The sequence below is a fragment of the Camellia sinensis genome, chromosome 4 (assembly GCF_055761805.1).
Source record: "Camellia sinensis isolate YWXY chromosome 4, ASM5576180v1, whole genome shotgun sequence".
Classification (NCBI taxonomy): Eukaryota; Viridiplantae; Streptophyta; class Magnoliopsida; order Ericales; family Theaceae; genus Camellia; species Camellia sinensis.
This window is the reverse complement of record NC_138964.1, coordinates 86,233,469-86,305,557: the sequence shown is the minus strand read 5'-3', so window position 1 is coordinate 86,305,557 and position 72,089 is coordinate 86,233,469. Positions and strand designations below refer to the sequence as shown.

At 40.2% G+C, this 72,089-nt stretch overlaps 4 protein-coding genes across 4 annotated transcripts; 1 reads left to right on the top strand and 3 right to left on the bottom strand.

Annotated features, from left to right (window-relative positions):
• Positions 1-38,744: 38,744 nt before the first annotated feature.
• LOC145823871 (uncharacterized) lies at positions 38,745-46,750 on the bottom strand. The gene is made up of 4 exons (XM_082923414.1): positions 46,505-46,750; positions 40,945-41,261; positions 39,475-40,855; positions 38,745-39,086 (listed from the first exon to the last, which is right to left on the bottom strand). The coding sequence occupies exons 1-4, from the start codon at positions 46,748-46,750 to the stop codon at positions 38,745-38,747; spliced, it is 2,286 nt and encodes a 761-aa protein (XP_082779540.1).
• Positions 46,751-54,218: 7,468 nt separating this feature from the next.
• Positions 54,219-60,424, top strand: LOC145823870 (uncharacterized). The gene is made up of 6 exons (XM_082923412.1): positions 54,219-55,702; positions 55,808-59,474; positions 59,552-59,611; positions 59,714-59,764; positions 59,891-60,021; positions 60,259-60,424. The coding sequence occupies exons 1-6, from the start codon at positions 54,219-54,221 to the stop codon at positions 60,422-60,424; spliced, it is 5,559 nt and encodes a 1,852-aa protein (XP_082779538.1).
• A 3,470-nt stretch (positions 60,425-63,894) lies between these two features.
• Positions 63,895-64,578, bottom strand: LOC145823869 (uncharacterized). The gene has a single exon (XM_082923411.1). It carries the CDS (start codon positions 64,576-64,578, stop codon positions 63,895-63,897), a length of 684 nt encoding a protein of 227 aa, XP_082779537.1.
• A 569-nt stretch (positions 64,579-65,147) lies between these two features.
• Positions 65,148-66,035, bottom strand: LOC145823868 (uncharacterized). Its single transcript, XM_082923410.1, has 2 exons — positions 65,823-66,035; positions 65,148-65,591 (listed from the first exon to the last, which is right to left on the bottom strand). The coding sequence occupies exons 1-2, from the start codon at positions 66,033-66,035 to the stop codon at positions 65,148-65,150; spliced, it is 657 nt and encodes a 218-aa protein (XP_082779536.1).
• Between the last annotated feature and the right edge of the window lie 6,054 nt (positions 66,036-72,089).

The window sequence follows — 72,089 nt, the reverse complement described above, 5'->3', positions numbered from 1 at the left end:
AGGCCGCCAACAAGAACATCAAGCACATACTGCAGAAGATAATGGAAACCTACTGGGATTGGCCAGATAAGCTGCCGTTTGCTCTGTGGGGTTACTGGACTTCAATTAGAACTTCTATTGGGGCGACTCCGTATTCATTGGTTTATGGGATGGAGGCCGTTTTACTTATCGAAATCGAAGTTCCGTCTTTGCGAGTACTGGCTGAGTGTCAGATAGCCGAAGCATATTGGCAGCAGAGCAGATTTGAGGAACTCATGCTCTTTGATGAAAGAAGACTGAAAGTATTGTACCATGTTCAAGGTTATCAACGCAGAATTGCCTGGGCTTTCAACAAGAAGGTTAAGTCCAGGAATCGAAAAGAAGGAGATTTGGTGCTCAAGGACAACCGAGCTCCTATCCACGACCCTAGGGGCAAGTTCAGACCCAATTGGACTGGTCCCTACATCATTAAGTCTATCTGGTCAGGTGGAGCTGTGGTTCTGATGGACCTAGATGGCCTAGAGTTCTCCCAACCGATCAACATGGACCAGTTGAAGAAATATTACCCTTGAGAGGCTCGCTAGGCCGAAAACCCGAAAGGGTGACCTAGGCAAAAGTTAAAGCACAGAAAATTGGAAAATATAAAAAGTGAGCTCGCAAGGTTGAAAACCCGCAAAGGGCGGCCTTGGCAAAAGTTAGAACGTAAAAGGAGAGTGAAAATACTCGGGTGACCCTGAGCCTGAACTACGTAAGGCTTGATTCCCATCTTTGGGATACGTAGGCAACTTCATCCTGAAGTTCAGCCATAAACTTTTCCCCGATCAACTTTGTCCATCTGATCGTCTCGGCCACCTTTGTCTATTCCACATTCAGGAGTTCGGCTATGATCTCCGGTGCAGTGCTTTTCAGACTAGGGGCAACTTTCCGTTGCTGTGCAGTGCCGCAGTACTATTCAGACTGGGGGCAACTTTCCAGTTGTTAGGATCCGAGGTTGTGCATCTCAGTGACGGATTTCGGGCGTGTCCAGATCTGATCCATATCGAAAATGGTTTTGAAAAGTTTTAATAAAAGTTGACTTTGTTCAAAATTAATCTTTTTACAACTTAGACCATTTTTGGACCAAAGCGGAAAATTTTTAGCACCCACAATCTTCAATTTCATTGATTTCAATATAGAGTTCTCCTGCTCTTGCATACAAATTGAAGTTGCTTTTTATTACATTCATAAAGAAAACTTGAAAGTACTGATAAAGCAATAAATCCGAGGCATAGATAAGTCAGGTGTTCCTGCACCCCCTCCCAAAGCTGGTCGAAGCCTCCGATGCCAAAGTGGGCCCTTCATGTGCCTCTTCATTAAGCCAATCTAAACACTCATCAGACAAAGTGCAACTGAAAGTGGGAGCGGGGGCCAAGAGTTCTCTAGTCATCCATGTTGTGACATACCGGGCAAGCTGTGCGCCTCGGGCTGGGAATGCGGCCGGGTACTCTATCCCCTCTGGCGGGCAAGTTTCATCATGGTTGAACTGGCGTTGGAACCGGAACGGAAAATAGAAGACACAGTATGTCATACCAATCAACTAGATCCCGGCCTGTTGAGACATGTTGTAACTCATTGCCAGTAGGTTGAGCCAAGGGCACCACTAGGTAATGCTGTCCGCAGTCAAGCTACACATCCAGTTGTACCACCACCCCTCATCTAGGGCATCGACCAGGCATTGTCGAAAAAAGTAGCTGCGAGCTGAATATGATGGGCAAGGCTCCACAATCTGTAACTTTTCCATCAACCACACCTGGGGAGGGATGAAAAATGAGAGAATAAAGAATAGAGAGATGTACGATGAGAGAAAAGAAAGAAAAGGGTTTTGTGAGAAAAACCGAGCCTGAGGGCCGAGTGATGTGAGCTATACATATGTGAGATTGGGTGGGAAATATTACCTGCAATAGTAGTGGGCTCCACTCAAGCCTGGCCGTCTCCCGGCGATGAAAAGCGTCTAAACCCATCAATGTCTCAGCCAATGTCATGGCGATGCAGCTCTTGCCCTCCTTCAAACCTTGGGCAACCTCGATCAACCGGACACTGAATCCACCGGAGCACGGGGCAAGCAAGAAGTGAGATAGCAAGCATAGGCAAAGCGCGTGTCACCGATAGCCCTGCCAATGATGGTCGCCGCAGTCACCAGCATCAGAAAACCAGCGAACCAAGCTTGGGATGTCCAGCTCCCCGTCGTGAACCAATGATCAAGCATCATGCAAAGTGAGGCCGCACATTTGTCCTAGGGCGTGGACGTGGCCAAATCGGAGTTGAGGTAAGATTTCCTCATTGCGCTCGGATTCTATCAAAACTCAGAAATCCTCGAAGGTAGGACACATCTCTTGCCTGCTAAAGCTAAAGACGTGTGTTACTGGATTCCAAAACCTTGCCACGGCATGGAGGAAAGGAAGATGCAGCGGAGTACGGCTCAGCGTGAATAGTGCATTCAAGTCGAAGCCCCGGAAGTTCAACTTTTCCGAGCCATCTAGAGAAGCAATACAAGCTTTGAGATTTTGGATGAGAAACGCTTCCATTCTGATGCAAAACTGAGATAAAATGAATGAACCACGAAGCTGGGACTTTTATAGAGGATAAGGCACTGTTTGGGGGACACGTGTCAACAAACTGATGGGTGCCAAGCCAAGTAGTCGGCGGACCACCTTTTCTGGTAGGCCGACCACCCCTTTGGTCTTCATTGAAAAAAACTGGTCGGCTAGCTCCCTTAGGTGGTCGGCCATGGAGAGAAGTGTGGCTTTGGTCTTGTCCTAGCTTCTGGAAGAGAGTTCCTAGCATTTCCATGCATCGAGAGTGTTGAAGGTGCGAATTTTTCTCTATTTCGGATGTGTTCCGTCACCCAGATCGTCCGAAATGCATTTTGTTTATCGAGTTGTTGTTAAGTCTTGCTTATCGAGTTGTTGTTCTGCTTATCGAGTTGTTGTTTCGTTTGTCGAGTTGTGAAGTTTATCGAGTTGTTAAGTTTTGTCGAGCTGTTGAGTTTTGTATATTGAATTGTTACTCTTTGTTTAATCGATATTGTCGTGTCTTATTTATCGAGTTGCAACCTTGCTAAGTATGTGTCATTTCTTAGTAAGTTGATTGCTTAGTTTGTTGTGTCGGTTCATCACCTGACTCGGCAATTTTCAGTGCACAATTCCATTCGATCTCATTTTCGTGCGAAACAATGCGATGCGATGCTGAGAACATAAAATACAACAGTTTTTCAAAAAGCTATTTCATTACATCATGCTTCCTTTGTTACAACATTTTACAACAAGGGTACAAGTTTTATGGAAAATAAAACTGCCAAATAATGTACAATGTGCTACAACTACTAGTAAAAAAGGCAAAGAAAGCAGGGAACAACTGCATCAGTACTATCAAGCACAGGAGTAAGAGGCCCTCTTCGTTCTCCTCTGCGGAACAGCCTCTGCCCCATCATCGTCATCTGAATCGGGGCTGTCATCCTCGGAACCCTCCTCGGCCTCATCTCCACTACCGGAACCAGAGCCAGAGTCCTCCTCTCTGCCGGCGGATGTCTCTGACTGGGGATGTGCATGCTCCTCCTCCTCGCTGGACTCCTCCTCCACAATAGGTGCTCTGCGTCTGCCTCGATCGCGAGTCGAACCCCCTCTCCCAACTCCCCGGGAAGGCCTAGATGGCCCGACCTGCGGCTCAGTATATAGCGGAGGCATCTGAAAAGAAAGAGTGCAATTCGAATACATCAGCCAAAATATGTATATCAGACACACAGACAAGAAAGCTACATAGAGTGGATGTATGCAGATATAGTACATGAATGAGGTGTGTGTTAGATGTGCTCTAAACATACAGTCAATCAATGCAGTGAAATGTTCAAGTTCAGCATGTCATCAGAAGTATGATAAATGCAAGAAAACTAAAGAGTACCGACACACCAAGGATGGACAACTGTGCCTCCCTTCGCAAGACCATGCCCTCAAGAGAGGCCACCAATCCGAGCATCCCCTCCATGTACTCTCTGGGTGGCTGCAGATACAAACTCAAATCATCAATGAATAAATGAGTGCCTAAGTATCTGAGTGATAAATCAAAAGCAGTGGAGCATACCGGTGGTGAGTCAAGATCATTGACATATCAATGATCGGGCATAGGAGGCTCTATCGGAATTAGGTAGGAAATCCCGTATCGCCAACCCGTCAACTCGGTCGGAATGTCTGGCCATCCGGCATGATGGTAAGTCGGGGGGATAGGGGGAACCAGTCTAGCCCTACCTCTCGATGTGCCGGCTTTGCTGGTCAAAGAGACATCTACAGCCCGGGGTCGGCTCGATGATGGCATGCCAGTAGGCCTCCTCATTGGAGTACGAACACCTGTCAACGGGGGCATCAGGTATGTATGACGGTAGGTCGCACAGTCTCCCTCCTCTAAATGTAGCAACACGTCTGTACCCAACATGGCACTAACGACATTCTGGGGAGTGAGCCCCTCAGTAGACCGCATATCGACCGAAGGTGCTGAGGGGATATCCTGATTAGGGTAGCCCATTGTCTGGCGCATGAAGCGATCCCCCAGAAACCAGGCTCTACCAACAGGCCCCTCAAATAAGATCCTATACCGGGAAGCGGCCCACCCCCCAGCAAGCTGAAATCGGGTGTTCCCACCCAAGGGCGCCCAGGGCTGCCATGTGAACTGCAGATAACCAATGCATAAGCTGGTTAGAAATCATAAATGTGCAAGATGAATCAAAGATGAAAACATGGAGAACTGAGAGTTCTGAATTACCTCTGTCGGCCGCACTGTGTCAAAATACTGCCACAAGTAAGGTAGAGTCTCTCAGGCCCTCGACTAGTATTGGCCCTCGAATACAAGTGAATAAGGGATCATGAGAGGCACCGCCACCTCGAGCTCCAGAATCAGCGTAGAAAAGTACGCGAAAACCCAGAGCTGTGAAAAACAAGGTGATAGCCATCAGAATACAGAATGCTGAGTGCAGAATGTATAGAGAATGCAGAATGCTGAGAGCAGAATGCAAAGTACAGAATGTGAAGTGTGCCGTGTGTGCAATGTATAGATAATGAAAAGAAAAAATATAAATCAAGAGGGCAGAAAATACCTCCCAGGCTCTCCAGTAGCCACCGACTATGTTCCCCCGTCCGCGAGAGGTCGCGCTCATGTAGCAATAAAGGGTAGCTAAGCCAGCGCCACCCCAATCATACTGACTGACCCGTGCGAGGTCTACCAGGTCACTCAGTAGATAAAGCCCGACAGTGTTCCCCTTATCGGAGAACAGAGTGGTCCCGAGAAGGAACATCAAAAAACCTCGAGTGTATTGCGCTGTCTCCTCGGGAGTCTCGGGCTCAGTCCCCCTGAAATGTGTGGAGAACCAAGTGTACCGGTCCCTTCCTAATGCTCTGTCAACCGGTGGGCGAGCTCCCAATAGATAGATCCAGACGGCCTCCCACTCGCCCATATCCTCACCATAAGGGATCGTCCAGCCTCCCACGTCAAGGCCTGTCAATACAACAAAGTCGAACGGGGTCATAGTCATGTCCCCGGTGGTCGAGAAATGGAAGGAGTTGGTGGTGTCCCACCATTTCTCTACAAGAGCCCCCATCAATGTCCTGCTAGCAGGATAGCGAGATATCCTAGTGTAAAATGGTCCGAACCCTGCCTGGTCAACCCAATCACGGGCGGCCTCCGGTAGCTCTGTGTACCACTCCCTCGCAACAATGGAGCCATATCCTCGTGTGACACGGGAAGACACCTGCATTCATAATAAACACATGTATTCAGTTTCAGAATGAAACGAATAAGCTACGTGCAAATGAAATGTATAAGCTGTGTGCAAACCAAATCAGATACAATGCTGTGAGCTGTGTACAAATGCAAGTGTGTGCTGTGCGTTCACCTCAAATTTGGGTTGCGTGTTCAGAAACTCAGAGTTTGGGCTGCGTGTTCGACTTTCAACAAGTATGGGCTGTGTGTTCATCCAAAAGAATGGGCTGTGTGTTCATCTCAAAGTTCAAGTCGTGTGTTCAACGTCAAGTATTTGAGCTGTGTGTTCAGATTTCAAAATCAATGGCCTGTGTGTTCATCTCAAAGTTCGAGCCGTGTGTTCAACGTCAAGTATTTGAGCTGTGTGTTCAGATTTCAAAATCAGTCGGCTGTGTGTTCATCTCAAAGTTCGAGCTATGTGTTCAACATCAAGTGTTTGGGCTGCGTGTTCAGACTTCAGAAATTCAAAGTTTGGGCTGTGTGTTCAACCCTCAACAAGTGTGTGCTGTGTGTTCACAATCAATATGTGGGCGGCGTGTTCAGAAATTCAAGTGATTGAGCTGTGTGTTCAAGATGCAAACAAAACACTGTGTTATAGACTAAGTGTTCAGAACAAGCTGTGTGCTAGAATGAGCAGATAAACATAGCGAAAACATGAAATTCACGGAAAATGCATAATACATTGTAGAAAATGTAAAAGTGAAGTACATACCTCCCGTGCCTGATGAGAGAGGTGGGACTCCGACTCCTGCAATAGCAGATCCACACTCGATCGTCAAAATCAGTAAAATGGTAGAAAATGGCCCGGGGAAGGATATGCTCCCGAGGGTGATACCTCTCGGGATCGAATGGCTGAATCCTTGAGGGTAAGGACATGATGTCTGGATCACCTCCGGCATCGGGAGGACCTCCGCCATAAGGGAAATGACCCGCCATCTCGAAATATCTGCAAAAAGGAACAAAAATGAGCAAAATGAGCCAAAATTGGAAAAAGTCAACAAAAGTCAACTCTCGGGAAATGAAAAAGTCAACAAAAGTCAACTCCCGAGAAAAGGTTCCAAATATTGAGACAAACTTACCTCAAGTGGTGAAAATGGAGAAAGAAGCACCGAAATCAAAATTTAATCGGTACAAAGTGAAGAGAACTGAAAGCTTTCGCGAAACAACTTTGCGTGAGACATTGGAAAACGCGTATAGAATGCAGATCTGAGGGAGAAAATGGTTTATGAAGGAGGAGAAGGTGATTTTGGATCTGAAGATATGAGCAAAAAGAGCTTTAGCCGAGTATACTTAAAGATCCAAGTGTGAAAGTACCAAATTGCCACGGATTTGGGCTAGGTGGTCGGCTAACCACGTTTTCTGGTAGGCCAACCACCCCCCTTCACCAAACCTGGTCGGTGACCTCCAATGGCCTCCAAACTGGGTCGGTGGTGCTCCCAAGGTGGTCTCCAAGGTCTCTTTGAACCCCTTGCAAATTTTTGTAGTGCTCGGAGTCCCCGACACTCGAGAAAGTACAAGGAAAGTGCACTTTTCGCTGCGAAATCCCTCCGCGGGAACTTCAACTCCAACTTCCGATGCGTGTTTCATCTTTACTCACCACCGCGAAAAGTGTCTTATTTTGAGCTTCTCTTGAAGTCTGATTAAGGATACTTTTCTGTTTGAGGCCTTCTACCTCCTTGTATGCTTTATCCCTCTTTGTAGGCTTATTTTACTTCATAGCTTCGCCCTACTTGTGAGCATTTTCGAGATTTGTCATGAACTAAGAAGAGTTTTATTTTGAGCTTATAAACATGTTTCCTTAAGGTCATTTTCCTGTTGGGGGTTATCTACCCCCTTTCATGCTTAATTTCCTCATGTTTTGAGCTATGCATGTGAGCATTTGCATTGGCCTTGATTTGGACTTTTAGCCACTGAAATCCAATGGATTTTTAGTGGCTTAGATCTGTCTTTGAGCTTCAAAATCATAGAGGGGTGACCCTCTCACCCCTCATTCTCTTTACTAGCTTTATTGGCCTTCCAAAGGACCCCCATTTTGCATGTTGAGAAGTCACATTTCAGGCTCAATTTTGTGAGTTTTAGGGTCTTCCTTGACTCTATCCAGAACTCCTTTGGCCATATTTCATGTCTATCATGCACGTGTAGAGCAATCCTCCTTAAGGCCTTTCAAGGGGACCTTTCATTACATATTTCCTTGAGCCATTTCTGGGCCTTTTTGGTGAGTTTTAGGGCTGTCATAACAGAGTTATAGAGTTTGTTTTGCTATTTTACATGTCTATCTTATATGTGTTGAGTAATCCACCTCATGGCCTTTCAAAGGAACATACCATTCTTGCATGCATGGACCTCATTTCAGTGGGTTTTTGGGGTTTATTTGGCATGTCATGTTATTGTTTTTAGCTAGTTTGGTGACCTCTCTTGTGCTTCATACACATGTAGTGTAAACCATGCTTACTAGCCTGAATTGCATATTGTTTTAGCCCTTTATGTTAGCACTTTTTGGCCATGCCTTAAACTGATTTTGTGCTTGTTTTGGACTGCACTAGCTCTGTTTTCAGGTTTCATGGTTGAATGATGTTTGTTTTGCATGCTTGTAGTTCAATACCCATGCTTAACTTTGAGTTTTGAGGTCCATTCCACGCATATACTGAGGTGTGTTCATGTTTTGGGTCCATTTTGCATCATATTTCAAAGCCTATATGAATGCTGTATTGCTATGTTTTGTACTCCTTAAATGCATTTGATAGTCGAGCTTGTATGCCTCATTTGCCGACCATTGAATGAGCTTTATTTCATTACATTCCGAGCCATCATTTTAGGTTATTTTCCTACTATTTCAGACCTGCCTAGGGTCTGTTTGGGATTGGTTTTGCCACTGGTGCATTACTTTGGGTACCTCTAGTGTAACGCACTTCACTAGATTCGGTACCTGGGTCCCCTAGCTTGCATTGTGTGACATATTTGCATGTTTCGGGACCATCTTTTGTCACATTTTAGAGCTACATCATGTGTCATTTTATGCCATGTTTCATCCTTTGCCATGCTTAGTTAGAGTTGCATGTTATGCCTTACGATCGGTCCTTTGCATCCGTGCATGTTTGCATGTGTTTCGATTGTCTCATTTCCATCCTATGGCCACTGATGTGAGTGTGGCTGAGGTCCACTCATGTTGATGTAAGTCCATCGTGCATTGTTTATGCCATTTCAGTCCATAGCATTGCGTATGTTAGGTTGTATGTTAGAGCATTGTGTGTGCCATGTTACATCGCGTGCATTGTGTATGCCATCTTAGTCCATAGCATTGCGTATGCTAGGTTGTTAGTCGCATCGTGTATGCCTTATGGTTCACAGCATTGTGTATGCTAGTAGCATGTTTGCATCTCATCCTTGCATGTTTGCATGATTAGGTCGCATTGCATTAGGATCGCATGCTAGTTGCATTTGTGCATGACATGTCATCCTTATTTCTTGCATTGTGTTTGAAGTAGGGTTTAGTCCAAACACGGGAAATGAGGGATGTTTCGTACTCCAAGTGACGAAACATGCCTCGATTCTCGATCGCCGACACTCTTGACTGTCCATAATAGAGTTGTTGGCTTTACTTGCTTTTCATGTGCATTCATTCCACATTGAGTCGTGTAATTCGACTCCTCGGCCATCATGCATCGAGATGTGTGATTGGTGGCATGAGGATCGAGGTCTACACTCCCTTGAGCTTATGCAAGGACGGGGTGTGTGGTCGTGCACACATTTGTTGAAAATACCTTGCCATGTCTCTCTCCTGCTTTGTGTTACAGAAAACCAGGATCCAGGGGCAGAAAGTGGGCGGCTGACCACCTTTTTTGGTATCCACCACAAAGGGTGGTCGCCAGGTGCTTCCCAAGTCAATAGCTGGTCGGCAGTCCTCCCAGGGTGGAGTTTCAGCCTCTTGGAGCCTTGTGCAACTTTCAAAAATCAATTGCAAACAATGGCAAGACAAGGCATCGCAATGGAATTTACCGACAAGGCAAATTGAGCATGCTCACACCCTCCATCATTCCGAGCAGAGCTAAGGCAGTCCATTGCACGTAGCATAGCGTGCTAGTTTACTTTGCTTACCTAGTTCATTTGTTAAGTAATTAGTGTTGTGTAATAATTCGTTATTTATTTTGGTTGTGTAATATTCATTCGGACCCTCCGAGCGAGGGCAATGTTGTAATAAGTGTGCGTGAGTGTGATGTATGTCTTCCCACCTCACGTCTTTCTCCCTTTTATTTACCAGTTTATGATGGTTAGATTAGGGCATGTTTCAATTAGCATACTTATGCTTGCACGCTTGTATCATTCATCTGTCTTGCATGCACCGGGCTCGGCGCATCATACTAACTGCATTGTATTTCAATTCCAAGTTGAATATATGTTAGCTGTAGCATCTCATATGCCATTTTTAGAATAGCCGAGCCTATTGTAGTTGCATCTTCGCATGTGTTGCATTAGGCATTTCTGTATAGTTAGGATCATGCATGGATTTCTAGCATAGCTTTTGTTTTGGCTTGGAGTACTCGGTAAGTTTTATGCTTTAGCATCCTTGCATGCGTGTGAGTGACTGCCATGATAGCATGCTTACCATGAGGCTAACTGCTTATGTGATATAACTGCCTGAATGCCTGTGGGTGAAGGTTGGGTTATCTGAATTGGAATAATGCATTAACTATGAGTTTTAAGCCCACTAGCTAGTGGCAAAACCATCTTTTCTAAGCCCACCCGAGGGTGGCAAAATCTGCATTTTAAGCCTACTTGCGAGTAGCAAACCCCTTTCAAAAACAAACATGAAATGTTTTGTTCCAATTCGGGAGATCCAATCTATACTTCTATGCTGTGCGCATCACATAGTAAATCTAGGCTAATAACCGGAATAAGAACGCATAATGTTTTCAAAACTAGATATCATGGTTAGTAGAGGCCGATCTTTGATCGGGCGAGCGGGGGTGCTCACGAAGTGACCTTCCCCAATCGTACCCAAGTTCCCGAGCCGAGGCAACTTTGGTGATGACGGACACGTGGCCTTAGGCAAACGAGTCAGGGTTTCCTAAATTTCCCAAAATAAAATATTTAGGTGGCGACTCTGTACCTGGCAAACCAGTCCATGTTTGGCACTTCTTTCAAAAAAAAACTATTTTCAAAAAACGATTTGCCGGATATAGACTCTTTGATGATTCATCGATCTTGCATTGCACTCTACGAGATTAGATACAGGACCGTGACATTTGAGTCTTGAACTGTAGTGAGCCCATATGAACAGAACATGATCTCCTCCCGGGACGTTCGAGGATGTCTACAGGCATCACTACCTGTATGGAACCAAATGTGAAGTGTACACAAATCATAAAAACATGAAGTACTTTTTCACCCAAAAGGAATTGAACATGTGACAAAGTCGCTGGCTTGAATTGATCAAGGACTATGACTTACAGATTTACTACCATCCGGGCAAAGCCAACACTATGGCAGATGAACTCAGAGAAAGATTGTGGGGAATCTTGCTTGTTTCCTCACAGACCACAAAGAATTGCTACTAGAGTTTGAACAACTTGAAATTGAAGTGGTACTTTTGAACAAGATAGCTTTATAGCTGCAATGTCTGCATAGCCTGCAATTATTGAAGAAATCAACAAAAGCAAATGAATGATGAGTTTTTGAAGAAGATTTGTGATGAATTTGACACCAAGCCTAAATCGAGATTCACGATTGAGGATTCTGTGTTGAGATTTCAAGGGAGATTATGTATTCCTGACGAAACCGACTCTAAAAGGATAATTTCAGCGGAAGCTCACAAATGAATGTTTGCCATGCATCCAGGAAACATCAAAATGTACCAAGATTTGAAGCTAGTATATTGGTGGCCTAACATGAAAAGAGAAATTGCAGACTTCAATTCCAAGTCCAGACAATGTCAGCAGGTAAAAGCAGAGCATCACAAACCGACAGGCTTGCTTCAGTCTCTCCCTATTCTGGAATGGAAATGGGAGCATATCACCATGGACTTCGTTGTTGGCCTACCTCGAACACCTGGAGGTATGGATTCTATTTGGGTTATAGTTAATAGACTGACTAAGTTTGCTCATTTTCTTGTTGTAAAGACTTCTTTTACTGCATATACACTTGCTACTATCTACGTTGATGATATTATTCGATTACATGGAGTTCCCGTGTCTATTGTATCAGATAGGGATCCTAAATTTGTTTCTAGATTTTGGCACTAGTCTACAAGATGCAATGGGGACATAATTGAGGTTTAGCACAGCATTTTATCCACAAACTGATGGGCAAACTAAGAGGACTATTCAAACCTTAGAAGACATGCTTCATATATGTGTTATGGACTTTCAGGAAAGGTGGGAAACGTATTTTCCATTGGCCAAGTTTGCCTATAACAATACTTTTCACGCTAGCATTGGTATGGCACCATATGAGGCACTATATGGAAGAAAGTGTAGATCACCAATTTGTTGGATAAAGGTTGGTGACAGGGCTATTTATGGTATCGAACATGTGCAAGAAACAACCGAAAAGACCAAAATCATTCGGCAAAGGCTTAAGACAGCACAGAGCCGACATAAAAGTTATGCGGACCAGCGAAGAAGAGACTTAGAATATGAAACGGGGGATCATGTATTTATCAAAGTAACACCGATGAAAGGACAGATCAGATTTGGCAAGAAGGAAAACTAACTCCTCGCTATATTGGACCTTTTCAGATTCTTAAACCGTTGGGTCCTGTTGCTTACCGTATTGCCATGCCACCGAGAATGGAACAAATGCATAATGTCCACTATGTATCCATGCTTTGTGGGTATCTTAGAGATCCATTCCATGTGATTGATCACCATCGGATTGCTTTACACGAAAATATGATTTATGAAGAATGGCCCATGCAGATCATTGATCGGCAAGTGAAGCAATTGAGAAACAAAACTATCCCTATGGTGAAGGTCGAGTGGAAAGAACATTATGGGAAAGAGGCCACTTGGGAAAAAGAGGATGAGATGCGGCAACGATATCCGCATTTGTGTCCGTTTGAAGGTAACTTAAGTTTGGAGGACCAAACTTTCTAAGGGGGAGAGACTGTGTCGGCCCCGACCTCCGTATTATTGTATTATATTGTTTCAATAAGTTTAGTTGCATGATTGTGTGTTTAATTATGTGTTTACATGCTTAATTTTGTAGTTATTTGTTATTTCATGGAATATATGTTCACTCTTCGACTTAGAATCAGAAATTGAAAGACCAAACGGCTTCGGAAGCCAAAATTGACTAGCCCAATAAGCCAATTAGGATATTTAGAATTTTATGGCAACTTTTGGCAAAATTTGATTCGGACCAAAATAATTAGAATAAACTGATTAAACTTAGTTAGAAATGAGCCTAATTAATTAACCTTAATCAACTTTGATTAGGCTAAGTTAATTACACTCTATATAAGCTTAGCACATGTTTTGAACTCGCTTATACAAACACATGGGCTGAGATTTTGAGAGAGGAGGAAGCTAAGCTCAACATTTAGAGAGAGAGAAAGGGGAATTTGAAGGAAATTGTGGAGGATTTGAAGAATTGAACTAGACAACAGTTGAATCCACATCCTAGGGATGGAATTCCTCCTTAAATCTTGAAAATAAAACTTGTAGGTCATGAATTCAAGAAGTTATGGATCAATTTGCATGTAAGTACAAAGGATTGACTTGATTATGGAACAATTGAGTATAATTGCATACATGCATGCATAATCCTTAATCTTTGACTTCAGATTTCTATGGATTCTTACATGCATGAGACTTCTACACATTTATTTGAGGAGTTCTTCATGTTGTTACACTTGTCATGCCATTTGATCAAGTCTTGAAAGGATTTCAAAAGAAATGAGGGCAATGCATGTCATGCATGGTTCCAACTTCATGATTTAAGTTTAATTTTGAGAATTGGGTCCATGATTTTGAGCAATTGGTTTCAAATTGACTACATTTCCAAGTTCTAAGATGTTTTTCCATGTTTTTGTACCAAAAATACAAGTTTTGAACCTTTGTATATCAAATTTGAACTTCAAACACAATTCTGGAAATTCCATGTCCGCTCGAGCGAAGAAAGTGTCGCTCAAGCATAAATATCGAGCCCCAGAAGTTTTACAAAATTTTACATATTGCTCGAGTGACTAAAGTGGCACTCGAGTGAGGACCCCTTTTACTCAGTATTCCACTCGAGCAACTGTCGAGCGGAAATTTAATGTTACCAGTACTTTTGCAAAATTTACAGACCGCTCGAGCAACAGAAGTTGTGCTCGAGCGACTACCCTTATTTTTTAACATTCGCTCGAGCGAAGGATGTTGTGCTCGAGCGGAGACCCTGTTTTCAATAAAGTTTGACTAACTCTTGTAAGTGCATACTTGCATCCTCATGTTATTTCAAGTACTCTTAGGCACCAATTGAGCTCACATAAACATGTAATGAGTTAGAAACACATGAGAAAAATTTAATTAAACCAGCATGGTTATTGAACGGTACTCTAATTGCATTTTTGTTATGTGTTTTGAATAGGTGGACGTCTGAGGCCTATTGACAACGTAATCCACTGTGAGTAATAACTCTATAAAGGTATGTTCGAGTTATATTTATTTTTGAAAATGTTTTTGTTATCAAAATTTATATATGAATGATTGAATGGCTTATTGAAACGAATGGTTTATTGAAACGTCATAATGATTTATCAACCCTATTATTGTTCATCGAATGGTTTATTGAAACTTTAGTTTCTTATGAATGAATGAAGTTCCCATTTGAAAATGTATTTGTTGCATCCTTTAGTGAAGCCCTTGTCTAGGGGATATAATACCATGGCCCATTGCTTAATAGGCCCTCGCTTGCGGGATATATTACCATGGCCCATTGATAAAGAGGTCCTTGCCTGGGGGAAATAAATAGCAAGGCCCATTGGCCATCGCTTGGGGGAAACAATACTGTGGCCCATTGGATAATTAAAATACAGAGATCTTTGCAGTTAGACCTTAATGGTCACATTGGATAAGATGCATTGATTGACCCATTGCGGTCCATTGATTAACCCTTGAGGTCCCATTGTTATTGATACATTGTTACTCTATTGGATGTTCCACGTAAATTGTCATTGAGTGCGTAATGCTATTGAGATAACATGGATTATTGAGAATTGTATTGAAATCAAAATTGTATTGAAAATGCTATCGAACAATGGTTCTGTTATTGCAAAGGATTGATATGATGGCTAATCTAATTGATATTTGTAATGGTGTGGAACTTCATTCATATAACCTCTTTATTCTGTTATTACTCATTGGGCATTAGCTCGCTGTTTATGTATATATATATAGGCGAGCAAGTTGAGCATCAAGGATTGAGATCGCCACAAAGTCACCCCGTGGTCAACCTTTTGTGGAGCTTCCGAGATGCAGCCAACTTGGACTCGTACGGAGCCAAGCAAAGTCTAAACCCGTTTTTGTTGTAAACTCTTAGTTGATTTTTGGCATAGGGGTTTTTGTGTATGTAGGACTTGACAAGTTCAAAATTGTGGCCTGAATGTTTGTTTTTATTTAAAACGTTTGTGGTGTATGCCCTTACTCATAAAACAGTTGTACAGTTTTGATTTGAAGTTTCTTTCAACGGCTCAAAGGATAATTTTTTTTTTTCTTTTTCTATGTTATAATATACTTCTGCTAAGTCTCGTACTTTATATTAAACGGATTTTGTTTATAGAGGCCGTAGGTAATCTATGATTATTGGCCAGTCGTGATGCTAAATCTATAGGGGCAGATTTGGGTTATGGCAAATAGAGTTACCATTATGATGACTCTTAAGTAATAGGCTTTAATCTCATCCCCTTCGATGAACTATACACATGCTCTTTTGCCAAACCTTTCATTAACGAATCTGCAATATTCTCTTTAGATTTTATATAATCTATTATTTGAGAGCAATTGCCTTACGGTATTATGTCGACGATGAGTATGTCATGACTTACCATTATACATATGACTATGTGCCCTGCCTATTGCAGATCTACTATCACAATGAATGCAAATATGTGGCACGGGTTTTCGCCACATTGGAATGTCTTCTAAAAAGTGGCAAAGCCATTCTGATTCTTCTACTGCTTTGTTTAAAGCGATGAACTCAGATTCTATTGTGGATCATGCAATGCATGGTTGTTTTGTGGATTTTCAAGAAACAGCAGCACCTCCCAGAGTAAAGACATATCCACTAGTGGATTTTGAATCTTTAGTATCCGATACCCAATTTGCAACACAATAGCCTTTGAGTACTGCTGGATATCGAGTAAAGTTTAAGCCATGATCACGGGTAAATGTTAGATATCTAAGAACCCGAATGATCGCTTTCCAATGGTCTTCTCCAGGGTTACTAGTGTACCTACTCAATTTACTGACAGCATAAGCTATATCGAGACACGTGCAATTCATTAGGTACATTAGGCATCCAATGATTTGGGAGTATTTTAATTGAGACACTGCATTACCTTTATTTTTTGATAAATAAGAACTGATGTCTGTAGATGTTCTTGCTACATTCATATCATCCTTGATATATTTACTAAGAATTTTGTCAATATAATGAGATTGAGATAATGCACATCCATCAGACGTTTTAGTAATTTTCATTCCTAATATTATATCTGCGACTCCCATATCTTTCATATCAAATCTTTTGTTCAACATTTGCTTGGTTGATTTGATCATGTTTTGACTAGTTCCAATGATAAGCATGTCATCCCCATAAAGACAAATGATGACATAACCTTTGTCAGTGTTTTTAACATAGACGCACTTGTCATATTATCTTAAACCCATTAGTAAGCAAAATGTGACCAAATTTTTCATGACATTGCTTAGAAGCTTGTTTTAATGCATAAAGAGATTTTACACGCCAACAAACTTTCTTTTGTTGCCCTAGCACTACAACCAGTTCCGGTTGCTCCATATAGATCTCTTCATTTAGATCACCATTTAAGAAAGCTATCTTAACATCCATTTAATGTATCTCTAAATTATACAATGCTGCTATAGCAATAAGCATGCGGATGGATGTTATTCTTGTTACAGGGAAATAAGTGTCAAAATAGTCTAGACCTTTCTTTTCTCTGTAACCTTTTACCACAAGTGTTGCTTTATACTTGTCTAATGAACAATCTACTTTCATTTTTATCTTGAATATCCATTTATACCCAAGAAGATCCACCAATTTCCAAGTATGATTTTCCATAATGGATTCAATTTCATTATTAACAGCCTCTTTCCACATAGGTGCTTCAGGACCTGACATTGCTTCCTTAAAGCTTTGAGGCTCATTTTCTAACAGGTATGTCAGAAAATCTGGACCAAAGGATTTTAATATTCTCGCTCTCTTACTTCGTCTTGGTTCATCATTAGTTAAATCCTGTTGGTCGAGACTATGACTAGTCTCTTGCGTTTGATTGTCATTAGTCCATTGACTTTGCGTGCAATCATAAGTTCTTTTCTGTGAACTTAATTCTTGTCCTTTCTTGTAAGGAAAAACATGTTCAAAAAACATAGCAAGCCTTGATTCTATAATAGTGTTCACATGTATATCAGGTAATTTTGATTTATAAGTCAGGAACCGATATGCACTACTATTATACGCATAACCAATAAACATACAATCCACTGTTTTTGGTCCTATCTTACTCTTTTGCGGGATACGAACTTCTACCTTTGCCAAACACCCCCATATTTTTGATTATTTGTAAAAAGGTGATCGACCTTTCCATAATTCATAAGGAGTGCTGTTAGTTTTCTTGTGGGGTATTCTATTAAGAACATAATTAGTAGACAATATTGCTTCCCCCAACAAGTTCTGCGGTAAGCTTGAACTTAGTAATATGGCATTCATCATTTCTTTAGGAGTTCTATTCTTCCTTTCAACAATTCCATTTTGTTGTGGAGAATAGGTTTCTGTAGTTTGGTGAATAATGTCATGTTGTGCACAAAATTTATTTAAAGGTGCATCATATTCCCCACCCCTATCGCTTCTAACCATTTTAATGGCTTTACCAAGTTGATTTTCAATTTCAGTTTTGTTGAGTTTAAACATTTTCAAAGCTTCATTTTAACTTCTAAGTAAATATACATGACAATATCTTGTGCAATCATCGATAAATGTTATGAAATACTGTGGGGAAGTGGTTTGGAAACACTCTTCTGATCTTGGGGGACGCTCGTGATCCTCAACTAGTCACTTGAAAAGAAATGAACACTCCGGTCGGGCGTGCCAGAATTAGCACTCCGACGGATAAGTCAGTGTATGCTCTCTTGATTGCTTGTATCTGAAGTTAAGCACATTAGTTCTCACATTCCTTTCTCTGACTGATGATTCTGTATGTATATTATTCTCTTTGGGCCCTAGGGCCAGGTCCTTCCTTGATCCTTTACATGTACTTCTACTCGGCCTTTGTTCTACTGATTGGAGAGCCGATTATTTTATCCGACTCTTCAATTGACTAGGATCAATGCCGAATAAAGATTATGTCCCGGACTGGACTTGTCCATTCGTCCCTATTGATCCAATTAAATTCGGCTCCTACAATTGCCCCCTAAAGACCCCACTAGCATCAGTTAGTCGGCGTGTTTGGGTTCGAGCCTGGAAAGTCAAAAATTTGACGGTTAATCCTCCTCCCAATGCGTGTCAGAACGCGTACACGCTTTTTGGTCATTATAACGATTTCCCGCCCCTTCATACACTGCCTCCATTTAATGTGATTTGAAATTGTCTCTTCGGATGTATGTTTTGAATACTCAAAAATATCTGGTTTGCCTTCTAGTGCGACACCTTCACTTCGCGACTTCTGCAACTCCTTGTTTCTCATTTTCCCCTTCATCTCCTATAAGTTTTCTACTCCATCACTTTTGATCCCACTTCCTTGTTTGCTTTTAGTTTCCCATAATCCTTGGGCTGGCCGGGATGGCAAATCATCTGAAGGAGCTCCTTTCAGTGGATCGAATCTCCGGCTTTCGACGCCATTTTTCCATCCCCGATGACGTCCATCTGTCACTTTTGGTAGACATTACAACTGATATGGAGAGGGATGATGAGAGCACAATCTTCTTTCCTCTCCTGTCAATTACTGAGGGCGGAGTCCGCTTTCCCCTTCACCTGTTTTTGAGGGCCATTCTTCGATATTGGGGTCTAATCCCTTCCCAGCCCAGCGTGAATTTTTTCCGCATCATAACGGGGATTGTAGAGCTAAACCGGCATCTTAGGATTAATTTAGGTATACCCGCCGTTCAACATTGTTATATCCTAGCCAAATCTACTAGCCGGCTAGGACGCTACTTTCTTAGAGCCAAGGATACTGATCATTGCTTAGTGACTATGTTTGCCAGCTCTGGCAAGCATGTCGATGACGTGATGGTCGTCATCCGAGGCAATTGGGAGTTCGGCGAGGGTGAAGATCGCCTAGACCCCGTGCCAAGGCAAAAAGGCGAACCAGGTGGCCGATTAGATCACTTTTGTTTCTATTATTACAATATCTGTATTCGGCACTATATACATCTAATCGCTTTGTTTATGCAGGCAGTGACTTGAAGAGAGTATTGGTTTCAGACAACGATGCTGTGCTTGCAGAAATTAAAACCGCGCTACAATTCGTCGGCCGTCCAAACCTTCAAAAACAATGGAGGGCGGCCCACATTCTCCTGCGGTACAAGCCGACTTACACGACATTTTTGACGGTAGAAAACATTCCAATCGCACGAGGCGACAACTATCTTACAGCCCTTATCTTCCCCAGCTTCAAGAACTTATGGCAAATTGGTTTAGAAACATCCGATTCGAAACACGTAGAAGAGCAAGTGGCCGAACCAATCGCCGAGGACCCGGACTAGTTGGCAGTGGAGGTTAACGAAGCTCTTAACTCGGCCTTTGAGGAAGCCGGACTCAACTCGTCTGACCCTTCGTCCACATCAGGCCGATGGGACGCCTCCTTGGAAGATATTTTTACAAATTTGGGAGACCTTCTCGGCGCTTATTCTGAGGGTATGGCTGGGGAAAGTCTCACGAAGTTGGTACAAAAGAAAAATGCCAAACGCATGGCTGCCCGATGGAAAGCTGAGGCCATCCGTTCTGGACCTGCCCCGAATGAATCTTCCGAACCTATTATTATAGAATAAACGACTCAAGTTCATGTGGCCAAGACGGAGAAGGATGCCGAACGGCCGATTCCAGAAGATCGGGGAGAAAAATGTACCACCCAGAGTGAGGCCGGCTCTGAGGAGAACCCTGTTAATAAACGACAACGCTTAGAGGAGTCGGGTGTGGTTGCTCCTTTTGTTGTTGAACCAAAAATAAAAAACATGCCGATCTCCTTCGAAGCGTCGGCCTTGAAAGATCCAGTTGTGGCGTTGAGCTTGGCTGCCTCGATCTCATTGCCGCCTGACAAAGCAACCTTTCGTGCGGAGCCAGATTTGGTAGCAATAGCATTAGCTGCCCGGTCGGCCCTTCTGGTATGTGACTTGATCCTAACTCCTTCTTTTGGTTTGGTTCGCAGACGGTATTTCTTGATATGTGACGATCCCAACTCCTTGTTTTGTAGATGGTCGGAAGGATAGCCGAAATTGGCCACTGCCAGCATGATGCCATTGAAAGAATTAACCGTTTGAAGTCAGAAGTCAAGGGTGAGAGGAGTCGGGCCGAGTTCGAGGTGGCGAGAGCCACAATGGAAAGTGCATGAGCCGAAGCTGAGAAGGAGAGGGCGCAGACTGCTGACCTGCTCAGATCTGACGTCGAGGAAAGGGCAAACACGAGTGAGGAATCACTCAAGTTTCCCAAGGAGGCGCTTTTCAAGCTGCAGGCCGAATTGGAAGAGCCGAATAAGGCTAAGGAAAAAGCCAACTCCGAGGCTTCCACGGCGTTCGAGGTTGGGAAGAGCGCCGTCCTTGAAAACTATGTAGAAGAAGTCCCCAAATTCGAGAATCGGGGATTCAAACACGGCTGGCACAAAACCCTTACTGTCGTTGGAGTGACATTGGCCATGCTAATTCCATACGAGCAAGTGGACGTTGAGCCGCTTGAGTCTGATCTCGAGGATTGATTTGGGAGACATTTTAGTTTTGTTAGGTATCTTCAATGTATGTCCTTGTAAACATGTTTTGTTTTCTTAGTAGACATCTATTTGCTTAGGGTAATCCTCATGTATAAAATGATGACTATGCTGTATTCAATTTATGAATGAATATTTCCCTTGCCTTGCATTATTTCCCGTATTTAATTGTTGTTATCAATGAAGATTATTGTTTTGTTTTTGCTATTTTGGGTAAAACTATTACTGCCTGTTGTGTGGTAGATAAACGTTCTTGTACACTTGCCGATTAGATAACTTAGGGTTAATAAATGTGATCTTGCCGAATATAACTAGTCCATGGAGTGGTTGCAGCACAAATCGTTCAGCATCGGGCTTAGATATTTGGCCGATCAGATTAATAAATCTGACGTTGCCCTAGCCAATGCATGAACTCCGAAAGCCGAATATAACTAGTTCATGGAGTGGCTGCGGCACAAATCGATCAGCATCAGGCTTAGGTATTTGGCCGATCGGATTAATAAATCTGACCTCGCCACAGCCAATGTATGAACTCCGAAAGCCAAAAATAACTAGTTCATGGAGTGGCTGAGGCACAAATCGATCGGCATCGGGCTTAGGTATTTGGCCGATCAGATTAATAGATCTAACCTTGCCCCAGCCAATGTATGAACTCCGAAAGCCGAATATAACTAGTTCATGGAGTGGCTGCAGCACAAATCGATCGACATCAGGCTTAGATATTTGGCCGATAAGATTAATAAATCTGGCCTTGCCCCAGCCAATGCATGAACTCCGAAAGCCGAATATAATTAGTTCATGGAGTGGTTGCAGCACAAATCGATCGGCATTGGGCTTAGGTATTTGGCCGATCAGATTAATAGATCTGACCTTGCCGCAGCCAATGTATGAACTCCGAAAGTCGAATATATCTCCTAGATCGGAATGTATTGACAATGCCGAATATCGGGATGAATCAACAATGCCGAATATCGGTGGTTACAGGAGTGCACGCATTGATGAGGTCACCTCAAGAGTGGGCTGCACTCCTGAGTGATTAAAAAGGAGGTTTCCATTTGAGAGATTCCATTCGAGTTTCATAAAGTGACTTGATTCTGCTCGTCCTTCGTGGCCGGAAAAGCATGAATGTCAACCAGACTTTTCTTTAATAGTAAGGGAGAGGGCAAGACTCTGGCGGAGCTGGACTCATCAATGAATCAAGGTGGCGAGCCTCCCCGTATAGGAGGTAGGGCATCTGCAGAGCACGAGAGGCGCCACTCTCCACGTTGACGAAGCAGATCACCAAGGAAGGAGAAGCGCCAGTGTGGGAGCTCCCCTCGTTTGCGAAGTGAGGCCAGTGGACCACTACGCCCATTGAGCTTTTCTGTTTTCATTGGGAACAAACCGATGACAGAGGCAGATTCCATCATCCGTGACCTGAATGTGGCGGTCAAATTTGCGTGACAGATGTTTCTACGAGAAGTCCAGCAGTCGATGGTTGGTCTACCTGACTTCGAGGTGTTTCAAGAGGGCGTTCATGGGGCGGTGAAAGGGCTGTACACCACATATGAAATTGGTATGTGCCTTCGTGCTGCGCGACGAGAAATAGAAAAGAAGGATGAACGCATTTGAAATTTGGAAGCTCGTGCGGAAGCGACTGAGCGTGAGCTAAGGAAGGTCAAGGCCGGTCAGACACAACCAGCCGGACAAGCTAACCCAGTTGTGGAAGAGAGGGTGACCCAGTGCCTTATCAGTAATGCAATTGCTGATCGTGATATGGCGAGCATGTTTGCCATAGAGTCTGCGAAGCGGAGGGCTTATGAAAAAGGCTTCCATGAAGGCCGGAAAGTAGGGATAGAGAAGACCAGGGAAAAGCTCGCCGAGGAAGTTCCGATGTGAAAATCATGGATTTAAGCACGGTTGCATCAAGGCACTTCAAGCCGCGGAGGCTCTCCAAGTAGCGGGCGTTGATTCGGCGTTACCGCTATACCAACGTGATCACTTCCCCCTTTCCACCTTCGAAGTCGAAAAGAGTGACGATGAGGGAGACACCGAATAAAAGTAGACATTGCAGACATTGCAATGCAAAATTATGTAATTATTGGCTAATTGAATAATAGTACATTTTTTACTTCAAGTGTTTTCAAGTGTTAGCGTACTTTCTAATTATATTAGTACAATGTATGCCAATCGATTAATCTAAGGACACATTTTATTTTGAATGTTCGCATGTTTCAGCCTACGTTTTTACGGCATGTTTTACCACGCATTTATACGACTTGCCCCATTTCTTTTTGAATGTTTACATGATTTAGCCTTCGATTATACGGCTTGTCCCATTTCATTTTGAACGCCAATCATGCACCAATGGGGATCCGAATTTGGAGACTTGGCCAATCGTGATATCCATGAAGGGCGCTCCGAATCCGGAAGCTTAATCGGCCCAAAGGTGTCATGCAACAATGGGGCTCCAAATTCGGAGACTTAATTGGCCCAAAGGTGTCCTGCACCAATGGGGCTCTGAATTCGGAGACTTGGCTAATCCTGATATCCACGAAGGGAGCTCCGAATCCGGAGACTTAATTGGCCCAAAGGTTTCATGCACCAATGGGGCTCCGAATCTGGAGACTTGGCCAATCGTCATATCCACGAAGAGCGCTCCTAATCCGGAGGCTTAGTTTGGCCAATCGTGATATCCACGAAGGGCGTTCCGAATCTGGAGGCTTAATCAGCCCAAAGATGTCATGCACCAATGGGGCTCCGAATCCGGAGACTTAATTTGGCCAATCCTGATATCCACAAAGGGAGCTCCAAATCCGGAGGCTTAGTTTGGCCAATCGTGATATTCACGAAGAGCGCTCCGAATCCGGACACTTAATTTGGCCAATCCTAATATCCACGAAGGGAGCTCCGAATCCGAAGGCTTAGTTTGGCCAATCGTGATATCCACGAAGGACGCTCCGAATCCAGAGGCTTAGTCGGCCCAAAGATGTCATGCACAAATGGGGCTCCGAATCCGGAGACTTAATTTGACCAATCCTAGTATCCACGAAGGGAGCTCCGAATCCAGAGGTTTAGTTTGTCCAATCGTGATATCCACGAAGGGCACTCTAAATTCGGAGGCTTAATCGACCCAAACGTGACATGCACAAAAGGGGCTCCGAATCTGGAGACTTAGTTTGGCCAGTCGTGATATCCACGAAGGGCGCTCCGAATCTGGAGGCTTAATCGGCCCAAAGATGTCATGCACCAATGGGGCTCCGAATCCGGAGACTTAATCGGCCCAAAAGTGACATGCACAAAAGGGGCTCTGAATCTGGAGACTTAGTTTGGCCAATCGTGATATCCATGAAGGGCGCTCCAAATCTGGAGGCTTAATCGGCCCAAAAGTGACACGCACAAAAGGGGCTCCGAATCCGGAGACCTAGTTTGGCCAATCGTGATATCCACGATGGGCGTTCCGAATCCGGAGGCTTAATCGACCCAAAAATGACCTGCACAAAAGGGGCTCCGAATCCGGAGACTTAGTTTGGCCAATCGTGATATCCACAAAGGGCGTTTCGAATCTGGAGGCTTAATCGGCCCAAAAGTGACATGCACAAAAGTGGCTCCGAATCTAGAGACTTAATCGGCCCAAAAGTGACATGCACAAAAGGGGCTCCGAATCCGAAGACTTTTGAACTGAATTGCGTAAAGAGGAAAATGGAAACTTTGCATTGCAAAAGTGAAATATGTACATGGTGAACCATTCAAAACTAGTATCATTTCCTACAGGTCGGGTTTAATGATAGAATTTACGCAAGTGCGTTGAATTCCAAGGTTGTGACAGACTCCTTCCAGACATGTCTTTGAGCCGATATGCCCCTACTTCCGCGATCGAATCGACCTTGATAGGGATCGTCCTAGTTAGGACCCGATTTTCCATCAGCCGGTTTCCTGGCAGCTGGGAGTACTTTCTTTATGACCAACTCTCCTGGTGTGTAGTGGCGCAGTTGAACACGTTGATTATACGACTTAGCAAACCACTACTGATACCGTGCCATGGATGCAAGGGAACGGTCTCTTCGTTCTTCAATTAGAACCAAATCCAAGGCCAGCATCATGTCATTTTGGCCCATGTCAAAAACTTTCGATTTCAAGGTCGGGAGGCCGATCTCCAGGGGTATGATTGCCTAGGTTCCAAAGCATAAAGCAAACGGCATTTCCCCAGTGGATCGCCTCGGCGTAGTTCGATGAGCCCACAACACACTCGGTAATTCTTCGACCCATTTGCCTTTAGCTTTCTCCAGCCTTTTCTTGATGTCGTCCAAGATAGATTTGTTGGAGGCTTCAGCTTGACCATTGCTTTGTGGGTAAGCCAGCGTGGAAAAGTAAGGCCAGATACCATACTTGCTCACAGCTCTTAGTACACGCCACAATCAAACTGGGTGCCATTGTCTGAGATAAGTGCTCTTGGAATGCCGAATCGTGTTATGATATTTCTCCATGCGAAGCGCTTAACATCAGCATCTCAAATGTGCGTTAATGCCTCCGCTTCGACCCATTTTGTGAAGTAATCAGTCGCGACAATCAAGTACCACTTGTTCCCTGGGGCCCTCGGCAATGGTCTGACGATATCAAGTCCCCACTGGGTGAACGGCCTGGGACTAGTGATAGTGCTTAACTCTTCCGCAGGTAGATGGGTTAAGCGGGAGAACTTCTGGCATTGTTCACATTTTTTCACATAACATTCTGCATCTGCTCTCATTGTCGGCCAATAATACCCCTGTGTTACAGCTTGATAAGGCAAAGAGCGCCCGCCAGAATGTGCGCCACAACTACCTTCATGTATTTCAATCAGAAGCTCTTCAACTTTGTTCGGATGCACGCATTCCAGGTATGTGCCAGAAAGGGATTTCTCATAAAGCTTTCCTTGTAGATCCAAGTAGTATCGTAGGGCTTTGTTTCGTAGCTTGTGCGCTTCTTTCTTGTTCGTTGGGAGCTACTCGGAAGATAGGAATGCAGCAATGGGGTCCATCCAACTTGGTCCTGACTCAATGATATTGACCTGGACTTCTTCCGAAGGGCCAATACTCGGTTCCGGGATGAAACCTACTTCGATGGTCCGTTTAATCTCTGAGTTAAGGGCAGAGGCTAGGCAAGCTAGGGCATCTGCATGTGTGTTCTGATCACGTGTTATTTGATTCAATTCATGGTGGTCAAACTTTGTCAGCAAGGAGTTGGCCATTTTCATGTAAGCCGCCATACGGTCATTTTTGGCTGCGTACTCCCCTTTTAGTTGATTCACCATCTTTGAATCGCAAAATACAATCAAACGCCGAGCACCAAGAAGATGTGCATTTCGCAAACCGATTAGAAGGGCCTCATATTCGGCCTCGTTATTTGATGCTTCGAAGCCGAGTTTGACGGCCTGCTCAATTATTGCGCCGTCGGGAGCCATGATTACTACCCCGGCTCCTCTGCCCCGTTGATTGGATGATCCATTACAGTACATCTACCAAATGTCCCCATCATAAATTCTCTAGTTCGGCTTAGGTCAAATTTCATCAAACTTGAAGTCGGAAAGACCCCCAGTGAATTCGGCCACAAAGTCGGCAAGCACCAGTCCCTTGATTGAGGTTCTAGGTAGGAACTGAATATCATACTGGCTGAGTTCAAGAGCCCACTTGGAAATGCGCCCTGATACTTCTGCACTACAGAGTACTGACCGAAGGGGGTAGTCCGTTAGTACCCCGATGGTATGCCCCTGAAAGTAATGCATCAGCCTTCTCGCTGCCGTGACGAGGGCCTGTCACGCCCCAAACCCGCCCTTAAAAGTTTGGGCATGAACACTTCAGAAACGAACACTTAATTCGATATATACAACATATGGGGCCTGAACGGAAGCATTCAATAACATAAAATAACATAAATTACCATCCATCGAGCTAACACCTATATGCCAGGATCTCAATGTGCCATTTAGCAGTTCCTCACATGATAGACAGATATACAAGAAGCAGATATTTGCATTCACATAATAACATATATGGGCACATATGTACAGAACCAGCCCCACACGTGGGCATACAGCAAAAACATTGGTAAAGGAGATTATACACGACTAATTACATTAGACAAAAGATTAAGGACCAAACTAGGGGTCATTACAGGAACCCCACAAAATGCATAAGCTTCTCTACATGGCTTGACCAAGAAGGGGTAACCAAAGCTGAACTAAGGCCGACCTCCAGGTTGATTGCCTACAGAAACAGACATAACACAAAGTGAGCAAGGCTCAGTCAATAATAGCACTCAAACAATTTAATGATTAAACTTGAATTGTAATATTTCTAATGTATATAAGTGCAGAGGTCATATAATTAATCTTATCTTGTAAACATTCCAAAATGGCCTTGGGCCCAAATATCAACAGATTGTACAGAGCGGCCTCAGGCCCAACAGATTATACAGATCGGCCTCAGGCCCAACAGATTATACAGAACGGCCATAGGCCTAACAGATTACACATAACGGCCATAGGCTTAACAGATTATACAAAACGGTCATAGGCCTAACAGATTATACAGAATAATCCCAGATTCATAAGAATACCATTACACAGTATTGCACATAAATTCCCCCCCATGGTTTATTACAGGTCGACATAGTTGTCTTGCGTGTAATAGAACATTGCTAATAACTATTAATAGAAAACGCATGTATCACTACAGTACTATTCATAGGGACAGAACAATTCACATCATAACGCGAGTCATATAACGATGTTATAGATATTTAATTCCTTCCTCAGTTTGAACAATTCACAGGTCAACCCGATATTTATCATAGCTTCTCAACGGTCATTAACATATAAAGCAACCCATAGTTCTATCCGATTATTCATTTCGATGATCCATTTTAGGCAAATATCTATTTCACAGAACATGTGTCGAACAAAACAAGGCTGTAAGAGTCCATTATAGGACATTCAAAATATCATGTTCTCAGTAGGCGGGGTTTATATTCACAATTTCTTCCTGTCAACAAATTCCACAGTATCAATTTCCAAATGCAGAAACACAGTAGAAATCATTCCCTTAAGCACACAGTTCATGTCTTCCCATAACATAGGTCACTTTCTATCATAATAAAGATATTCTCAACTATGTTCATCTCTAGACTATTCCAGTATTTACAGTTCATATGCAATTCTCATGCAGAGACATAGGCAACTTACAGGTAACAGAACATTAATGATAACCATTAACCATAAATGGAATATATTGCTATAGCACTATTACTCACAGTGATCGGCTTCAGGTAAAAACCGGGGCGATGTCCTCGTCTCGACCTACAAACACAGTGCACAACACATAATATGAGATTATAATCGATCCTTTACTTATTCTGTTTGATCAATTAATCACTTAGTCATGGTGGTACCAAGCTCATTATTCCTCAATAACTTATAATCCATGTCCCAGAAAATAGGAAGAATCGATGGAAAATGGTTTAAGCGAAGAAACGGCACAAACCGGTAAACAGAAAGTGAACAATCGTCACTAATTTGGGCATAACTATTTATGTACTTAGTATTTATGGCTGACACTACCACCATTGGAAAATAGACTTCTGGGGCTTGATTTTAGGCTCAAGAATCACTCAAAACAGAGTTCGGATGCAAAAGATATGCTTATTCAAAGTTACCCAGTATATGCTGAAACAGGGATGGCCGCTCGTGAGCCCACTTTGGCCGCTCGTGCGGTGACTGGGCCGCTCAAACGGTGGACTTGGCCGCTTGAGCAGTGGGTTAAGCAGAATGCAATGCTCTATTTTTTTCATGTTCCGCTCGTGCAGTGCCCGTGGCCGCTTGTGCGGCCTGGGCAAAATCAGACAGTCCGAGCCAAGCCACAAATGCAACAAAGCCAATACATGGAAGAGTAGAAATATAGGCACAACAACGAAATTTTTAGGATGTATTATTACCATAAACATAATTCACAAACTCAATTTGATCCTTGAAAGCTTTAAACTCATAACCGTAATTTAATCACTTTGAGTTTCTAACCATATTTAGTTTCTCAAATATGTAATCATCTAAATACATACACAAATTCAAGCATGGAAAAGAAAGGGATATAATGTAATTCATCTCCAAATAACTCAAAGTAACACAAATCATTAAACATTTCTCCAACTAATCAATTGATACACTCATTACCTCAATTGTAAACCCTAGCTCACAAAATGTTTAGAAAAGCTCACTTAAGTTAATTAGAGTGGTTATTCTAGGTGGATCATACATACCTTGGTTCAAATATTTACAAACCCTCTCAATTTTCCGAATTCTCTTCCTTGTTGAACTTCTCTTATTCTCTCAACTCTCTTCTTCTCTAACTCTCTCTCAGGAGATATTTGTGTAATGGCTTCAAATGTTTAAAGAACATATATATATATATATATATAAGATGGATAAGGACGAAAATCAATCAGTTTAATCATTCCAAATCAAAATTTCACAGAAAATCATATCATGACCTAAAAATCATGTTGGTCTCAAATATAAAATCAATTTCAGATTGTTAAGCTTCTAAGGCTTCCAATTTCTGATCTAAACATTATAATTGTAACAGATTTTTTTTTCTTATTAAACCGATATGAGCCTATAATCATAAGGCTCACACAATTAAGCTTATTTCGACATGAAATTTCACATTTAAACAGAAAAATGCACACAGTAAGAAACCGAAGGCACACCAGAAAACATATAGAGGGTTGGGTTATTACAGGGGCAGAATGAGTTTTTCCAACGGAAGGTAGCGTGTTTCGGCGTCAACCATTGCTTGGCTCACATAATACACTGGTCGTTGCACCCCCAGCTCTTCTTTTATCAGTACGGCGCTGACGGCCCGGTCGGAAACTGCCAGATACAAAATGAGCGGGTCACCTGCTGAAGGCGTTGTCAAGAGTAGAACTGATCGGAGGTAGGTCTTTAGGCCGTTGAAAGTGGCTTCGCACTCGGTGGACCATTCAAAAGCCTTTTCCTGCCAAAGTGTATGAAAGAATTGTCGGCAGCGGTTCGTGGAACGACTGATGAACCTGTTGAGCGCGGCAGCCATCCCCATTAACTTTTGAACCTCCTTGACCGATCGAGGGGAGCCGAGTTCCAGGATTTATGTGATTTGCCTTGGGTTGGCTTCGATTCCTCGGTGGTTGACAATGTAACCCAAGAATTTTCCAGAGCCGATCCCAAATGCACATTTGGAAGCGTTCAACTTCATTCTATATTTCTGTAGAATGCCGAATGTCTCTTCAAGATCTGCTATATGATTATGCTCTTCCTTGGACTTGACCACAATATCGTCAATGTACACTTCTATAGTGTGGCCGAGTTGCTCCTTGAACATGGTAGTGACTAGTCTCTGGTAAGTTGCCCCTATATTCTTCAGCCCAAAAGGCATAACCTTATAGCAATAGGTTCCTCTTGGGGTGAGGAATGCAGTTTTGTCTTGGTCCTCCGGATGCATGGCAATTTGATGGTAGCCTCTGTAGGCATCGAGGAAGCTCATACGCTGATGACGTGTCGTAGCATCTACAAGTTAGTCTATTCTGGGGAGAGGAAAACAAACTTTGGGGCAGGCTTTGTTTAGGTCCGTGAAATCAACGCAGACTCGCCAAGTCCCATTTTTCTTCTTTACGACCACAGTATTCGAGAGCGATGTAGGGTAGGTCATGTCATGACCCAAACCCGCCCCTAAGAGTTTGGTTCATGACCGGCCTGTACATAGGCCTCAAAATAGAATTTTAAAATAATATGTAACCAAATACGGGGCCTTAAGTGGAAGTAATAACAATTAAAGACAACATCCATTGAGCTTGTGCATACATGATGGCTTAATTAGATTTAAGCATTTAAATACACTTCCAAATATACATATACAATTATAGAATTTATATGGAACTCACACACATTTACATAAGACTCCATAAATTACCTAACTCCCAGTAATCAAAATTAAGGCCTCAATACAGAGGTGTACCCCAGGTAACTTGGCAATCAGACGGGTCTCAATACAATTCTAATGTCGGTCCCCGAAGGCTCACCTACATAAATATAAAAATAAAAAATAAAAAATAAAAATAAAAAAGTTAGCAAGGCTCAGTGAATAGTAGCAATGTAAGGAGGTTAATTAATTGAGCATGGACTTAGAGAATGTAAATATGCATACCAAACCATACACAGATCTTATACATAATCATATTTTACAATGGCCTCAGGCCCACATGTAATACAGAATGGCCTCAGGCCCATATAAAATACAGAATAGCTTTAAGCCCAAATGTGATACAGAACGGCTTTAAGCCCAGATGTGATACAGATCGACTTTAAGCCCAGATATGATACAGATCGACTTTAAGTCCAGATATGATATAGAACGGCTTTAAGCCCACAGATAATATAGAATGGCTTTAAGCCCACAGATAATACAAAACAGCTTTAAGCCCACAGATGATACAGAATGGCTTTAAGCCCGGATATGATACAGAACGACCTTATGCCCAACATATTATGCAGAGTGGCCTCAGGCCCAACAGATTATACAGAGCGACCTCAGGCCCAACAGATTATACAGAGCGGCCTGAGGCCCAACAGATTATACAGAGTGGCCTTAGGCCTAACAGATTATACAAAGCGGCCTTAGGCCCATCATTAGCAATACAGAATGATTCCAGATACACAAAGATATCATTGTTCCATAACGCACATATGTTTCATTTGTTCATCATGAATCCAGATAGTTAATTTGCAGATAACAGAACGTCAATATTAACTATTAAAAGTAAGCAAAACGTACTGGTACAATGCTATTACTCAATAGTGTACAAAGATTTCCCCATGGTTTATTACAAGTCGACATAGTTGTCTAGCGAATAACAGAACATTAATAATAACTATTAACAGAAGGTAAATGTATCACTGTATTAATAGGGACAGAACAATTCATATCATAACAGCCTCGAGCCCACGTCTATTACTAGGGACAGAACGACCTTAGGTCCCTATCAATGCCATTGTTCAATCATATCCGTTAATTTAATCAAAGCACAATATTAATAGAATAACCCATTCACAATTAAAAATACTTAAATCATAATCACAGGAAGTAAGTGAAACATATCGTTACACTATTATTACTCACAGTGATCGGCTCCCGGTAGCAATGGGACGATGTCCTCGTCTCGACCTACAAGCACAGTGCACAACACATAATATGAGATTGTAATCGATCCTTTACTTATTCTCTTTGATCATTTAATCAGTTAGCCATGGTGGTACCAAGCTCATTATTCCTTAATAAGTTATAATCCATATCTCAGAAAATAGGAGGAATAGATGGAAAATGGTTTAAGCGAAGAAACGGTACAAATCGGTAAATAGAAAGTGAACAGTCGTCACAAATTCGAGCATAAATATTTATGTACTTATAATTTGGGAGTGATATTACCACCATTGGAAAGTAGACTTCCGGGGCTTGATTTTAGACTCAAGAATCACTCAAAACGGAGTCCGGATGCAAACGATATGCTTATTTGAAGTTACCTAGTATATGTTGAAACAGGGATGGCCGCTCATGCACCCACTTTGGCCGCTCGTGCGGTGGCTGGGCCGCTCGAGCGGTGGGTTAAGCAGAATGCAATGTTTTTTTCATGTTCCGCTCGTGCGGTGCCCGTGACCGCTCGTGCGGTCTGAGCAAAATCAAACAGTCCGAAAATGGTTGTATAATTGGAACCTCTCCTTTTCAAAATCAAACCTCAATTTCATGTAAATCAAAGCCTAAAACTCTTTAATACATGATAAATTTCACATTCTTAGCTTTCATTCCAATTCATAACTCCAAAATACAACTCAATTTCTCAATCACAAGAACAAGATTATGAATTAGAACACAAAAGCATAAGGTAGCCATGATTTGGGGTTTAAAACTCATTCACATGGTAGAATCCTCTTTAGCTTCTTTAAGGACTATAAAACCCTTATAAGAAATTAAGTTGTAACATAAATTCATCCTATGTATAAGGATTCATCATCTTCTTGCTTGAATGAACCAACCCATACATACAATTATAGATAGCCCAAGAACTCATTCTTTAGCTTGTGATCTTCAAGTGTTGAGAGGGAGAGTCTTACCTTAAGCCCTTATCATCACTTATTCTTGCATAATCATGATGAATTCAAGCCAATTCTTTGATGTCTTCTTTCATTTCTACTCTTTCTTCCTTCTTCTCTTTGAGTTCTCTCCAGAACTCTCTCCCCTCTCTTTCTCATGTGTCTCCTCCCTCTTCTCTAGATATTTTTGGGCTCAAAATGTTGAGTTCCTCATCATATGCATCTATATATCTATATAAACATACTTATCACAATTAGAAGTAGCCAAACACATCCTTACGAATCGTACGAAATCAAATTTCAGTTAAACTTCCCAGATGACTCTAAAAATTGTGCTGATCATAAATGTGTCCTCTGTTCTGGTTTCTGAAGCCTCTAAGGCCTTCAATTTATAGTACCAAGTTAACCACCCAAACGTGCATTAACGAATTAGACAAATTAGATTTCCAATTAATTCTCCCACATAGTTCTAAAAAATTTCCATTAGCATACCCAAGTACTCAATTTTGATTTTTAAACCCGTAAAGGTCGGTAATTTCAATTCTAAAGCTATAGCTTAACAGATAATTCCTCAGTCAGAACAAATATCATTAAATTAAAAGGCATTAACCCACAAGGGCATAAAGGCAATTTATGATACAGATTTTGGGGTCGTTACAGGTCACTTCCCTGATTGCCCCGACGTCAAGCAACCGGTCAACCTTTTCAACAACGGCGGTAGTGTGCTCTGCGGCTGAACGCCGGCTCTTTTGGATAATCAGCATGCATTTAGGGTCAACATTTAAATGGTGCTACGAAACAGACGGATCTACACCCGGCATCTCGTAAGGAGTCCACGCAAATACATCACGGCTGCCGAGCAGGAAGGAAATTAGCTGTTGTCTGTCGACTTGATTCAGGGAAGTGCCGATCATGAAGAACTTGTCTGGATTTCCGTCAATTTCAACTCGATCTAGGGTTTCTGTGGCCTTTTCACTTGGGAGCCCCCAACATCGTCGTGGCTCTCTTGATTCGGCACCTCAATAGAATTCACTTGCAACTCTCTTGGCGGCTTTCCAGCAAGGCGATAACATGCTTGTGCCGATTTCTGGGAGCCACGGATTTGCACAATGTCGCGTTCTGTCAGGAAGCATAGCAGCTGATGATAAGTGCTTGGCACGGCCTGCATAGTATGCAACCAAGTTCGTCGCATGATGAGATTATATGGCGATGGCAGCTTGACGACCAAGAATTCCACATACATTGTTCGGGAACCTGCTCGAATGGGTAGTGTGATTTTCCCTAACGGGCATTCTGGATTGGCGTTGAAGCCGATTAGTGGATAAGGAGCCGGAGATGTCACGCCCCTAACTTGCCCCTAAAAGTTCGGCATGACCTATTCACAAACAGACATAAAACCTGGTATATATAGCATATGGGGCCTTGTCGGAAGCACAAAACATTAAAAGAACACTAAACCAACAAACTCCATTGAGCTACTTCTAACATGCCAGGATCTCATACATCACATGCATCATAATAGGTCGATAGAGTCCAAAATAAATATTTCTTAACAGTACTTATATACAAACACATATACAGACCCAGCCCTAGCATCGGGCATGTAACAAAAACTGTTGAAGTTATATACATTCAACCTTGGAAGGATAACCAAGAAGTAAGCCAATTATCTCTATAAACTTCACAAAACAAGTGGCCTCAAAAGTGCATGGGTACACGAAGGTTGACAAAAGAAACCGGGTGTCATTGTTTAGGATTGACCACCTGGTTGATTGCCTACAGAAACAGACATAACAGATAGTGAGCCGGGCTCAGTGAATAGTAATACATGAATGAAACAATGCTCAACTTGAAACATGACATATATCAACACATATGGAAGTGCAGGGATTACAAAGTTAGCCTGATTCTGTATTCATCTTATAATGGCCTTAGGCCCAATCTTGAACATAGCAGCTTGACATATCACATTCTTAATTCATAATGGCTTGAAGCCCTTGAGCATGGTGGTATAACGCCCTTGAACATGGTGGCAAGGTGCCCTTAAACATGGTGGCACAAGGCCCTTAAACATGATGGCATCACGCCCTTAAACATGGTGGCATGAGGCCCGTGAATATGCCTATACGAACTCATGAGGTGTCTCACACGGATTCTAGAGGTGGCTCACATCGTAGCACTTAGTTCCGTGTAGCACTTTGTTTCGTATCATAATAACTTATATTGGATGGCCATAGGCCCAGAGTCTTATAGCATGAAGGTATTTTATCTCACCCATTTCTTTCCTACATACTTGGAACATACTTGAACATTAACATACATACTTGAAACATTAACATAGTTGCGTAAGCGAAATGCTAATGAAGAGCATTAGCCCTATGTAAAGCAGATAATGATATTACTACTCACAGTGTTGCGATGATGTGCTTGTTCCTCCCGGAGTGTGCCCTGCACACATTCAATCTTTACAATTTAGTTTCCTCTTCACATCAAATCATTTTCTGTTTCGTTTTACTTCGAAGGAATTTATACATATTAAAAGGCGTCAAAGACATATTCCGACAACATTAGAGGGTTCTACACGTAAAACCGAGCGATCCATGTTTTTCAGCATGGGCCGCACGTGCAGCTGTGAGCCCCGCACGTGCGGCAGGCTCTCCCGCACGTGCGGCAAAATGTCCCGCACGTGCCTTTTAGACAGTGGCCGAGCCCCTGTTTTTCACCATTTCCTGCGTGTGCGGCCATGACTCCCGCACGTGCGGCAGCACCTCCCGCACGTGCGGCCATGACCCCCGCACGTGCGGCGATTCTGCTCAAAATTGTCCGAAATTCTTTCAAAACCCCAATCTTTTGGTATATCCTCACAAGGCTTATTTTAACATTTTTAGTTGACAATGCATAGCCTAAAATTCATGTTACAAAGGCTTCAAATACATACATTAAACTAGATAAACACCAATTCTTGAATCCTTAACTATAATCAAATTTCGTTTTTCATCAACATCACATATACCATCACATATATATATATATATATAAGGTAAGTTCTTCATGATCTTTCATGAGAAAGTAAGAAATCAAAGCTAGTTCTCCACATACATACATAAGCAACTTAGTTCAAACTCATCCAATGGATAAAACATGATCCAATTACACCTTGAGTTCAATTATCATGGTTGTATCACCCTCAAATTCAAGAGAGGAATTATGAAAGTTAGACAAACATACCTTGAGTTGAGATCTCCCAAAGTCTCTCTAGGTTATTCAATCTCTAGCCTTTATCGAAACTCCCTTCTCATTTCTCTCTATTCTTACTCTCTCTATCCTTTTCCATGAAATGTGTTGAACTAGGTCCAAGGCTCCAAGAACACACATATATATATATGAGCTAATAAGACAAAAGTCAATCGTTTAAACATCCGAAATTGAAATTTCCCAAACATGCTTAATATTACCTAAAAATTATGCTGATTACATATCTAAAATCAATTTCAGATAATTAAGCCTTGAAGGCCTCCAATTTCGATTCAAACCTTCTAATGTAACAGTTACTTTTCTTGTTGAACAGATAGACATTCTTAAACATATGCTTTAAACATGGAGTTAACTTTCTTATCCCTAATTTCTCATGGAATTACGCAGTAAGCATCCAAAATCACAAAATAGTATCCGAAAATATAACAAGGAACATGTACGAGGGTCGGGTTATTACACTCTCCCCCCCTTAAATAAGTTTGGTCCCCAAACTTGTTTTACCTTAGGGTAGAAACAAATGCGGATACTGATGTTGCATTTCCTCCTCTTTTTCCCAAGTTGCGTCGGCTCCGTAATGTTCCTGCCATTCCACTTTTACCATTGGAATTTCTCGGCTGCGTAATTGTTTCACTTGCCGATCCAAAATGCGGATTGGTTTTTCCTCATAAGTTAACTTATCATCTAGTTCAATTTGGTGATAATCAATAACATGAGACGGATCCGCAAGGTACCCCCGAAGCATAGAGACATGAAACACATTATGTACTTGGCTCATGTGTGGCGGAAGGGCAACCCGGTAAGCTACCAGACCCACCCTTTCCAAAACTTGAAAGGGACCAACGTAGCGGGGCGTTAGCTTACCCCTTTTCCCGAATCTTGGATGGCCTTTCATCGGAGTAACTTTTATAAAGACGTGACTGCCCACTTCAAATTCCAAATCTCTCCGTCGGTTATCCGCATAACTTTTTTGTCTACTTTGAGCCGTCTTTAATCTTTCCCGAATAACTTTAACTTTTTCAGTGGTTAACTGAACAATTTCGGCCCTAGCAAGGATTTATCTCCAACTTCAGCCCAACATACGGGAGAACGACACGGTCTTCCATACAAAGCTTCATAGGGTGCCATTGCAATACTTGAGTGGTAACTATTGTTGTATGCGAACTCTACCAGCGGCAAATGGGTTTCCCAACTTTCTTGAAACTCTAGCACACACATCCGGAGCATATCTTCCAGAGTTTGTATTGTTCTCTCGGATTGACCGTCAGTTTGAAGATGAAAAGCTGTGCTGAACTTTAATTCTGTACCCATGGCTTCTTGTAAACTTTGCCAGAATCTGGAAACGAACTTCGGATCTATATCCGATATAATCGAGACCGGTACACCATGCAGTCTTACAATTTCATTCACATAAATGACCGCCAGTTTATCTGCATTGTACTGAGTCTTCACTGGCAGAAAGTGGGCAGACTTAGTCAATCGGTCGACAATGACCCATATAGAATTCATACCCCGAGGTGTCCGTGGTAATCCCACAACGAAATCCATGGTTAGATGTTCCCACTTCCATTCCGGGATTGGAAGGGGTTGTAATAATCCTGCTGGTCTTTGATGCTCCGCTTTCACTTGCTGATACTGCAAACACTTAGAGACGAAGTCTGCAATCTCCTTTTTCATGCTTGGCCACCAGAAATTTTGTTTCAAATCCCGGTACATTTTAGTACTTCCCGGATGCATGGAAAATCTTGAGGCGTGTGCTTCTTCCATCAATTTTCGTTTAAGTTCCAACACATTGGGGACACATACTCGGTTTTGAAATTTGAGTACCGAATCCACTAAACTGAACCCCGATTGTGGTTTTGTCTCTAACTCATCACATACCTTCTTTAGAATGTCATCCTCCATTTGATGTGACTTGATCTCTTCAAGTAAGGTCGGTTGAGCCATTAGTGCTGCTAGTACTGTTTCCTGTCCAGGTATCTTAAATTCCACCCTCATTTTATCCAATTCATCTACCAATTCCCTTTGCTCCGTAAACAGGTTGGCCAAATCTCCCATATTTTTCCGACTAAGAGCATCCGCAACCGTGTTGGCCTTACCGGGATGATAATGGATCTGTAAATCATAGTCTTTAATTAACTCTAACCACCGATGCTGCCGCATATTCAATTCTTTCTGGGTAAAAAGGTACTTAAGGCCTTTGTGGTCGGTGTAAACTTCACAGGTAGTACCATACAAATAGTGCCGCCATATCTTTAGAGCAAAAACCACCGCCGCGAGCTCAAGATCATGTGTGGGATAATTCTTTTCATGGGGTTTAAGCTGTCGTGAAGCATAGGCAATAACCCTTCCACCTTGCATAAGCACACACCCTAATCCTTTATGGGACGCATCACTGTAAATTACAAACCCTTCGACGCCAGATGGTAAAGCCAAAACTGGAGCTGTGGTTCATTTCATCTTTAATTCCTAGAAAGCAGATTCCTGCACTTTTGACCATTCAAATGCAACTCCCTTTCGAGTCAATTCTGTAAGTGGCCCAGCAATTTTAGAAAAATCTTGAACGAATCTCCTGTAATAGCCAGCTAATCCCATAAAGCTACGCACTTCGGTCACATTGGTAGGAGTCGGCCATTTCACAATCGCCTCAATTTTGTGTGGATCAACAGAAACTCCTTCCTTTGTGATAATATGCCCCAGAAATGCCACTTCGAATAGCCAAAATTCACATTTCTTAAGCTTTGCATACAATTTCCTTTCCCGGAGGGTTTGAAGAATTAAGCGAAAATGGGTCTCATGAGCTTCCACATTCTTTGAATAAATGAGGATATCATCAATAAAGACCACCACAAATTCATCCAGATAGGACTTAAAAAACGCGGTTCATCAAATCCATAAAGGCTGCTGGGGCATTAGTAACTCCAAAGGGCATAACCAAAAATTCATAATGACTATACCGAGTTCGAAAAGCTGTCTTCTCAACATCATCAGCCTTGACTTTTAATTGATGGTATCTAGACCGTAGATCAATCTTAGAAAAGACCTGTGCCCCTTGAAGCTGATCAAATAGGTCATCGATTCTTGGCAACGGATACTTATTCTTGATTGTGACTTTGTTAAGTTCTCTGTAATCGATACAAAACCGGAGTGTTCCATCCTTCTTCTTTACAAACAAAACTGGCGCACCCCACGGAGATACACTCGGGCGAATAAATCCTTTGTCCAATAAATCTTGTAACTGCATTTTCAATTCTTTCATCTCAACTGGCGACATTCTATATGGAGTCTTAGAAATGGGTTGAGTTCCCGGTGCTACTTCAATTGTAAACTCAATTTCACGATCTATTAACTGTCCTGGTAGTTCTTCTGGAAAAACATCCAGAAATTCACAGACAACTGGGATCACGTCGGTATTCCCATTCACCACTTGCCCCTCTAGAACACTACATAAATACCCCTGAAACCCTTTCTGAATTAATTTACAAGCCCTTGCTGCGGAAATTAAATAAGGGGGCGAAGTCACTCCATGTCCCTGAAAGGTAGACCCTGATTGTCTCGGGGGGTGGAAACTGATTTGTTTAGTCAAACAATCTATAGTTGCACCATATTCCCCTAACCAATCCATTCCCAGAATAATATCAAAATAGGCCATATCAAGAGGCAACAGATTGGCATATACCCGGATATCCCCAAGTTGGAGTTCACAAGCAGCATAGATAGAAGTACAAATCATAGGGCCTCCCAAAGGTGAAGACACACACAACATATAAGACAGTTTTTCTTTAGTTTTATCTAAATTAGGAGAAAATAGTTTCGACACAAAAGAGTGGGTGGAGCCAGAATCAAATAATACATGAGCAAAATGACCGTGAACGATAAATGTACCTGACACCACCGTTGCCGCATTTTGCACATCTCCCGGGACCAATGCGAACACCCTGCCTTGTCTCGCAGTGTCCTTATTATTAGTAGGTTTAACAGTTGTCTTGGTGTTGGAAGTTGGTGCAGACCCCGCTGAACTTGTAGTGGTTCTATTATTGCTTTGTTGATTTCTTTGAGGGCAATCCTTGATCAAATGACCCATCTTGCCACACTGAAAATAGGCTCCAGACTTCCGATAGCACGTTCCACGATGCTTCTTCCCACATTCCGGACAAGTCGGTATTGAATCCTGACTAGGGGTAGAAGTATTTGAACTCCCTAAAGTCTGCTTTTTGTTTGGTGGAGTAGGTGATCCCTTCGACCATTGAGTGTTTTGCCTCTTCCCTTTCCATTTCGAAATTCGACTCTGAGTAGCGAGATTCCCTTCCGCTATAACGGCTCTTTCCAACACATCAACGTAAGTAGGTAACTTCAACATGTTGACCTTATCCAGGATAGCGCTCCGTAATCCCCCTTTAAATTTGCGCGCCTTCTTATAATCCGTATCCACCATATGGGGTGCAAACCGAGCTAATTCTGCAAATTGGGCTTCGTATTCAGCGACGGTTTTGTTCCCTTGCCTGAGAGTTTCAAATTCTGTTACCTTCTTATCCCGCATGCTTTGAGGGAAGTACTTGTCATAAAACAATTCCAAGAATCTGTCCCATGTCAACCCTTGGTGTACAGTTCTCGTAAGCATCCACCATCTGTGTGCCTCATCCTCAAGAGTAAAGGCAGCTAATTGCACCTTTGAGCTTCTGTACAGGGAAAAACTTCAAATAACTTCTCTATTCCCGACACCCACGCTTCAGCTCTCATTGGTTCTATTCCTCCTTTAAAGGATGGCGGTTTCATCTTTTTAAACTCCTTAGTAAGGGTGATAGTTCGGTCTTCAGCATGGAAATCTTGTACTGCCAGTGGAGGTACCAGTGGTGGGGGTGGTTGTTGTGGCTGTTGCTGTTGGTGTCGTAGGGTCTCCGCCATTTCCATAATCATTCTCTCCATTCTATCCAGTTGTGCAGAAGTAGCATCTTCTGTATCTTCTGTCCTTGTCCTCACCATTGCCTACACAATAATCATTTATACATAATAGACATATTTCAAAAGTGTTAGCATTATCAGAGTAGACTTAACGTTGCCATTGCTCTTTCATATACTTTCAGAATGTCATGCAAGATGCCTAAAGCTTTTCTAGACACCCTAAAGCTCAATGGATCCGTGTGTGAGATAGCAACTCGTGCTCTGATACCACTTGTCACGCCCCTAACTTGCCCCTAAAAGTTCGGCATGACCTATTCACAAACAGACATAAAACCTGGTATATATAGCATATAGGGCCTTGTCGGAAGCACAAAACATTAAAAGAACACTAAACCAACAAACTCCATTGAGCTACTTCTAACATGCCAGGATCTCATACATCACATGCATCATAATAGGTCAATAGAGTCCAAAATAAATATTTCTTAGCAGTACTTATATACAAACACATATACAGACCCAGCCCTAGCATCGGGCATGTAACAAAAACTGTTGAAGTTATATACATTCAACCTTGGAAGGATAACCAAGAAGTAAGCCAATTATCTCTATAAACTTCACAAAACAAGTGGCCTCAAAAGTGCTTGGGTACACGAAGGTTGACAAAAGAAACCGGGCGTCATGGTTTAGGATTGACCACCTGGTTGATTGCCTACAGAAACAGACATAACAGATAGTGAGCCGGGCTCAGTGAATAGTAATACATGAATGAAACAATGCTCAACTTGAAACATGACATATATCAATACATATGGAAGTGCAGGGATTACAAAGTTAGCCTGATTCTGTATTCATCTTATAATGGCCTTTGGCCCAATCTTGAACATAACAGCTTGACATATCACATTCTTAATTCATAATGGCTTGAAGCCCTTGAGCATGGTGGCATAATGCCCTTGAACATGGTGGCAAGGTGCCCTTAAACATGGTGGCACAAGGCCCTTAAACATGATGGCATGACGCCCTTAAACATGGTGGCATGAGGGCCGTGAATATGCTTATACGAACTCAAGAGGTGTCTCACACGGATTCTAGAGGTGGCTCACGTCGTAGCACTTAGTTCCGTGTAGCACTTTGTTTCGTATCATAATAACTTATATTGGATGGCCATAGGCCCAGAGTCTTATAGCATGAAGGTATTTTATCTCTCCCATTTCTTTCTTACAAACTTGGAACATACTTGAACATTAACATACATACTTGAAACATTAACATAGTTGCGTAAACGAAATGCTAATGAAGAGCATTAGCCCTATGTAAAGCAGATAATGATATTACTACTCACAGTGTTGCGATGATGTGCTTGTTCCTCCCGGAGTGTGCCCTGCACACATTCAATCTTTACAATTTAGTTTCCTCTTCACATCAAATCACTTTCTGTTTCGTTTTACTTCGAAGGAATTTATACATATTAAAAGGCATCAAAGACATATTCCGACAACATTAGAGGGTTCTATACGTAAAATGGAGCGATCTATGTTTTTCAGCATGGGCCGTACGTGCGGCTGTGAGCCCCGCACGTGCGGCAAGCTCTTCCGCACGTGCGGCAAAATGTCCCGCACGTGCCTTTTAGACAGTGGCCGAGCCCCTATTTTTCACCATTTCCCGCACGTGCGGCCATGACTCCCGCACGTGCGGCAGCACCTCCCGCATGTGCGGCCATGACCCCCACACATGCGGCGATTCTGCTCAAAATTGTCCGAAATTCTTACAAAACCCCAATCTTTTGGTACATCCTCACAAGGCTTATTTTAACATTTTTAGTTGACAATACATAGCCTAAAATTCATGTTACAAAGGCTTCAAATACATACATTAAACTAGATAAACACCAATTCTTGAATCCTTAACTATAATCAAATTTCCTTTTTCATCAACATCACATATATATATATATATATAAGGTAAGTTCTTCATGATCTTTCTTGAGAAAGTAAGAAATCAAAGCTAGTTCTCCACATACATACATAAGCAACTTAGTTCAAACTCATCCAATGGATAAAACATGATCCAATTACACCTTGAGTTCAATTATCATGGTTGTATCACCCTCAAATTCAAGAGAGGAATTATGAAAGTTAGACAAACTTACCTTGAGTTGAGATCTCCCAAAGTCTCTCTAGGTTATTCAATCTCTAGCCTTTATCGAAACTCCCTTCTCATTTCTCTCTATTCTTACTCTCTCTATCCTTTTCCATGAAATGTGTTGAACTAGGTCCAAGGCTCCAAGAACACACATATATATATAAGAGCTAATAAGACAAAAGTCAATCGTTTAAACATCCGAAATTGAAATTTCCCAAACATGCTTAATATTACCTAAAAATTATGCTGATTACATATCTAAAATCAATTTCAGATAATTAAGCCTTGAAGGCCTCCAATTTCGATTCAAACCCTCTAATGTAACAGATACTTTTCTTGTTGAACAGATAGACATTCTTAAACATATGCTTTAAACATGGAGTTAACTTTCTTATCCTTAATTTCTCATGGAATTACACAGTAAGCATCCAAAATCACAAATAGGATCCGAAAATATAACAAGGAACATGTACGAGGGTCGGGTTATTATAGGAGAAAGATCCGATTCGGAGAAGCCAAGTTAGTGAATGTCTTGTAATACATAACTTCCGATGTGCTCCCTGGATCAATGAGTACGCGCTCAACGGTGAACCGGTTTATGCACAGTTCAATAACCAACGGATCAATGTGGGGAAGCGTTACGCCGATCAAATCAGAATCGTCGAAGGTAATACTCGGCGATTCGTGGGGCCATTTTGCTGGTGTGATGTGCTTTTGGGTTATTGGGTGCAACTGAATTGCATGCACGATTGGGGCTGTCGGCAGGCTATATATCATATGGATGACGCCAAGCGGGGGTGAGTCCTGCCGAAGGGCAACTATTTTGGTCGAGTTCTTTCGAACATGTTGCTGAAGTCGACCGTCTTGTACCAACTCCCCTAGGTGGTCTTTCAAAGCATAGCAACTGTTGGTATCATGGTCGTGGTTTTTATGATACTCGTACCGCCTATCCGGTCTCCTCGTATCAGGATGTCCCACCATCTTTCATGGCTACTTGAAGAATGAGAGGTGTTGAACCTTAGCCATAACCGCACTGACCGGCTCTGATAACTCCGTGTATTTTTTGTCGGCGTGCCTCGCGTGCCTACTATCCACTTAAAGCTGCTCATTAGCTCGATGTGGACACTGGTTGTTTGATCGGTGTGAATCCCGTATTCGATCTCGCTTGGTCTGATTCCGTGATTCGGGGCTCCGTGGTGGTACGGCATTTATCGGTTGCAGGACCTCAGGCGGGGCCGACTTAGTGGCTTTATTCTCGTCTTTGACCCGAAGGGCATCGTCTTCGACTTTACAATATTCCTCAACTTTTTTCATCAAGGCCCAGACCATTTTTGGAGGGCTGTCTGGTCAAAGAGCTGCGGAGGGCGCTGTCGGGATGCAACCCCATCTTGAAGGCGGTAATGGCCATGGAGTCATTGCAAGCATCATCTACTAGGTTAAAACACTCCCAATACCGCACTGAATATGCATGAAGGGTTTCCCCCAGTTGAATCTGCATTGCCCAGAGGGAATCGGCTTGCTTTGGCTGGACCTCATTAGTGATGAACCTTGCCCTAAAGGATTTTTGGAGTTAGTGGAAGCTCTTGATCGAAGTCGGCTCCAGTTTATAATACAACCTGACAGCCAGTGGTCCTAAACTTCTTGGAAATATTCTGCACATGAGAGCTTTGTCATCTGCATGCAATGTCATGGCTTGCTTATTGTGACAGATATGATCCATGGGATTCGATTTCCCATCGTACAAGGTGAACGACAGGGCTTTGAACTTCTTGGGTAGTACTGCCCTTGCAATCGGTCGTACAAAGGGATCGTGCTGGTCTTCTTTGTCTGAACTATTTCTTCTTCGCTTATGCCTTATACGCGGACTCTCTTCAGAGGAACTGGTAGTTTCGGGTCGTCCCTTCTTCGTGGGCCTCGGGGATAATGAGTCGGAGTCGCTACCAATGTCTTGTTGTCGAGCTCGAGGTCGTCGACCACCTGCCCTCAGACGTCGTTCCAGATCTTGGCGTACAGCTTGTTTGGATTTTGCCACCTCCAAGGCCAAATCCTGACCGAGACGTTCATTCTCAAAGATCATGTTCTCCAACCTCTGTTCGTTTTGCTTTGCTTATTCCATGATCGCCTGCATTGTCTTATGTGCTGAAGTCGAGGGTGAGCCGAAGTTCAAAGCTCGTCTTGCGGCGATAGTCTCCGGTCCAAGCATGTTCGTTGGAGTGAGGTCGTCTCTCTGTGTGGTCTCGTCAGTGACTATCGGAGGGTCTTCCGTTACGCCCGCCATGAATGTACTTGAGTATTCCCACAGACGGCGCCAATTGTGGGGAAGTGGTTTGGAAACACTCTTCTGATCTTGGGGGACACTCATGATTCTCAACTAGTCACCTAAAAAGAAATGAACACTCCGGTCGGGGGTACCGGGATTAGCGCTCCGACGGATAAGTCAGTGTATACTCTCTTGATTGCTTGTATCTTAAGTTAAGCACATTAGTTCTCACATACCTTTCTCTAACTGTTGATCCTGTATTTATATTATTCTCTTTGGGCCCTAGGGCCAGGCCCATCCTCGATCCTATGCATGTACTTCTACTCGGCCTTTTTTCTATTGATTGAAGAGCCGATTATTTTATTCGGCTCTTCAATTGACTAGGATCAATGCCGAATAAAGATTATGTCCCGGACTGGACTCGTCCATTCGTCCCTATTGATCCAATTAAATTCGGCTCCCACAAATGCTTTTTTCCTCCTTTAGTTTGAACAAATTTAAGATCACACATATCAGTATGGATTAATTCTAGAGGTTTGATTTTTCTTTCAACCGATTTAAATGGAGCCTTAGTTAGTTTTACTTCTACACATATTTCACATTTGTGATTAGGATCAATTTCAAACTTTAGTATATAATCCAAACCAATTAGTCTATGCAAAGCATCAAAATTCACATGTCCTAATCTACCATGCCATAAATTTGAGTCAAGAATCTAAGTAAAAGATGTGTTATTCTTATTCATAATAGATTTTGTTACAACATTCATTATATTTAACTTGAAGAAACCATCGCTCATGTATCCCTTACCTACATACATACCACTCTTTGTTAATACAAGCTTATCAGATTCAAATACAAGTCTAAAACCATTTTTGCTTAACAAAGAACCAGAAACTAAATTCTTTCGGATGTCTGGTACATGCAACACGTTGTTGAGGGTAAGTTCCTTCCTCGATGTCATCTTCAACATTACTTTCCGTCGTCCAACCACAGTAGAAGTAAGCAAATTTCCTATGAATAGTTGTTCACCATTTGCAGCCTCATTATAAGTAGTGAACATCTTCATGTCCGTGCAAATGTGTCTAGTTGCTCCAGTGTTAACCCACCATTCCTTAGGATTTCCAACCAAATTAGCCTCAGACACCAGCAAAGAGATTGATACCATTTACCCCGTCAGAGATGTAATCTAGTTCTGTCACATTGGCTTGATTGGTAGTCTTCTTACTTGTACTTCCGCGATCCTTCTTAGGGTGGCGACAATCAGTAGCACGATGTCCAGTCTTACCACAGTTGTAGTATTTTCCTTTAAACTTTTTATTGCCATTGTTGTTGCCTTGTTTAGGACCATCTCCAGTAAACTTCATCTTCTTGTTATGTGGTTTGGGCACTTGTTCCACTATATTAGCCTTGGACTCAATGGGATTTGTACCCTTCCTATTTTCAGCCTTGCAGTTATCTTCCTCAATTCTTAGTCTTACAATAAGTTCATCCATGGTCATCTCTTCGTGTTTATGTTTTAAATAATTTTTGAAATCTTTCCAAGATGGTGGTAATTTTTCCACTAAAGCAGCAACTTGGAAAGATTCACTAAGAGACATACCCTCAGCATGAATATCATGCAAAATTAATTGAAAAGTTTGAACTTGAGAAATTACCATTTGGGAGTCCGCAATAACAAAGTCCAAAAATTTACCAACAACAAATTTCTTTGTACTGACATCCTCTGTCTTTTATTTTTTTCTCCAAAGAATCCCACAATTCTTTTGTTGTTTTCAGAGGGCTACAAACATTATACATCATGTTGTCTAGGCCATTGAGGATGTAATTTCTGCAAAGAAAATCAGAATGCTTCCATGCATTCACCGCGGCAACAAATTGCCGATCACTTTCATCCTCTTTAAGCATTGGAGTATCTTCACAGAGAAACCGGGCAAGATTAAGAGTTGTAAGATAGAACAATATTTTCTGCTACCATCTCTTAAACTAGGTGCCATTAAATTTTTCCAGTTTTTCTCCATGATTTATTGGAACTTGAACATGGTTTTGGGTAAGGATCGGAGTTGTTGTAACAATCAAAATTGGAGTACCACTTTCAGTTGTAGTAGCCATAGTATCTTATTATAAAAAATCAGAAAAACCAAAACCAAAGAACAAATTAATTTTCAAGTTACTATAACCAGAAAGTAAGTTGTAACACAAAATAATTTTATTTCTGTAGTTACTAAAACTAGAAAAATAAAATACAACACAATAATTTTCTTGTTACAAAAACCCAAAAATTATTTTATTGGATTAAAATAAAACAGGTTTTGTAAAATAAAATTTATTAATACAATGAAAACTTATTAAAGAAACAAAATCTATCTTAAGATTGTTGGACAATCTTTACTGTATTAAAAGAAATGATGAAGAAAGGAGAGAGACTATTTGATTACAAAAATCAAAATAGTACAAATATATATATATATATAAGAAACAAATTCTTATTTTGTTACAAAACAAAACAGAATCTGAAAATGAAAAATAATAAAAATAGGAAAGTAAACAAATCACTTCCAGTATTATTTTCTCGAACAAAATTTGATCAAGTCCAGTGTTTAACACTGTGTCCTTAAGACAGATTTGTCATCTCCGCGGTGCTTTCAGATTATGGACGTCTATCTCCCAGGATGAAGTGATCAACGACAATTTAGTAACAGCCCTACAAACTAAATGTTCAACCAACGCACTTTTTGTTTATACTCTTTCTCACAGGAAATTTATGCAACAATATGCAGGAAATCAGAGTAGAGAAGAAGAACGAAATTTTTTATTGCAAAATCCGAATGAGGGACTGACTATTTATCGGAGTAGAAGGTGGTTGTTAGGGTTTGAACTCAACAGACATGAATCTGTTTTGATTTGAACTCAACAAGTATGAAACTGTTCAAGTTTGAACTAAATAAATATGAACCTGTTCGGACAAGTATGGAACCTGTATAGAAAAGACTTAAGAGGTGCAAAGACCTAGCCGCCAAAATTTGAATTTAAAATGGTTAGAATTTATTTTCCAAATAAAAAAAAATTGAAATGTTTTTGGCCCAAAAAGAATTAGTATTGGGCCGAACAACCTAACCTAACCACACACCCGGGCCTGCCCAGACGAACGGACGGACGGACGGACGGCGACAGTGCACACGTGTGTTTGATTTGAGTCCAATGGGTCTACCCCACTTTGCCCATAACCTCACCCTTCCACAAAACTTGGATATCCCTTGGGGCCCTTCCCAAAATGCAAACCTAAGGCTTATAAACGCACACAAGGTTTGCCCACCAAACCAATGTGGAACAAACCTTAACTCCAACATTTATGGAAATTCCACCAAAAACACCATTTTCATGGAGCTCATTTTGGCATGAATTTCCCATTCACCTTATAATGGTTTTGAACAACCAAATACTACGTGAATCACAACGCAGCATAGAACGCGTTACCACCAATACCCGCTATAATAGGTGCTTGGCACCTAGTAAAATTATAGTCTAAAGTTGACTAAAAATATTGTTTCTGTACAGAATTTTCTCAACCATTCTAACAGTACATACAGTTCTTCAATATATACATATGCATTTGTAGAGGCCTGGTGGTATTTATTTATTTATTTTTCATTCTTGAGTTTGATGAGCTGGGATTGATTGATTGTAGTGGGTTTTCTTCTAAAATTTCTAGGATCTGTTTCATTTTTGCGGGGGGTAGCAAATTGGTTGCTGAAATACTTTTTCGGGGTTCGGATATGATATGGGGAGGGAGTTTGCAAATTTGGAATTGGGAGTTTGGAGATCACTATGACAAACTAATTTGAACAGACAAACAATTCACTTTCTCAATTTGAACAGATCTAAAAAAAATTAGATCTATTTTTTATCTTTTAAAAAATTTATATTTTTTTGGCAGATAATCTCTGAAACTTGTTTGGGTTGAATAGATCACTCACTCAATCATATAAATAAATCACATATACTTGAGAAAATATTTAAATAGATAGTTGAAAAAATTAAATAAATAAAAAAAATATTTAAGTAAATAGTCAAAAAAAATAAACAGATAAAATATTTGAACAGATAGCCAAAAAAAATGATGAAAAAAAATTCAACAGATAGATTAAGGGGTAAAATTAGAAATAAAATACATTCTAAAATAATAAAATGTACTTCTCATCACAATATTTTACAAAGAGTAGACCTCTAACTAAGAAAAATTACTCAAGGGACCTAATGCCTTATACATTCCTTAGATTGAACTTTCAATAATTTTCTCTATTAATTAATTGTTTTATTACATTTATTAAGAAAGACATTGTATGATATTTTAATATTAATTTTATCATAGAAATTTTTAATGACATGAAAAAGTGTTGAACTCAACAACTAAAGATACTTTATTTTTAGTAAATAGATTATTTCATAGTTGCTATCTTTTATGACTAAATGTCGATACAAAAAAATATCCTATTTGTATATATTTATCTAATTTTCACTTTTTATACTAGTAAAAATTAATCTTATAATCAAAATTTCTTTTTCAAATTTTTATTAGTATATATATTGTCACGACCTAAACTCGCCCCTAAAAGTTTGGTTCATGACCGGCCTGTACATAGGCCTCAAAACAGAATTTTAAAATGATATTTAACCAAATACGGGGCCTTAAGCGGAATGAATATTAATAAAAGACAACATCCATTGAGCTTGTGCATACATGATGGCTTAATTAGATTTAAGCATTTAAATACACTTCCATATATACATGTACGATCACAGAATTTATATAGATCTCACACACTCTTACATAAGACTTAATAATTTATATGACTCAGAACACAAATTAAGGCCTTCACACGGAGGCATACCCCAGGTGACTTGGCAGACAAGCGAACCTCAGTACAACTCTAGTGTCAATCTCCGATGGCTCACTTACAGAAATATACATAAAACGGACTGAGCAAGGCTCAGTGAATAATAGCAATGTAAGGAGGTTAAGTAAATGAGCATAATCTTAGAGAATGCAAATAAGCATATTAACCATCCACAAATCTTATTCATAACTACATCTCAAAACGGCCTCAGGCCCACATGTGATACAGAACAGCCTCGGGCCCATTTATGATACAGAATGGCCTTAAGCCCACAAATAATACAGAATGGCCTTAGGCCCACATAACGACAGCTGTTACACTTTGGAGGGTAAGTAGGACATCGACATGCACACTACTCCCCTTGGCCTCTGGCCACAAATTATCATTGATCCGAAACAAATTAGGGTTGGTGAGACGTCGGCATGTCATCACCTCCCTCATTTCTAGAGTTGTCCACTTTCAGTGGCTGATAACTGAACGGCCTTGGGCCCACTATTAATAAGAATAGAACGACCTTACGTCCATTTCGATGCCATCGTTCAATCATGTCTCTTAATTCAATCAAAGCATAATAGTAGTTGTATATGTCATTCACAAGTAACAATACATAAATCATAATCACAAGAAGTAAGTGAAACATATTGTTACACTACTATTACTCACAGTGATAGGTCCTGGTAATAATGGGACGATGTCCTCGTCTCGACCTACAACACAATGCACAAAACATAATATGAGATATAACCAACCTCTTTCTTTGCTCTTTAATTAATTAGCCATGGTGGTTCTAAACTCATTACTCCTCAATAGGTTGAAGTCCATGTCTCAGAAAATAGGAGGAATCGATAGAAAAATGGTTCAGACGAAGAAACGGTACAAACCGGTAAATAGAAAGTGAACAATCGTCACTAATTTGGGCATAACTATTTATGTACTTAGAATTTTGGAGTGAGACCACCACCAATGGAAACTAGACTTCTGGGGCTTGATTTTAGGCACAAGAATCACTCAAAACGGAGTCCGGATGCAAACGATATGCTTGTTCAAAGTTGGCTGGACAGAGCTGTCTCCGCACGTGCGGGAAACAGGGCCGCACGTGTGGGACTACGTGCCTTTTAGCAGAATCAAACTTGGTTTTGGGACTGGACTGCCGCACGTGCGGGAAGATCCGCCGCACGTGCGGCTCTGGGCAGTTTGCAGTCCGAAAATGGCTGTATAATTTGGAACCTCTCATTTTCGAAATCAAACCTCAATTTCATGTAAATCAAAGCCTAAAACTCTTTAATACATGATAAATTTCACATTATTAGCTTCCATCAAAAACCATAACCCCAAAATACTACTCAAATTCCCAAGCACAAGAATAAGATTAAGATTTAAAACACAAGAGCATTAAGTAGCCATGGTTTGGGGTTCAAAGCTCACTTATATGGTGGAATCCTCTTTAGCCTCTTTAAGAACCATAAAATTCCTACAAGAAACTAAGTTGTAACATAATTCATGCCATATTCAAAGATTCAACATTTTCTTACTTGAAGAAACAAGACCCATACATACAATCATAGATAACCCAAGAAACTCACTCTTTAGTTTATGATCTTCAAGGATTGAGAGAGAGAATGTTACCTTAAGCCTTTACCATCACTTATTCTTGTATAACCATGATGAATTCAAGCCAAATCCTTGATTTCTTCATCATTCTCAAGTTTTCCCTTCTTCTCTTGCTTCTCTCTTGCTCTCTCTCCAGATTTTTCTTTCCTTAGATATTTTCTTGGCTCAAAGGTTGAGTTGAACAACTCATATAGCATATCTATATATATATATATATATAAGCTTTCCACAAATAGGAAGGGCCAAACACGCCCTTACGAATTGCACAAAATCAAATTTCAATTAAACTTTCCAGATGACTCTAAAAATTACGCTGATCATAAATATGTCCTCTGTTCTGGTTTCTGAAGTCTCTAAGGCCTTCAATTTGCAGTACAAAGTTAACCACCCAAACATGCTTTAACGAATCAGACGAATTAAATTTCCAATTAATATTCCCAAATAGCTCTAAAAATTCTCATTAACATATCAATGCACTCAATTCCGATTTTTGAACCCATAAAGGTCGGCAATTCAACTTTAAAGTTGCAACTCAACAGATAATGCTTCAATTCAAACAGATATCATTAAATTAAAATGCATTAACCCACAAGGGTATAACAGTAATTTCGGATATGGATTTTGGGGTCGTTACATATATACTATGGGTGTAAGCCCACCCAATGAGTGTGCTATTAATTTTGTAAAATATAAATTTTCATTTTGAAGTAAAAACATATGTACTATCTGTTAATCAAGTGGTAAGGGCATTGTTTTCCAAACCCAATATATATATATATATATATTAGGTTCAAATCTTGTGTACTTTACTTTATAATTTTTTTTCCCCTTTCTTGATATACGAAAATTCACTTGACAAAAAGAGAGAGAGTAAGCTTCAAGAGACTAAAATGAGTTGTTCAAATCTTGTGCGCTTTACTTTATAATTTTTTTCCCCTTTCTTGATATAAGAAAATTCACTTAACAAAAGAAGATAGTAGATTTCAAGAGACTAAAATGAATTATTTAAATATATAATAATATAGATGTTTGGCCTCATATGAAAATCCTGAGTCTGTCCTTGGCCACAAATAAGTCCATAAATTTCATCCCTTCATATCTTTTCTAATTGATGACATAATTCCAACATCACTAGCAGAATTATGGGTTCGAAGGTTCCAATTATTGTCAAGCATTGCTGTGAAGAATGAATTATGGTTGGCGTTGGAGAGGGTGGTGATTGTGGTTTCCAAGATTTTTCCAAACAACGTTAAATTTTACTCTGTTTTTGCAAATTCCCATTGTTTAATAAGTGGAAGTTTGGACAGACCCAGATTGTTAAATATCAAAGCTTTGAATATTGTAGTGCAAAATACTTGTGAAAAGTTGGCTTGTCATTGAATGAAATCAGAGACCTAGTTTAAATGGGCTTACAGAAACAAACTGAAAGGAAAATCTAGGAAAATAATATCCCACGTCTAACATGCAACGCCCCGAAAATAATCAACATGAACTCCCCAGTTGAACAAACATTCACTATGTAAAGACAATAACTCTTCCATTTTCATATACAACAAGTGGGTTTAATACAGAAAGTTCCACATGCGATATACATTCACAACACAAAAGAATATATGAATCTATAGCATGTGAAGCATCTAATCATAAAACAATAAAATGCCCTTAAGGGCTTACATCTTCCAAGGCAACAGCTCGGTTACACAAAATGGTCTCTCGGACCCATACAAGTTAGCCCTTGGCTTTACAAAATTACAACAAAAGAGAGAGCTATTTACTCTTCACAAAATAATATCCACGCCCCTAGTTTGGCGGGATCACCACATCTTTACCAGCACCAAATCCCATAGGGGTGAGCATAAGCCCAGTAGAGTAAATCCTTAACAAAGTACATATATTTATGTGAGATATCAAACATTAATGCAAATTCTACGCCATGCAATGCCATTTAAAAATTTCTCACACACCAAGCTTTACTTGAAACTCATCATGACTCATTAGCTCAATTAAAATCTCATCAATTTCTTTTCCAAATGTCCGATTTAATCACAAGGGGCAGTAAATACGACACTGGGCAAGAGATCTGAGTCAACATCGGAGAAACTCAAAGGTCCGATGTTTCCAGCTACGATGGACGAGCCATCGACACCAACTGAGAATGCTATCAGTACGAGTTGGTCTGATATGGTGGAGGAAGAGTACAATAGCTTCCTAAATCTACCAGATAGTGTAGTTTTAGCGCGTAATAGAGGGGAACACAAGAATATCGTTGAAGCCTCAGTTCCAGTTAGGGCTTCTGATTCTGATATACAGATTCCGATTAGGGATGCTCCATCCTTCCAACGAGGAGGCGTCAGGGGGGGTGGAAGTTATCGAGGGGGAAGAGGAGGTCGAGGGGATGCAGGTGGTAGGAGATCTAACGAGTCTGAGGGCCAAGAACATCGCTCGTGGGCAAACATCACTGCTGCATCAACCCGGTCAAACATCAAACTCAGGTATATCCCTCCTTCTTCTTTTGAGGATAGTGTTGTGGTTAATATGCCCCCAAGGACTGATCCGTTAGAGAAATGGGACTCCTGCCTAGTGGGCTATTTTGTGGATAAGGGAGTGGGTTACAATTATTTGCGTAACAGTGCTTTTGGGATGTGGAAAACTCAGGGGCTCAAGGAGGTTCTTACTAATGGGGATGGGTTTATGTTCTTTATATTTGACACCCCTGATAGTTGCAGAGAAGTTCTTGAAGGAGGTCCATGGTACATAGGAGGTTATCTTCTTATTCTAAAACAATGGAAAAGGATGATGAAGCTATCTAAAGATAAATCCACAAAAATTCCAGTATGGGTGAAGTTCTTTAACATCCCCTTGGAATATTGGGATCCTGATGGATTAAGTAGGGTTGCAAGTGCAATTGGACATCCCCTCTTTATGGACCAGCTTACGGCTCGGGGTAGTAGGGTGGCTTTTGCTAGAATCTGTGTGGAAATTGAGGCTACCTCAAAACTGCCCACTTATTTTCAAATTAGACATGATGATGAAGCTGTTCTAATCCGAGTTGAATATCAGGGGCTGCCGTCAAGGTGTCAACATTGCCAAATATTTGGACATAGTACTCAAAAGTGTGTGTCTCAACAGGTGGCTAAGTTGATTTCTATGCAGAAGACATCTGAGGAAAATGTAAGTGCTCTAGACGAGGGTTGGACCACTGTCGCAGCTAAGGGGAAGAGGAAGGTGGGTGATCCTGTGCTGGAAACTATCCCAGAAGTGGTGGAACTCCCAGCTCCAGCTTCTACAGCAGATCCAGTTTCAGCTCCAGCTCCTGAAACTGCTTCCACTGAGGTGGACTCATCTGATCAATCCTTTGACACTCAGGAGACTTCTGTGACCAAGAGCTTATCCGGGGAGGAGCAAAGCTCTGAAAGCAGTGATGTGGATAGGTTCCAAAAGAAGGTGTTCGAGATTGCAAAGCTGGTGGTCCCCAATGCTGCTGAAATGTTGGACACTGCGATTAAAGAAGTTAAGGCTGAAAAGGCGATCCATAGTTCTGCTACCCCATCCCAGCAGGTGAAGAACAGACCCTCTGGCAAAGGCAGCAGCAGCCAGAGGAAGAAAAAGAGGTAATCAAAGTTTCAGTTGGTTGTGGGTTTGTCTTTTTTGTGGGTTTTGTCTTTACCTCCTTTTTGTGTCCCTATGAATGTAAAAATTGCTTCATGGAATGTTAGAGGTTTGAATGATCCCTCTAAACATAAAGAAGTTAAAAAGTTTGTGCTTAAAGAGAATATTCATGTCATGGGGGTTTTGGAAACCAAAATAAAACAGTCTAAAGAGAGTAGTATCTGCGTTAAATGTTTTGATCAATGGTCTATGCTCTCTAACTCACAACCAACTGAAACTGGTAGAGTCTGGGTGTGCTGGAACAATGTTTTTTGTGATGTTCAAATGGTTTCTATGTCTAATCAGCATATTTTGTGTAAAATTATTGAATTGGCTTCCAATGAAATCTTTTATGCAACTTTTGTTTATGCTGAAAATAAGCACACATTGAGAAAGGTTTTTTTTGAATCTATGCTTGATATCTCCCGTGTTAAATCCAAAGTTCCTTGTGTTTTTCTGGGTGATTTTAATGCTATTAGATACCAGCAGGAAAAAATTGGGGGGAGTTCAAATTGGACTAATGATAATGAGGAATTTAATTCTTATATTAATGCTTCTGAGCTGGCTGATTTGTCTTACGGTGGTTGCCAATTTACCTGGGCTAACAATAGGAGGGAGGGGACCTATATAGCTACCAAAATTGATAGAGTTCTGGTTAATGAGGCTTGGTTGGACAAATTTCCTGAGGCTACTGCCCAGTTTCTCCCCTCTGGTATTTCTGACCACTCCCCTGCAGTGGTCAATATCAGTGCCACCAAGTGCTCTTTCAAAAAACCTTTCAAATACTTTGATTTCTGGTCTCAACATCCAGATTTTCTGGGTACTGTTTCTAACACCTGGGGGCAGTACATTCAAGGGGTTCCTATGTTCAGGGTCTGTCAAAAACTCAGAAAGCTTAAAGCTAGTCTCAAGCTTCTGAATAAGAAAGACTTTAGTGACATTTCTACTCGTGTCCAAATTGCAAAAACTAATCTGGATCTTATTCAATATAAACTTGACAAAGACCCTTTGAATAGTGTTTTGCAAGCCCAAGAGAGAGAGGATCTGAATAAGTATATTGAGCTTAGCAAAGTTGAAGAGAGCCTTGCTCTTCAAAAATCCAGAGTGCAGTGGCTTGGTCTTGGGGATAGAAATAGCAAATTCTTCTTTAGGTCTGTGAAAAGTAATATCAATAGAGGGAAGATTTTGAGTGTTGTCATGAGTGATGGTTCTAGGTCTACTCATAGTACTGATGTTCACACCTCCTTTATTAATTTTTATACCAACTTGTTTGGTACCCCTTCTGTGGATCAGTACCAGGGCCTTGAGAGGATTCAATCTTTGGTGGATAAGAAAGTCTCTCTCTCTCAATCTGTTTTAATGTCCAAGCCTGTGTCTGAAAATGAAATCAAAGAGGTTTTTTGGTCTTTAAAGTCCAATAAAGCCCCTGGCCCGGATGGGTATTCCGCTGGTTTTTTTAAGAGCTCTTGGGATATAGTTGGTAAGGATGTCATTCTAGCTATTAAGTCTTTCTTTGACTCTGGTAAACTTCTTTCTGAGGTTAACAGTACCATTATAGCTCTTATTCCTAAGGTTCCTAATCCTACTCATGTTGGTGACTATAGACCCATCTCTTGTTGTAATACCATCTACAAGTGCATTGCCAAGATCATAGCTAATAGAATTAAATTGGCCCTCCCTGATTTGATTGATCCTGTGCAGTCTGCGTTTGTTCAAGGTAGAAGGATCTCGGACAACATTTTCTTGTCCCAAGAGATTATGAGAGGTTACCATAGGAGTTCCCACTCCCCTAAGTGTGCCATGAAAGTTGATATCATGAAAGCTTATGATACTGTGAGATGGGACTTTATCATTGATATCCTTAAAGCTATGGCTTTCCCTCCTTGTATGATTACCTGGATAAAGGCTTGCATTACGAGTCCTTCTTTCTCGATTTGTATTAATGGGAGCCTTCAGGGGTATTTTAAAGGGGCGAGGGGTTTAAGACAAGGGGATCCTATGTCCCCGTATCTCTTTGTGTTGGCCATGGAAATTCTTGCCAGAATTCTTGCTGAGAAATCTAGGAGCCCTTTGTTCAAATTCCACTGGAGGTGTGAGAAAACTAAAATTGTCAACCTTTGCTTTGCTGATGATTTGATGATTTTCAGTAAAGGGGACCCTGGTACTGTTTCTCTTATCATGCAGGGATTGGATGAATTTAGGAATCTGTCTGGTCTTACCCCTAATTCTAGTAAGAGTAACATTTTTTTCTCGGGGTGTAGTAGTGAGCTTAAAGAGAATATTCTTCGGATAGCCAATTTTACTGAGGGCTCCCTCCCAGTGAAATACCTTGGTGTGCCTCTTATCACTACCAAGCTTAAAGCATCTGATTGTCATACTCTGGTTGAGAGAATTACTAAGAGGATTAAAAGTTGGACCAATAAACTGCTTTCTTATGCTGGTAGAGCCCAACTCATCCAGTCTATTCTATTTTCTATGCAAGTGTACTGGTCCTCTCTTTTTATCCTCCCTAAGAAAATCATTGGTGACATTGAGAGCCTCCTTAGATCTTTTCTTTGGTCTGGGGTTGAGTTGAAGAAACATAGTGCTAAGATTGCTTGGAGATATATCTGCAGGGAAAAAAATGAGGGTGGCCTTGGTTTCAAAGACTTAGCTACCTGGAACAAGGCTGCTATAGCCAAACATGTTTGGTACTTGTTTTCTGGGGGTGATTGTTCCATGTGGTGCCAATGGGTCAAGGCTTACTTGCTTAAAGGGAGGAGCTTTTGGGCTGTTAGAACTCCTAGTGATCCCTCATGGGTTTGGAGGAAAATCCTGTCTCTTAGGCATTTAATCTATCCTCACATCAAGTTTAAAATTGGTAATGGGGAAAATGTGTTCCTGTGGTATGACAATTGGCACCCGCTTGGTTCGTTGTGGCATAGGTTTGGTCCTAGAATTCTTTATGACACTAATCTTCCTGACAGCACCAAGGTTAGCTCTATAGTCTCTAATGGTTCTTGGAAGTGGCCTATCTCTAACTCTTGGGAGATAAAGGAGTGGATCTCTTCTACCCCTTTATCCTTCCTTCCTTCCCTTGGCTCTTCTGATACTCCGTTTTGGAATTTGGCTGCTGATGGTGACTTCTCTATCCAGTCAGCTTGGGATTGTTGGAGGGATAAGGGCCCCAAAGTCACTTGGTCCAAACTTATCTGGGGCCCCCCTTCAATCCCTAGGGTTAGTTTTATTGTTTGGTTAGCCATCAATGAGAGACTTAATACTGGTGATAGACTCAAAACCTGTGGTCTTGTTACTAATCCTTGCTGCCCTTTCTGTCAAGATCCTGAGGAGACACATTCTCATCTTTTCTTTAGATGCATATTTTCTTCTAGGATTTGGGGTGGTATCCTTGCCAAGAGTAAATCTAACTGGCCTTCTTTGCCTTGGTTGGAAACTGTTGATTTTGCTGTTAGATCTATCAGTGGCACCTCCTTGAAAATGGTGATTCTTAAGCTATCATTTCTGTGCACTGTCTACCACATCTGGATAGAGAGGAATAGTAGGATCTTCAATAAGGCCCAAAAGCCTGAAGAGGTTGTTACTAACTCTATTATCCAAATGGTTAGGGGTAGGCTTCTTTCTTTGGAAAATGTTAAAATTTCTGCAGGTGATAATTGGCTTTTGGAGGAATGGAGTCTTCCTCTCAAACTCTTGCAGCAGCACCATACTATTGCAGCTGGCCGGAGAATGAGTGATGTGAGGTTACATACATTGAGGGTTGAGTGATGGTGAGCAACTACTGTGGGGTTTACTAACTGGGTGCTCCTTTGCAGGTTATCATGAATCCTAAATCTTCTCCTACATTGATGGGTCCGTATGGAGGGTTGAGTGCTGTGAGCTACCTATATATTTCCAGACATTGTGGGTTGAGTGATGAGAGACAATACACATACTTTATGCTAACTTTTATTATATCTTATATATGGTTTGTGCAGGTTCTTGGAGCTTTCAAGTATAATGCCCTTCTGATCCTTTCGAGGTATCATGTGAGTTGTGGGCCTAGTGTTGTGAGATCATATATGGAGTGGAGAGACATACTGTGTTGTGGGTCGAGTGAGGAGAGCTCCTATATTGTGTGTCTGTTATTTCTTCTCCTTTATGATTTACGACAGGTTCACTTGTTGGTGAGGAGGTGTGATGCTGCGTACAGTGCAGTTGCAGGGAAGTGCTGCTGGCATCCTGGATTTTTGGCGTGGAAGGGTGCTGGATACATGCTACACAGATTCGGGTGGCAGTATGAAGGGTGTGTCTGTACCATGGTGATGGCTGCTGCTAGCGCCTTGCTGTGCTACAGGAGGGAGAAAATCAGTTGTTCTTCATTGCTTTTTTTGCATAATTTAGTAGTGTGTTTAGCTTATTCCTACGGGCTGTGTAGGAGTATTTTTGTACTTCTTTGTATTCCTAATAGCTGTCCTAGTAACAATGTTTCGGCTTGCACACATTTTAACAGTTTAGTTTTGTTTTTGTTTCTCATTCCTAGCCCTACGGGATGTGTAGGGAATGTTGTTTTTGTCTTGGCTCGTGCCTTTTGTGGATACAGTGTCCAGATTCTTTTGCTTGGTGCTACAGTAGCAGGAGGTTCTCTTCAAGATCATAGCCTCCTGGATCCATGCTTCAGTTTGCTCTCTTCGTCTAGGTTGTTATAATTATTTATATTTCTTGTTCACTCTTCCTATTGCTAGATTATAGGAATGGTGAACAGGTTGTTGGCTTTTGTTCTGTCCTCTGTATAGCTGTGTTAGGTCCTGGGGTATGCCCCTTGTAGCTGTGTAAATTTTCTTGTTTTATTTTATCTCTTATTCACCCAAAAAAAAAAAAAAAAAAAAAAAAAAAAAAAAAAATACGACACTGGTAATCCCTAGGCTGGTGTCTGCAAGTAGACTCTACGAGTACTACCAAACTATCATTTTTACCGATATTAACCGAAAGGCTCGACACCTATCCGCGCGGTTTTCTGGTCTTTCACCAAGGACACTCAGGCCAACTTATCAAATTTCCTCTACACCACCTAATTGGACTTACCACGTATTTACCCCTTAAGCATTTCCATTAGTTCTCATTACAACATAAATGTTCTCAAGATGAACATGATGAAAATGTGCAATAATGATAATAAACTAAATGAGAATGTGGTGCAATAATTAATATCTCATAACATTTTAAACATCTCTACAAAAATGTCAACATTCACATTTTCCATTTCTTCTCTTAAAAGCTCCTTCACAAGATAATCATGTGTCATCAAACACATGGCTACAATGTCACCTTTCACAAGTCTCACAATCCAGTCTCTCTCCAAGACCACATATGGTGTTTTCAAACATTAACCTTCAATGTTAAAATTTTCAAAGTCCATATTACGTAAAAATTACCATTTCACAATTATATGTTCTCATATTATTTACAATAGTTCCAACACATATTACTCATTTCTAATATAAATCATTTTAGTGATCATTTTGTAAAAACAATATCATGAAATCTACACATAGTCATTCTTATATCACAAGAGAATAAGATTCACTCTAGACATTCCCATTCATTCTAAAAATTTCCCAAATTTCTAGGGTTTTTCACAAAACTCAAACAATGTTCATTTCTTTTATAAAATCCCTTCATACACCTCAATCTCAACCCATTTTACCCAAAACTTCAAGAAAAATCATTAAATGAATACAAGATAGGGTTTATTTTACAAAATCATCAATTTCTTTGGCCATCAAAACCCTTTTTCGAAATAGCTAAAGGAGCTCACAAATATCATCTCAAACTCACATAGATATATATATATATATATGTGACTCAAAGGAAACCCTACCTTAAGGATTGATGAAGGAAAGAGAGATGAAACCCTAGCTTTGATAAAAGGCTCTTCAATCTTCCACCACACCAAGAGAAGCTCTAGTTTGATCTTCAAGAGTAGAGAGAGAGATGATGAAGATCTCTACTCAAGATTTTCAAGAATCAAAGTGTTTTAGGGCTTTGTTGAATGTTTCTAGAGAGAAGGGGGGAGAAATGAGGTTTAGAGTGAGAGAAAAAGGCTCAAAATGACATATAGGTTTGGCCAAAAGACTTTTAAAAAAAAAACAGAGTTTCGGATGCCCAGACTACAGCACGTGCGACACCCAGCTCCACACGTGCAGAGCACCCCTTCCCGCACATGCGGCCTTCATTCCTGCACTTGCGGGGCTCCTCTCGTACCTCCTTCTGCATGTGCCTTTTAGGCAGAATGCAAACCACCCAAAATTCCCTCTTCCCGCACGTGCGGCTTGGCCTCCCGCACGTGCAGCCCTAGCCCAATAGCCCATAAAATTTTCTCTCTGCCCCTGGGCACTCCGGACTAGACCCCGCACTTCCCGGAACGAGTGAGATTCAACGCCGAACACCACAAGAACAAGGATTCTATTTTAAAAGCAAGTTCCAAATTTTTCAAGTCCGATGAAAAATGAAAGAAAGATGGGGTGAAGAAAGAAGAAGATGGAGGAAAAGAAAGGAAAGAAAAACCCGATCGTCACAACTAACAGCTCTAGACTTATGGGATTCTCTAAAGGAATAGATCAAATGCTAATTAAGTCCCTAACAAATAGGGCTTATTTAACAAAGGAAAACAAAAACAACAGCTAAATATTTAACACTTTCCCCTAAACTGAATGCTACTTAAGCAATCAGTTTTACAAAGGAAATTGAATAGACTCCAAGCAAACCTTACAGTTTCATAAATGCTTCCAACTTCAATGGTTTGGTTAATATATCAACGATCTAGACTTGACTCTGACAATACACCAACTCAACCACTTCTTCTTTTGTAAGGTCATGAAGAAAATGAAACCTAACATCTATATGTTTGCTTATTCCATGTAGCACTAGATTCTTCAAGAGTTTAATAGTTGAACTATTATCACAATAAATCAATGTTGGTCCAACCCGATTGCAATATAACTCTTCGAGAATTCTTCTTAACCCAACAACTTGGCAAGCACAAGAAGCAGCTACTATGAATTCAACTTCAGTTGTGGATAAGGTGACAACATGCTGCTTCTTCGGGGACCATGAAATAGCTCCTGAACTCAGCATAAAAACATGCCCAGATGTACTCTTTCTATCTTCCAAATCCCCAATATAATCACTATCACTAAACCCAATTAATTTATTCCCTTCCCCCTTCTTGTAAAACACTCCATAATCAACAGTACCTTTCGAGTATTGAAGCACTCTTTTTGCAGCTTGAAGATGAAGTTTAGTTGGAGCTTCCTAGAATCTGCTGATGAGACTAACCACAAACATCATGTCTGGTGGAGTGGCTGATAAATACATCAAGCTACCAACAATTTGTTTGTAATGAGTGCTGTCAACTCTTACTCCTTTTGCATCTCTTGTGAGCTTACAACCTGCAACAACTGGATTCTGAACAGGATTGCAATCAGTCATCCCAAACCTTTCTAAAACTTCTTAAGCATACTTTATTTGGCCGATGAAAATTCCAGCTGGTGATTGCACCACCTCAATACCAAGAAAGTAACGCATCTTTCCAACATCAGTCATATCAAACTCATCCATCATAGACTTTTTAAACTCAATAAACATTGTTTCATCATTTCCAGTGAATATCAAGTCATCTACATATAGACAAACAATTAGACGGTTACCTCACTCTCCAGATTTGACATACAAAGTATGCTCATAGGGACCTTTTTGGAAGCCAACACTTAAGAAGTAAGAATCTATATGACTGTACCAAGCCTGGGGTGCTTGTTTCAGTCCATATAGAGCCTTTTTCAGTCTATAAACTTTTTGCTTATTCCCTTTCTGTACATAACCTGGAGGTTGACCAATGAAGACTTGCTCATTCAACTCACCATTAAGAAAAGAAAATTTTACATTAAGCTGATAAATGGACCAAGAATTTTGTGTTGCCAATGAAACCACCAAAACAAATGGTGTCATGCCTTGCAACAGGTGCAAAAACTTCAACATAATCAACGCCATATTCTTGTGTATATCCCTTAGCCACCAGCCAAGCCTTAAATTTGTCAGCCTCTCCTTTCTCATTTAGCTTTGTTTTGTAGATCCATTTAACACCAATGGTTTTCTTTCCTTCAGGAAGATCAGTTAATTTTCAGGTATCATTCTTTTCAATTGCTTCTATCTCTTCATCCATGGCTTTCCGCTTTTTTAAGTTCTTGATAGCATCATTAAATACTATAGGATCACTATCTGTAAATAGAGCAAGATGAGCAAAAGTTTCATCATCAGATAATTCATTCCCACTTACATAGTCGGTCATCCAATTGGGTCTTTTTCTTGGACGTTGAACATCTTCACTTGAAGGTTCAATTTCAGCTAGCTGATTTAATGGAACATCTGATAAACTGTCTCTAGAGGATTCCACTTCTTCTTCAGTGTTACTTTCATCTTTGGTATCTAAATCAACTGAAACAGTTTTAGTTCTGGTGATACTCCAATCCCGGCTGCTGTCTTCATCAAACACCACGTCACGGTTAATGATTATTTTTTGAGTGAGTGGATTAAACAGTCTATATGCTTTGGATTCTTCACTGACACTTAGCAACACACATTTCACCCCTTTGTCATCAAGTTTGCTTCTCTTCTTGTCAGGTACATGTACATAGGCTATGCATCCAAATATCTTGAAATGATCAACTGCTGGTTTGTGCCCAATCCATGCTTCCTCTGGTGTCATGGTCTTTATAGAAAGTGTAGGGCTTCTATTCAACACATGAATGCTCCAATTTATAGCTTTAGGCCAAAAACTCTTAGGAATGTTCTTCCTTGCAATCATGTTTCACACCATATTTAGGATCGGGCGATTTTTTCTTTCTGACACACCATCTTGTTGTGGTGTGTATCTGACAGCAAGCTGTCCACGAGTGCCATTTCTCACACACAAGTTAGTGAATTCATGTGAGGTAAACTCACCTCCACGATAATTACGGAAAACCTTTATGGACTTGCCAATTTCTTTTTCAACTTGAGCTTCAAATCTTTAAATACAACAATAGCCTCAAACTTTTCTATCAAAAACTAAGCCCATGTTTTTCGACTATAGTCATCAGTAAAGGTAATGAAGTACCCTTTGTTGCCATTTGATGTTGGATTAATTGACCCGCAAATGTCTGAATGGACTAGCTGCAATGGTTAGGTGGCTTTCATGCACTCTTTTTAGGAAATGGGTCATGATGCTGCTTGCCAATGATGCAATCCTCACAAACCTTTGAAAGAGATTGAATATGTAGCATTTTCTTTTGTTGCAAGGTTTTCAGCCCATTAAAGTTCAAGTGCCCATATCGATAGTGCCACAGTTATGCAAGATCTTGTACTGTTGACTTGTGACATATTTGATCAGCATGTTCAGTCCGAGTTTGCATAGGAAACATCCGATTTCCTATCATTTTTAACCTTTGCAATAATGCCCTTCTGTGGATGATGAATCTGACAGCAACCTTTTTGAATGATGATGGTAAAACCTTTCTCTTGTAACTGACCAAGACTAATCAAATTACTTTTGAGTGCTGGAACATAAAACACGCCAGTAATAATGTACATATTGTTATTCATCTGAACTTTGATGTTACCCTTCCCCATGACACATATATTAGTATTGTTTCCAAGTTTCACGTTCTCTCTAAAAGTCTCATCTAAATCACAGAAGAGGTGTTTGTCACCACTCATGTGATTGCTGCAGTCAGAGTTTAAGTACCATGTATCATCTGATTTAGTCTTCCTTTTGTCGATGTACACCATAAAAAGTAGCCCTTCGTCAGTTTCAGCAAAATTCATCTTTGTATCCTTCTCCTTGTCAGGGCATTCATATTGGAAATGGCCAAGCTTATGACAGTGATAGCATTACATACTTGCCTTGTCAAATGGTGCTTCTTGATCGTAGAAAAGCTGGCGTCATCTACCTCTTCCTCTTCCTTGAAATCTGCCACGTCCTATGCCTCTCCCAGAGGATGTTTCTCCTTGAATTATAACTTGCAAGGCTTGCTCCTCCACAACATGACTAGTTATCCTCTGTTAATGTACCAGCAATGAGCTCTGCAACTCATTAATTGAAAAATTGTCAATGTCATGAGATTCTTCAACGGAACATACAACATAATCAAATTTGGGAGTCATTGAGCAAAGGATTTTCTCAATGACTGCAACATTTCCCATTTTCTTTCCATGAATACTAATTTTGTTTGCAATTGCTAGTGTTCTTGCAAAATAATCATTGACTGACTCCTTTCTCTTCATGTGAAGAGTCTCAAACTCTTGGCGAGGAGCTTAAAGTTGTACACGTTTGACTCTTGTTGTGCTTTGACACTTCTTTTTCAGGGAGTCCAAAATCTCTTTAGCAGTGTCCTTCTTGAGGATGGTTTCCAAGATGGCATGATCTATTGCTTGGAACAAGTATTTCTTTGCCTTCAAATCCTTCAGCTTTTGTTCTTCGAGAACCTTCATTTGTGCATCATTCAAAACTACATTGTCTGCTAGTTCAGCAATACCATTCGCTATAAGACCCCAGCACTCTTTAGATCACAAAAAGTTTTCCATCAGTGTGCTCCAATGGTCATAGTGACCCTCAAAGCGAGGGATTGCTGGTTGCACAAAACTACTATTTTCTGATGCCATGTGATCTTGCTGCTGCAAGTGGGAAGACTGTTGCTTCTTTGATAATCAGGCCCCTTGATGGCGCTATGATACCAAATGTTAAATATCAATGCTTTGAATATTGTAGTGCAAAATACTTGTGAAAAGTTGACTTGTCATTGAATGAAATCAGAGACTTGGTTTAAATAGGCTTATAGAAACAAACTAAATAGAAAATCAAGAAAAATAATATCCCACGTCTAATAGCTCTAGACTTATGGGATTCTCCAAAGGAATGGATCAAATGCTAACTACGTCCCTAACAAATAGGGATTATTTAACAAAGCAAAACAAAAACAACAGCTAAATATCTAACACCGATGAGAATTTGAAAACAGGCTCGGCGTTGAATTTATATTTTAGTTTGTCCTGGTTTTAATCAGTCTTCAACACTTGGGTAGGTTTTAATTTTTTGAATTTAATTTTTTTAAAATTATTATTTTTATTTATAATGAATTTTTTTAATCTTTTAAATATATATATATATATATATTGCTTTTTAGATACACTTAAATAAATACAATGAAAAAGTATAATATTTGTAGAAAATTTTTTTTAAAACAATCATTAAATATCAAAATAAAAAAAACATGAAAATTCAATACATTTTCATATTTTTGAGTATTTATTATATTTTACATATTTTTTTTACAAGTATTTTACTGTTTAAATACATTTAGGTTAGTTGTATCTAAAAAGTAAAAATATCGTTTAAAATATTAAAAATATTCATTAAAAAAACACGAATAACGAAAAATTCAATGTTTAAAAAATTAAATGCAGAAAATTAAAACCAGCTTCCTTTTTCAAGCACTTTATCTACATTTTCAAATGGAGAAATTTTACTATACACACATCTTAAAAAATGTACATCATATGCACCTCTAATTATATTATTTTCTTCTTTAGTTGTGACCAATCTTCTTCTTTAATTATGACATTATTTTAATTATAGCTCATTAGATCTTTCATTATGCCTCATCTGATTTTTAGTTATGACTTCTTTTTTTTTTTTTTTTATAATTATGACATAGAAACTATAGACTTATGCCATTTTTTATTTTATTTTTTAATTATAAGGTTCATATAGCACACACCCTTTGAGGGGTGAGTTTTTCTCTTTTGAATGATTGAAAAGAGTTTTGATTGTGTCACAAAGATAATTAATTATAACCTATTAATTATGACAAATAATGATTTGATTATAGGTGTTGTTAACAAGTGTCTTAGGACAAAAGAAAAAGACACCAAAAAAAAAAAAAAAGAAGAAGGAGAAGAAGAAGAAGAAGAAGACGTAAAATCCTATATACTTTTTACACATTTTAAAACAATTTTAAAACTTTTTCAAATTTTTCAAAATAATTTTTATACTAATTTTAATATTAAACAATGCATAAAAAAGCACTCGTTAAGTTTTGCCTTAATTATAATGCTTTGTGATATATAACTCACAAATTACCCATTTTTAAAGAGTTTGTATTGTAACGTTATCGGTTCGTTGAAAACTACGACTATGGTGTTGCTCATCAATTTTGTTGAATCAACCATGCTAAATACCCCCACTGGGGGTCGACCCCCAGTGAGGTGGCGGGCCATGATTCGCTGAAAATCAAAAAAAAAAAAAAAAAAAACAGTTTTTTTTTTTGGCCAATGGGAGGGCAACACACACAACCCCCAGTGACCCCCACTGGGGGTCTGAGGCATTTTTGTTGTTGAATCTATGCACATTTAGATGTAGATTTTTTACCACAATAGGGTGATAGCTAAACTCATCAGTTTTGTATAATAGTTTCAACCCATAAATATCAGGATGTAATCGGTTTGGTATGACCAATGTTCAAGTAAAAAATATTTACTAAATCGATAATATTGATTTTATTATTTTGAGTTCCAACACAGGCTACTTCTCCTATTAAATCGTACCAAATTGCACAAATTTTTAAACGGTTTAATCAGTTTATGACCTTTAAAATTTGATCCACTTTTAAAGTTATAATATAATCACTAATTTATGTAAAGATATTGAATTGGCTATTTGTTCATCACTTTAAACATATCCAATTTATTCATTTAGTAAATGTTTTTCAATTCTTAGATTAACAAAAATACATATAAAAGTATTAATAAATACTAAGACTTCAAAAATAGTGGGATAGAATTAAAATTATATATTATAGTATTGATGAGATTAATTAATTGAGGTTAATAATTTATTATACTTACTATATATCATTATATTATTAGAATATATATTATATAAATACAATATATATTGAAATAATTGATTTTGGTTTAGTTCGATACACAAGGTGCTTGAACTCGTACTGAATTAGTACTAAACCAAAAATCGAAAAAATCAAACTAAAGAACCGTTTAGACCGATTCTTGTTAAAAATAGATCAAATATGACCGGTTTTATTCTACTTACATCCCTACGTAAATAAAAGATGGTTTGGCTAGCTACAAAGTTTTATTTATTTATTTATGTATTTATTTATTTTTCAATAATAAGTAAAAGATCAATTGAAAAATATATAAATATATATGAAAAAACCAAGTCATTGTAATTTGTGAGTAGGGTACAAAGAATTCAAAAATGGATCCATCATTGTCCATTGCAAGAATGGGTGATTCTAGTATATTGTGGTATTAATTATCATAAATGTTGTAATTAAATTATTTTTAGTCATAATCAAAAAAATATGAGTCATAATCAAATATCAAATAAAGTATAACCAAAAACTTTGTAGATTGTAATCAAAATAATAATTAAAATAAGTCATAATTAGTATTACAATCACAATAAATAATAATCAAATCATAACTAACGCTATAACTAGCACTCTGAACTAAATATTTCAAATTATAACTAGCGTATATGTGTATTATAGAATTTTCTTTAAGAACATTAGGTCATGTGGCCTTGTGCTTGTAAGATTTTGAGTTTGATTAATTTCTAAAACCCGTATCGATCCAATGATCCATAATCAATTAGCCTTTTAATTATTTTCAAAGGCATTTAATCCATTTATTTGATCACCCACATTGGATCCCTTAATCCGATTACCCGCAAGATGAAAGGTCATCATCACCCGAAAGGCATACTTCTCAAAGTTGCTATTGGGTTACTAGGGTCCAAGAACAAATTCTGTAGGGTGGGAAATTGTATGGGTGTGTACCCTATGCATTTCTTATTATCATATGTATTTGATTATGACTTATTATGTTGTTAATTAGTTATAATATTATTTTGGGCAAATTACATATATCTTCTCGAGATTTAGCTAAATTACAGATATCCCCCTGAGGTTTGAGAAATTACAAATTCTTCCCTGAAAGTTATATTTGCATAACAAATTAGGGGGCAATTTGTTATGAAAATATAAATCTCAGGGGACGAGATGTAATTTCTAAAATCTCAGAGGAGTATCTATAATTTAGCTAAACTTCGAGGGAGGTATATGTAATTTGCCGTATTATTTTAGTTATGGTTTAAGAGTTCTTTATTCTATAACTTAATTTTTTGTTTAGCTATAACTCTCATAATATTGAATTATGATGTTTGTGATAATCAAATTCACAAATGACACCATTGCATTACCAGTTTGATTTTTGAATATAAAAAAATCATTTTTGAGTTTTTTTATTTTCACCTTTTTCTATTTTTAGTTAACTTTTTTATATTTTAATCAATTTTTAATGAACTTTTTCATAAGCCCAATAATAAAAATGAGTTGGACAAAAAAATTATTATTATCAAATGTCACACCCCAAACCCGCCCCTAGAAGTTTGGGCATGACCACTTCAGAAACGGACACTTAACCTGTTATATATAACATATGGGGCCTAAGTGGAAGCATAAATTTTATATAATAACATGCAAGAAAAGAGCTACATCCATTGAGCGACCACTATCATGCCAGGATCACAAACAGACAGATAATAATAGTTACATACACATATACAACCCCGCTCGTGTTTGGGCGTATAACAAAAAAAAAAAAACATTAGAATTTACAACATATTATGGACAATCAGGATGTAAGCCAAAACTTCACAAAACGGGTAGACTTCACCCAAATGCTTGGACACACAGAGGCTAACAAAGGGAGACGAGCATTAAGAGTTGTGGCTGACCTCCAAACGCAGGACCTACGGAATCAAACAAAATACAGAGTGAGATAACCTCAGTGAATAATAGTACGTGAATAACTTAATGTTCAACTTGAATGATAATGCAAGTCAGAGCGTATATAATATAAAAAAAACAGGTAGTTAATCTGATTCTGTACTAATGTTAGAACGGCCTTAGGCCCCTTTTAACTAAAATGGCTTTAAGCCCTTGAACAGAGTGGCATTGAGCCCTTTAACAGAACGACATTAAAGCCCTTATCAGAATGGCATTACAGCCCTTATCAAAATGGCATTAAGCCCTTGAACGTATTAGCATTAAGCTTTACACATGTTGGCATATAGCCCTTGAACATATTTGTATGAACCCAAGAGGTGTCTCACACGGATTCTAGAGGTGACTCACGTCGTAGCACTTAGTTCCGTGTAGCACTTTGTTCCATACCAGAAATCATTAGGTCTTAAAGACCGATCAATTCATATCATGTTATAACATAGCATAAACGGAACGAATAAATAGAAACATATTCATACATATTCTAAATTATGCTTGAATCAGAAATAGAAATCAAAGTTCATGTTTGATCATAACCCACCCGTACAAGACCGTCGGTGGTACCATCCGTACAAGACCGTCGATGGCAAAACATAACCCACCCGTACAAGACCGTCGGTGGTACCATCCGTACAAGACCGTCGATGGCAAGAGATATCTCGTAACATACTTGAACCACGGTATTATTACCCCGGGGCAAGGGCCATAAGACCACGGTATTATTACCCCCGGGTAAGGGCCTTGTGCTATGGATGCCATGAATACTTTTACATATATGGATAATCATTCATTGATTCATAACGTAATAGAGCATTTCTTGTTATATCATGTCATTATCGTGCGCTTAACAAAATAGAATAATTCACATTCTCGTGTGGGTCACATAATGATGTTAAACTTTTGCATTCATGTCGTAGATTCTGAATAACTTTGAGTTCATATGGATTTACATAACTTTCCAATTATTCTGATTCTTCGACGATGAACACAAAGTCTCTTTATTCATTAAGAAATGGCATGGTTCACTTGAGCTATTAATCAGTAACATACACCTTTATTTAATCATTCATATATGTTAATATGGTTGACCTACAACTAACAGAGTATTACTGGTCACCATTGCATCATTCACATGAGTTAATGCAGTTAACTTAAGTTTAACAGAACATTCTTGATAAATATTAACGAAAGGTAAACACATTTTACCGATTGAATGATTCCAGAGATACTGGAATACCATAGTTCCATTTATTAACTATTGACAGGACATAATGATTTTAAAGTCATACCGATGTATGCCAATCTTTCAACGTTCGCATTGACTTCCAATCGTCATAAATGTTCACTACTACAAAAATAGATAAAGATCACACTTTTTTTGTGTGATGTATGTTATTTAATCACACCTTTTAAGTTTTATCAAAGTGTGATCTTTGGGAGTGTGATTAAAAGGGGTCATTTTTAATCACAC

Bases quoted from the DNA above. Each gene is read 5' to 3' on its own strand.
- LOC145823869 (XM_082923411.1), bottom strand. From the start codon at position 64,578: ATGATTGCAAGGAAGAACATTCCTAAGAGTTTTTGGCCTAAAGCTATA.
- LOC145823871 (XM_082923414.1), bottom strand. From the start codon at position 46,750: ATGGTATCAATCTCTTTGCTGGTGTCTGAGGCTAATTTGGTTGGAAAT. The intron at 40,856-40,944 runs GTGCAATTAGCT...GACATGGGACAG, and splicing joins CCCTGTACAGAAGCTCAAAG to ATTCTTGGAATTGTTTTATG. The intron at 39,087-39,474 runs GTATCTCCGTGG...ATTTATTCAAAG, and splicing joins AAGGATTTATTCGCCCGAGT to AATGTGGAAGCTCATGAGAC.
- LOC145823870 (XM_082923412.1), top strand. From the start codon at position 54,219: ATGGACGAGCCATCGACACCAACTGAGAATGCTATCAGTACGAGTTGG. The intron at 55,703-55,807 runs GTAATCAAAGTT...ATGGAATGTTAG, and splicing joins AGCCAGAGGAAGAAAAAGAG to AGGTTTGAATGATCCCTCTA. The intron at 60,022-60,258 runs GTGTGTCTGTAC...TCTCATTCCTAG, and splicing joins TTCGGGTGGCAGTATGAAGG to CCCTACGGGATGTGTAGGGA.
- LOC145823868 (XM_082923410.1), bottom strand. From the start codon at position 66,035: ATGAAGAGAAAGGAGTCAGTCAATGATTATTTTGCAAGAACACTAGCA. The intron at 65,592-65,822 runs GTACATTAACAG...TGCCCTGACAAG, and splicing joins AGTTGCAGAGCTCATTGCTG to GAGAAGGATACAAAGATGAA.